We start from the raw sequence: 72,089 nt of genomic DNA on the forward strand, positions 1-72,089 counted from the left end.
TGATCTAACAATATAAGGAAGTTCCTGACTCCACTTCCTTGCCTTGGCAATCGGGTCGGCTTGTATGCTAGATTGTCTCTGCGCTTGTTCCTGCTTGTTCCTAGTCTCGTTCTAGGATCGTTCTGTTCCAGTTCCATTCCTGACTTGTTCCTGAGTCCTGCCTGTTCCTGTGTTCGTCTATCTGTCTACCCAGGTAGTACCCTCTGACTGACTTTCTGGTACTGACCTCAGCTAGTTCCTGACCTGCCTGCCGCCTGTCTACAAATTGGCGCTTCAGGAGTGGCGCCCCTGGTTGGAAGGGGCACAATACAAGTTTACCATCTTCAAGGACCACAAGAACCTCGAACATCTCAAAGAAGCTCAATTTCTGAATCCCCGTCAGGCCTGGTGGGCTTTGTTCTTCAAGAGGTTTCACTTTAACCTTTGCTTCCGTCCTGGTTCTAAGAACTATTTCCTGACGTAATAGATACGCGCGTAGCCGCGCGTATCTTTTAAAATCCGGGGTCAGCGCGTTTGTGCACCTTGCACGTGCTGAGCCCTGCGTGCGCTGCCCGTTCCCTCCAAGGCTGCTCTGAAATTGGAGTGGCCTCAAAGGGAACGTTCCTTCTGCCTCCCCCCACCTTCCCCTCCCTTCATCTACCTAGCCCACCCCCCAGCCCTATCTAACCCCCTACCTTTATTATAAAAGTTATGCCTGCCCGAGGCAGGCGTAACTCGCGCGCACTGGCTGGCTGCTGGCGCACCATTCCCTGGCCTGGGAGCAGTTTCAGAGGCCTCGGCCATGCCCCCGAAATGCCCCCTGGTCCGGCACCACTCCCCCGACACCCCCCCCGAATGCCGTGCCACCCCTGACACGCCCCCGACACCCTCCCCCCAAGAGAAGCCCCGGGACTTAAGTGCATCCCGGGGCTTGCGCATGCCGCCAAGCCTATTCAACATAGGCTCGGTGTGTGCAGGGGGATCTTGAAGGCAGGTTTTTGGGGGGTACGTGTGTATCTTATGCACGTACCCCTTTGAAAATCTGCCCCTAATTGTATAGCTTCCTAAATTGAGTCTAAGCAAATGACAGCTGGTTTACCAAATCAATTTTTGAAATCTCTGGCAATACAAGCATCTCTCCAACTCCAAACTGCAAAGCAGTGCTTCTGGCTTATTCCCCGACTCCCGATACCATAGAGGAAGGCCCAACAATTGCCTCAGATGTCTTCACTCCATCCTGCCCTCTTCAATTCTGACCACCATCGAACTCCAGAGTTCCAAGGGCTTGGGTAAGAGGCTTGCCTTTCGCTGGGTTACCTGGGGCCATGCGTTCCTCCAGGGATATGGTGGTATGTACCTCAAGGGAGGCGTCGGGTACAACTTCCTCCTGAACTCCGCCCAGTGAGACCATTCCTGGCTCCAATGTGCTCCGCTTGTACGTGAGCATCCATCGGGCCCAAAATTGAAACAGAGAGTTTCAGCTGGGCTTCTCTCTCTTTTGCCAGCCGCTTCCTTGCAGAATGAGGCATTGAGGAAAGAAAATATACACGGCTCAGATGGAGCTGCCTCACACACATCCAACAGCTTCAGCCATCTTGGATCCAAGATATCCCCTTGCTATTTACCTACGTAAAGCATACTTACATAGGTAAATCCTAGGGATATTTCAATGGAATAAGTTGCAGCAATCTTCAAAAGCTCACTTACACGGGTAAAGTGTATTAACACAGGTAAAATCCATATTTAACCTTGTAAATGCTTTTAAAATCAGGCCTTAAGCCACTAATGCATACCATATTATTTTTAGCAAATGCTAAATGGTCTTAGCATGTTTGGTAAGCTTTAGGGTATGGATCCCAAACAGTCAGCATGGAAATCGGTGTTAAAATAGGAAGCATTTCTACCTCCAAAATTAGTTTTATTTTATAATTCTTTTACCAATAAGCAAAGTCAGGGCTAATCCAAAGTATAAGAGGGACAGTAATTTTAAACCGGAGAGGGCGTGAATGTTGACCCCAGCACAGGCCAGGGCACGGAAGTATTTACGCGTTAATTTCAAGTCAAAAGCCAGGAATACCCATGCCCCAATCAGCCCATATCCACGCACCTCCCCTTTTTGGAAATTTTTCATTTGTGCACGAAACAGGAGATTCGCATGTACCTGGGCAGCTTTTAAAATCTGGATGACACACATGCTGTCCTGACATATTCGTGCATCTCCTAATTGACATGCGCATTGGGCTTTTAACATGCATCTTTAAGGTGATAACTTTTAAACCGGCGTGTGTGCTCATATGAACACGCGTTCGTCAGCCCGTGTTCAGGGAATTGGTTATTTTATAACATATCCGTGTATCTGTGCACTGTTATAAAATATCCTGACAGCACGCACATGTGTGTGTGCAAATGCCGCTTCTACTGCATAATAAGTGGGGAGATTTTAAAAGGCATGCATGCCGATGTCATTGCCCATTTTCCCAATTCATTCCCAGTTCACCCAGTAAGGCATAGTTCTTCCAAACCCCCCTAGTTTAATAGCCCCGATCCTTAAAACCCTACTGATGTGGTTAAGGTTTTTTTTTTGTTGTATTACTTACACACTATCCATAGCACAGGTAAAATTACATAGCAGAGGATCCCAGCGCACGCCAGTGCATGGAAGTATTTATGCACTAATTTCAAGTCAAAAGCCAAGAATGCCCATGCCCCATCCCATTTTGGAAACTTTTAATTTGTGAATGCAGCAGGAGATAACGCATGTATCTGGGCAACTTTTAAAATCTGCTTGATGCGCACCCTAGCCTGACATATTCGTGTATCCCCCTAATTGATGCGTGCATCAGGCTGTTAAAATTCACTTTTATGTTTTTTTAAAGAATAATAGCTCAGCTAGTTTAGCAATAATGAAACACATTGGAGGGAATTTTCAAAGAGTTATGTGGCAGTCTTGCACATAAAAATCCTATATATGCCTATAAGTAGCATGAGTGTGCATGAGTGTGCATGTGTGATATTTTATAAACCTTGCAAATGCATGTGTATTTGCATAATTCCACATAACTTTTAACAGGGAAACAAAAGGATGCACTTGGATTGTTCCAGGGTGGGGTTCATAAGTTGTTATTTTGTAAGAGGTATATGTTTATATAATACCAAACTTGTCTGAACACTTTTACATCTGCTAATTGCCCTTTACAACCAAAATTGGGCGTTATCTTGTGTCTCCAGTTTTTAGATGGGAGTCTGGGTGAACAGGTGGGGGGTTCCGGATGAAGTGCTAGAGCAACTGGTGAAGGTCTAGGTGAACTGGTGATTTCAAGTACCCATGCAACTGGTTTCAGAATGGTGTACACACATACTTTAAAATAAACCTGCCTTTCCATTTATTCAGGGTTATTACACTCACATTGTTAAAATTATTTTCACATATTGTACACACATATTATTTTCAAATGGGTAGAGCAAGTATATGCGTTCCTAGATTACAAATATAAGTGCGTACTACAACATACATGAACACTTTCAGGACAGAAATATGCGGTATTTTATAAACACTGCAACTCTCACCACACAGATTATAAAATAGTAGCACAAATCTCTGTGGGATATTTTGAAAGAAGGGCTCATATGACTAACATTATCACTCATTTAATATAGAAGAGAGTACACATATGTAAATGTCTTGATGAAATTCAGAAAACACTATCCCATAGTTCTGGTTCACACAACAATAATAAAATATTTCAAAGAGAAATGTCAACCAGGGACATCAGAAAAAAAAAAAGTAAGACTTTTCATTCCATTCAGATGCATTTTTTAAATTATATTAATGTTTTAATTGTTGCTAGGGTTTGTTTTCTAAAACATATACTTTCACAAGCTTTTGTCATAATTATTTATATTTTGATAATATTAATTTCTCAGATTTTTTTTAAATATTTTTTTTTATTTGTGCATATGAATGGCTTTCATTTCTGCTTGTTCCCTGCTGATAGGTTGTGTGTCAAGGCACTAATGAGTGTCAGTTATAACATATCCATCTTTAAATATATGTTATATACAATTACTGTAAATCAGAAATCAATGCTTAGCGTTATCAGATAGATTTAGGAAAGGTCACATTCAATACATAAGCTTCCACTGATGACCCACTTCCTCGTTCATAACAACCTTTACGACGCTATTGTAGAATATTTGACCATCATACTAGGCATCATTGTGTGGTTAAACAGCCAATGTCACTCAGCCTTATATATAATCATCGGTCAGTCCATATTAGAACATAATTTTTTGTTTATTTTTTTGTGCTGATTTCACCCGTGAGTTAAAACTATTATAGTTGTCTTAATGACATGTATCAATATCCACAAGTCTCTTCAACGTAATTCACGAAGATTTTATGATTATTTTCTTTTCCAAATATTTTATATTAGGCAATGTACTTATCTTATGTTGACACGCTTATTTCTCTGCTGTAAACCAAGCATGAAACTTCTGCCAAAATCTTTCAGCATTGTGGTCCTTCACACAAGCTCTTTAATGCCAAAGCATTAAAGAGCTTGTGTGAAGGACCTCAAAAAGGACCACAAAAAATAATGAAAAAATTATGTTCTAATATGGACTGACCGATGATTATATATAAGGCTGAGTGACATTGGCTGTTTAACCACACAATGATGCCTAGTATGATGGTCAAATATTCTACAATAGCGTCGTAAAGGTTGTTATAAACGGGGAAGTGGGTCATCAGTGGAAGCTTATATACAATTACTGATCAGCTTTTCATGGTTTGTTTTTTTTTTATCTCTATAAAACCTGAGTGGAGCTTCCAGTATCAAATTGTATGGATGACTCACATTTTGTACCATTGATCTTATGATTTTTCTTCAATCTGTTGGACATGTCTGAATAACAAGAATATGCAATAATACCTATGCTTTTCTTTCATTATAGTGTTTTGGTGTATACTTGTAATTGATCTTTGGAATAAAAAATTGAATGATCCTAGGTCTCAAATCTCACTTTGTTTAGAAGCCATCATGAAAATCAATACATATAGAAGAAACAGTGTGAGGAGTCATAGTCAAGGCAGACTGATGGTCAATTATTGTTACTGTGGATGCAGAGAACATGAGATGTCGCCTTGACATCATCAGATACGATCACCTCCAGAGCCCATTCTTGATTCATGAGGTTCTTCTATGCACAAATCAAGATTGGGATCTGGGAGTGAATGATTGCCTCAGGATGCCCAAAGAAGTGGAGAAAGTGATGACAAAAGCCAAAAAGATGCTTGGCTGAACAGGAATGGTCAGCAGAAAAAAAGGAGGTGATTGTGCCTCTGTATAAGTCACCGGTGAGACCTCACCTGGAAAGGAATACTGTGAACAATTCTGGAGACTACTCCTGCAATAAGATGTAACCAGGATAGAGTCAGGCCAGAGTGTGGCTACTAAACTGGTCAGTGGTCTTCAGTGTAAAACATATAGGGACAGAATTAAAGATGTAAAAATGAATGCCTAACAACAAAAGGCAGCTTAGGGGAGATAGGAGAGAGACATTTAAATACCTCTGAGGTATCAGTACATAGGAGGTGGACCTTTATCAAAGGAAAGGAGGCTTTGGAATGAGGGCTTATGGGATGAGGGTGAAAAGGTGTAATCTAAGGACATAATTCTTTAAAGAAAGGATGGTGGATGCAAGGAACAGCCTCCTAGTGAAGATGGTGGAGATAAGGATAGTCTATGAATGCATGAAAGTATGGGAGAAGCCCAGGGGATCTCTGAGGGAATGGTAGGGATTGTAGAAGCGAGTAATTGGTGTAAATGACATACTAGATAGCAGGAAAAAAAAATACAGCCTATCATATTTCTATGAGAGGAGGAGAAATATTTTTGTTTCTTACCATACTCTTGGTTTATTTTTTAAGTAGTTGTGTCCTGATATACAATCAGTGAACACATCAAAATAAACCAAAATAAATAACATTTGTCAGCTTTGAAAATCTTCATGCCTTCAGAATCATTTTCTTCCTCTGATTTTCATAAACGCGTTCTTCATATCCTTGTTTTTCAGACTGTAAATAAAGGGGTTTAATGTGGGAACCAGAGCATTGTACACGAATGCAGAAAGCTTGTTCTGATCCAATGAATACAGGGATGCTGGCCGCAAGTACACACAAAGCACAGCCCCGTACAAGATACCAGCAGAGGTGAGGTGGGATGTGAATGTCGAGAAGGCTTTGTACCTACCCTCTGCAGAACGAATCCTCAGGATGGCGGAGACGATGTACACGTAGGATGTCAGGGTTAAGAGAAAGCTGGCTATGACTAGAGACATGTTTTCAGCCATAACCAAGATTTGAACAAGAGACGTATCACTGCAGGAGAGCTGTATTAGAGCTGTGAGGTCACAGAAGAAATGGTTTATCACCCTGGATTGGCAGAATGAGAACTGGGAGATGATGATGGTCTGCGGGATGGAATGTAGAAATCCCGTTATCCAGGATGCAGCAGCTAGTGGGATGCACGTCCTCCCGCTCATGATGACTGCATAATGTAAGGGGTCACAGATTGCCACATAGCGGTCATAGGCCATGGCGGTGAGAACGAAGAATTCTGAGCTTCCACAGGACACAAACAGATAGAGTTGTATCAGACAGCCGGAAAGTGACATGGTTCTTTTCCCAGTCACGAAACTGTAGAGAATTCTTGGGAATGTGACCGAGACATAGCAAATATCTAAAACAGACAAATTAGTGAGGAAGAAATACATGGGCTTATGGAGTCTGGAATCAGCATACATTAATGTTAAGATGGCAATATTCCCGACCAGGTTTGTCAGGTAAATGCATAAAAACACAACAAAAAACAAAACCTGAACCTGTGGACGGTCTGAGAATTCCAATATAATAAATTCATTGATTCTGGTCTGATTATCTCTTTCCATGGGAATATTTTTCACAGCCTGCGGAGTCAAGAGAAAACAAAGATACACAGAAAAACAAATTATAAATCCACTGGAACCAAGAAAATATGTCTCATACTGCTACCCAGAGACCATTAATATAGCAGTCTTCAAAACCGTGGGTTTTGCACCAGCTCTGAATGAGAAAATGTAAGCATATGTTGCCTTTGAAAACTACAACCCCCTAAAAAAAAACCCACCCACAGAGATTTCAAGCAAAAATGTGCCTTGTTTTGTCAATATAAAACTACATTCCTTATAGCTTCCCCCAGATTAAACCTGTCCTGGGAATGCTTTCCTGAAAATGCAGGCAAATGTAGATATATAGAGGTCAGGAATTTTCCCAAAAAAAAATTAGTCCTTTTACTGGGTTAAAATTTATTTCACATGGGCCAATGGCTTTGGAAAATTGCCTTCTGATTTGCCTAGTTCTGACTCTGTGAAATGAGAAGAGTTTGCATTTCTCGGCAATCCTGAGACCGAGATCTGTTGGTGGTAATCAAGGAACAGTGCTCACCAACTCTGCTATATAACACCCTGCACTTGTGCCAGGAAGCATTTCCATTGGCATTTTTTCAATGGACCTGAATATAAGAAACTGCACTGCATTTCATCCCATTTAGATAAAGGGACCTGTGTAATACTGTCATTAAATTTCATGCACAAGCAGTATGTTTAGATGCTGTGCGAATGAGATTTATCCGAATCGCCAGAATCCCACTTCCTCTAGGTCTAGTTTTACACATTGTGTCCTCTGGAGGGAACCTCAAGTATGTTCATCTTTAATTTACTGCTATTGTCAGAAACCACTTGACAAGTTAGGGTCAGTAATACTGATGTCAATATTCAAAGGGGTTTGTTCTAGATGACTTTTGGAATTACCCAAACAAAAGCCGAGATTTGTATATTTCACCTCCATTCACTTGATAAATTACATCTGGTTGGCTCCTTACCTGTGCAATATTAAGTTGAATAAAAACAGACTGTGATGGAGACGTTATGTAACTAGTCCAGAAATGCTAACAGACGCGCTCAGCTTTTCACACTCGGAAACACTGAAATAGTTCTGGTAGTGTAGGGTGGTTATTGGAACACAAGATTTCAAGTTTTTATGTGCAAATAATTCTTAAAAAACACATTTTTGATGACTGATGATTATAATACAGATGTAGTCTGGAAAAGACTATGAACAAAGACCTACACATCCTTATATGATGGTCATATAGATCTCAAATATATCAGATGTTTTTCTATGTTTCAATAAGGAGGATTCTTGTTTTTTCTGTGTCATGGTTGGTTTATTCGCCTGTCCGTTTCTTTAAATTAATGCATACATTTTAGCCATTGAACGCTGATGTTCAGTGCTAACCGGATACAGTTAGCCGATTAAGTCTGGTCAGAAAAAATAACTCTCCTAATGTTATCCAGATAACTTTATCCATTATAGTTTCTCAGGTAACTTTCTCCCTCACTGGCAACTGAGTACTGATCTCATTGTTATATAAATTACAAACTATAAATTAATCATTCAAAGGTATTCTTACCTAAGCTGCGGTACAGGGAACGAGCTCTTCCTTCCTGATTGAGGCTGGCGGTGGCATGGGTATTTATAATACTACTGTTTCTAAACCCACGGGATTTACATGAGAGAGCAAGGGGAAAAAGCTGACAATGAAAAGAGATCATCAAATAATAAAAAAAAGGCTTGAGATTTGGTTTGTTCCATTAACTCAGGAATTACATATTAAGGTTTCATTTTTACCTCTTAATGCCTCAAATGATTCAATGGAATGTATAGCCATTACATTGGCAGGTGAGTTGGAAATGAGTCATTTAGAGACTGGTAATGAATTGAACTGGAGTGATGTATCCTCCTATGATTAGACACCTTCCAGGCTCTTCTGAGGCAGCATCCTTAGAAGTGGAAACGTGAAAACCCACCAGGGTTGCCTCCACCTGTCTTTTCATTTGATGCTTGCTCTGCTTGACTGCTCAGTCCCCCTCTCATTCCTCGGGGCTTCCCTTTTCTTCTGGGCCCCTGGTCTTTGATTCTCTGTTAATGTAATGACATTCCTTAACTTTACCAAGTTTCTACAACTTACTGTGCCCAGGATTCTCTTCCAAACACAGCTGGATTTAAAGAGAACATGGACCAGCGTTGAACCAGGTGCTTGCTTTTCTTCTCTATTAAGATCTTAAATTCTTCTTCTTTACTTGCACTTTATACCTTTATCTTGTGAGCTTTGCCCATCCTCAGTTGATTTATTATTGAGTGCTAAGTAATTCTCCAACTTAGCAAACCCTGAAGACGTTTTCTCCTGTTTATCTGCTGCTCACCATCCTCTTGCATCCTCAGATATACTTTACATCTATAATCTCTTGGCAGATCAGAGATTTTTCAGTTGTCAAAATTATCTGTCATTTTAAAACAACAAGCCTTCCCACGATTTGGAACTTTTAACCAATGGTGCTTTCATAATTACAGGTAAGACATGTATACCTGGAGTTGCCAGATTTCTCTTGTCAACCTATTTGTCTGGTTTTGCCCCATTGCATGCATGGATTTGTAGTTCTGATTTCTCAAAGAACAGTAGGAGCTACATCTACCATGCATTCAGTGGAAGACAAAACCAGGAGAGTTGGCAGCAATCCTAGGAAAAATCTGTCCATGACGAGAAAGAAGCAAATAGCATGAGAGGGGGAACAGTGGCTTTTCGAGCAAGAAGAAAGAGGGAAAAAGAAAAAACACAGACTTTAACCACTGGGATATATTTATATCACCAAGTTACTGAGATTTGTCTTCCTCTCTCGAAGAGGAAGAGTTGGGGGTTTCTTTTCATTTACCTTCACAGAATGGTCAAATCAAACACATTCTAAGCTGGAAGTAACAGATGAGTCCTATTTCTATGACTACTAATCATTTTTACAACACTACTAGATATAGGCAGCACTGTACAGATAAATATAAAAGAGGAGAAAGATTTATATTTTTTCTTGCCAGGGTAGAGAAAACACTGAGGAATGATGCCAAACTAACAGGGTCATTTATAAGATGCATTATGGCCTTATTGCGGGCATTAGGGCCCTAATGCATGTGATATTTATTGCAACTTCTGGCGCAAATGCAAAATTTTTGAAATTATTCAAAGCAGCGGGATTGGAGAGGTATATAAAAAAAGAAGAAAAGCAACCTCAAGGTTGGACAACAGGGGGCCTATTTCAGTACATAACAAAACAAGTTCCGGGAGAGAGGCATTTAGCCTCTCCCGGACAGAAAAGAAAAAGATGCAGCCATTGCATCCCCTGCATCCCACAGGAGCCCTAATTCTAATGCATTGATGAATTGGTGAATTTGCTGGTGATGAAAAGTGTGCACAAATGCAGTATTTTCACAAGAGAAGCATACATATGTTTTATACATTATGTTATTTAATTATTAAATGTATATACCATTTCATTGTACAATATCTGATTGGATTACAGTCAAACATACATGAAATATAAAATCACATAATAAAAACCAAAAAAAATCAATAAAATACATAAAACAATATACAAACTTTAAAGCTAATATATAATATTAATGAAATATGAAATACAAGTCAATAAATAGAAACCTATACCAAAATGATGTTACAAGTGCCAAATCCTTACTTGCTTATTAGCCTGACTCCAGAATAAATTACATGATTTTGCATATAAACAGTGGAAAATATGCATACCTGCTGCAATTATTTTGCACATTGTGGGGTAGATTTTCAAACCGCGCAAATTGGCGTACTTTTGCTGGCGCATCAGGCGCAAGCAAAAGTACGCGGGATTTTAGTAGATACGCGCGTAGCTGCGCGTATCCACTAAAATCCTGGATCGGCGTGCGCAAGGCTATCGATTCTGTATAGCCGGCGCGCGCCAAGCCGCGCAGCCTACCCCCGTTCCCTCCGAGGCTGCTCCGAAATCGGAGCGGCCTCGGAGGGAACTTTCTTTTGCCCTCCCCTCACCTTCCCCTCCCTTCCCCTACCTAACCCACCCGCCCGGCCCTGCCTAAACCCCCCCTTACCTTTGTCGGGGGATTTACGCCTCCCGGAGGGAGACGTAAATCCCCGCGCGCCAGCGGGCCGCTAGCGCGCCGGGACGCGACCTGGGGGCGGGTATGGAGGGCGCGGCCACGCCCCCGGACCGCCCCAGGCCGTAACCACGCCCCCGGACCCGCCCTCAAAACGCTGCCGACACGCCCCCAAAACGCCGTGCCGACCAGGCCCGCCCCCGACACCCCCCCCTCGCGAAACCCCGGGACTTACGTGAGTCCCGGGGTCTGCGCGCGCCAGTAGGCCTATTGAACATAGGCGCACCGGCGCGCAGGACCCTGCTCGCCTAAATCCGCCCGGATTTAGGCGGATTTAGGCGAGCAGGGCTCTGAAAATCCGCCCTTGTGGGTCTGATTTTAAAAAGCATTTACTCGAGCAAAACTGGTTTTTGCTCGAGTAAATACACTTTACTCAAGTAAGTGGGCTTTTCAAATTGCTACAATATATGCCATTGAATTGTCCATAGGATTTACTCAAGTAAGTGCACTTTACTCGAGTAAATAGCTTTTGAAAATTGCTACGATAGTATGTCACATTTACATGCATAACTCCTTTGAAAATTACCCCCTATGGGCCTGGTTTTAAAGACCATTTACATTTGGAAAATTGGGTTTTACACATGTAAATGCATTTATCCGTGTAAGTGGACTTTTGAAAATTGCTACAATATGTGCCATTGAATTGTCCATAGGATTTACCAGCATTAAGAGTACTTTCCACATGTAAATGGATTTCGAAAATTGGTACAAAAGTATGATACATTTACACTTGTAACTCTTGAAAATTCACCTGTAAATATGTGCATGCATTTCTATAAAATAGGTGTAGGAATTATGTGACTCCCTGCATTAAAACATGTGTGTGTACTGAAATATATGATGGTAAATTTTAAACGGGTGCATGGGCACAAAAGTGCTCATGTGCGTCGGCCCGCACCCAGAGATGCATCCATTTTATATTATGGGGCAGATTTTAAAACCTGCGCGCAACCCGATACGCACAAATGTACACCCGATTTTATAACATGCGCATGCACAAATGTACGCTCATTTTTATAACGTGCGCATGCACAAATGTACACCCGATTTTATAACATGCGCATGCACAAATGTACGCTCATTTTTATAACATGCGCATGCACAAATGTACGCTCATTTTTATAACATGCGCATGCACAAATGTACGCTCATTTTTATAACGTGTGCACCCCCTTGCGCGCCGAGCCCTCGGAGAGATCAGCTGGCTTTCCCCTTTCCCTCCACAGCCACTCCAAAATCAGAACGGCCTCGGAGGGAACTTTCCTTCCCCCCCCCCCCCACCTTCCCCTCCCTTCCCCTACCTGTTCCGCCCCCAGCCCGAAAAAAAAAAAAGCCCTTACTTTTGTCTCAGAAGTTACGCCTGCCGAGTTCCTGCGTGCGATTCCCCCAGCCCAGCGGCTTTTCAGTGGCCTCTGGCCATGCCCCCACACCACCCCACCCCCGAACTGCCCATTTTTTTCAAGCCCTGGGACTTACACGTGTCCCGGGGCTTTACGCTCACAGCCGGGACTTTTGAAAATAGGCCCAGCGCGCGTATCCCGATTTACGTGCGTAGGCTTTTAAAATCTGCACCTATGTGTGCATGTTATACAGTAGCCTGGGGGGCGGATTTTCAGAGCCCTGCGCGCCGGTGGCCTATGTTCAATAGGCCACCGGCGCGCGCAGACCCCGGGACTCGCGTAAGTCCCGGGGTTTCGCGAGGGGGGCGTGTCGGGGGGCGGGCCCGGTTGGTGCGGCGTTTTGGGGGCGTGTCGGCAGCGTTTTGGGGGTGGGCCCGGGGGCGTGGTTACGGCCCGGGGCGGTCCGGGGGCATGGCCGCGCCCTCCGTACCCGCCCCAGGTTGCGTCCCGGTGCGCTAGCGGCCCGCTGGCGCGCAGGGATTTACGCCTCCCTCCGGGAGGCGTAAATCCCCCGACAAAGGTAAGGGGGGGGTTTAGGCAGGGCCGGGCGGGTGGGTTAGGTAGGGGAAGGGAGGGGAAGGTGAGAGGAGGGCAAAAGAAAGTTCCCTCCGAGGCCGCTCCGATTTCGGAGCGGCCTCGGAGGGAACGGGGGTAGGCTGTGCGGCTCGGCGCACGCCGGCTATACAGAATCGATAGCCTTGCGCGCGCCGATCCAGGATTTTAGCGGATAAGCGCGGCTACGCGTGTATCTACTAAAATCCCACGTACTTTTGCTGGCGCCTGATGCGCCAGCAAAAGTACGCCAATTCGCGCGGTTTGAAAATCTACCCCTGGGTGTGCATACGTATGTGCTCAATTTTAAATGGACATGTGCCTGTGTGCCCAAATGCCACTTCTACCACATAATTGGGGGGATTTTGAAAGACATGCGCACCAACGCCTTTACCAGTTTTTCCAATCTGTTCCCAGTTCACCCAGGTAAGGAATAGGACTTCCAATCCCCCCTAGTTTAGTAGCCTCCCATCTCCCTTGTTAGCCCTGACCTTTAAAACTCTACTGATCTTTTTTCTTTTGTTTGTTTTACGACTTCCACGCCATCCATAGCAGAAGTAAAGTTACGCAGTAGGGGGCCCCCGTGCAAGCTTGTGCACGTAAGTATTTACACTCTGGCTTCAGTGTGAAATCCTGGAATGCCCATATCCTGCCCAGACCACGTCCACACCCCACCCCTTTTTGGAAAAAAAATGTTGTGCATGCAACAGGAGATACGCGCGTGATCGGGAAGGTTTTAAAATCCAATCAGTGCAAGCTGGCCCGACATATTCGCGTACCTCCAGGTTTTGGCGCAAGTCAGGCTTTAAAATTCTACTTTCTGTGTGTACATTTGAGACAGAAACATGCAGCATTTTATGAAATGTGTGGTTGCTGCAAAACAGTTTATAAAATACAGGCAGGACGTTTTGTGCACATACCATTGCGTGTGCGTGCTGATGTATGCACACTGTTGAAAATTACCTTTTCTGTGCTCCCTTTAGAGTTTCAATTGAATTGTTCTTTTATAAATGGTGGGTGGGTAGCTGGATGTTAAGGGGAATAACGCAGGTATCATTCGGTTATTATTTGGGGTGTCAGAGGGGGGAAGGAGTTGGAGGGGATGTTTTGTTTGGTGACTTCTATTTGTAACTGCTTAGAGGGGTTTCCCTGAATTAGCTGAAATCAAGTTGAAATAAATAAATTAAGAATATATAAACTATGAATGATAGTAGCTTTTTATGGAAAGATATACAGCATAATCAAAGAGAAGGTGAATCAATTGAGCCAATTGACCAAAGTTATCTAAAAGAGGGACAATTAATAATCTAAATACTATTCATATGCTGAAAATTGACTGTTCATCATGGGGTGAATTTTCAGCACAGAAAAATGGAAGTTAAGCGTGCAGGTAGCACTCACATGCATAAGATGTATTTTGCAAAAGCCTGATATATACATCTTTGCAGTACTGTACATAAATGCTAATTAAAGGGCTTTATGGGGCAGGGTTCAGAAGTTCACACGCAAGTTGCTACTTTGTAAGTGGCACATATACGTATGTTACTGAACTTGCATGTACGCTTTTACACTTGTTAATTGACTTGCACAACTCAAATCACACTTGTTTTTAATCTGTAGTTTTTGGGTGAATGAAATGATAGGAATTCAGGGTGAAGTGCTGAAGAGTCTAGTGAAGTGCTGACCTACTACTACTATTACTACTTCTGCTTAGCATTTCTATAAAGCTACGCGATATGCACTACAGATGTGAATCGTGTGCCCGATCGTCTTAACGATCGGGTTCGGCTAGAGGGGGGAAGAAATCTGATCGTGGGTGATGTGGGTGATGTGAATCGGAATTGGTTCCGATTCACATCGTTATTTTTTCTTTTAGTGAGGCCTGACCCTTTAAAATTAACCCCTTACCTTCCCCACCCTCCCAAACCCCCCCAAAGCTTTTTACGAGTACCTGGTGGTCCAGTGGGGGCGCGGGGATCGATCTCCCACTCTCGGTCCATTGGCGCCATTTTGGCTGCCACTCAAAAATGGTGCCGATGGCCCGATAAAAAAACCCCCCACCCGACCCTTTAAAAACGACCCCTTAGCTTCCCCCACCCTCCCAAGCCCCCCAAAACATTTTAAAATTACCTGGTGATCTAGTGGTGGTCCCGGGAGTGATCTCCCATTCTCGGGCTGTCGGCTGCCACTCATAAAGATGACAAACATCAAGTTGCCTTCATTAGCAGGAAGCTACTATCTCGAGAGAGATGCTACTCAACAATAGAGAAAGAGGCCTTAGCAGTGAAATGAGCCTTGGAGGCTTTTCGTTATTATCTACTGGGCTGCCAGTTCATGCCGATAACAGATCACTAACCCCTTGTCTGGATCGCTCGGAATAAGGAGACTAATGGACAAGTAATGAGGTGGTTTCTGGCACTCCAACCATTTGACTTTACAGTCCAACACAGAGCAGAGAAAGCGAACGTAAATGCAGACTTCCTTTCTAGGGAAGTCTTCCTTGTACAGGCAGGCGCTCAACTTAGGAAGACTGAGTTGAGGGGGAGGGAATGTGATAGAGTATATGACAGAAAAACCTCAGACTGCCTTAATGGACCGGCTCCAGCTATCTGGCCCGGTCCACAAGACAGATAGGAAAGGAATCCTCGGGTAGGGCATTTCCCTGACATAAGCAATACAAAGGTGAAGCCCCAGGGAGAAGAAGGAAGCTGTATTGCAGTGCTGTGCTCGTTCTGAAAACTGTCCTTGCATTGTCAGTCTGCTGAGGTAAGCAGTCATTTTGATTTTGTCTTGCTGAACTTTTATAATTAAACTGTTGAAAAGCAGAACAGATTCCAGCCTGGTCTGTTCTCCGACCTTCTCCTATCTTAGACCGTTCCAAAGGCATCACAGCAATATATAGTGAGAATCTGTCTGTATTCTGTGTGTGACCAAAGTGAGCTATTAAGCTAATGTGTAGTTTCTGTGCAAGGATCTATGGAGGCCTGACTTGTTCTGTTTTCCTAATAGGAGGTGAATTGGTGTTTTAGAACCTGGTTTAATAATTGCAGTGTTACCTTGTTATAGGTAGAGATTGTTTGCTATTTGAGTGCTGACAGTACTGTATTGGTATGGGAGACTTTGTAATTGTAATTCAGTTTACTCATGGCTTTCTGAAGGCTAAACCCGCATCCAACATGTATTGCCATAAGTCTAATACTATATGGGTTCCCAGTGTCTATTTTTCTGATTGACATCCACCAGTGCATATAAACATAACATACATGTTGTTATAAGTGATATTTTTAAATTAGAAGTACTTTACTGGAATGTCCTTTTTATGTAATATCTGTAATACAAATGCATAATTTTAAATTGTGTATGAGGAGGGCGTGGGGAGGGGCAAGGCTATAAGGTTTGCTTAGGATTCCTAACACCCTTGCACCAGCCCTCGCTGAATGAGGAGTCTTCTTTTCTTCATCTGCTACCTTCCCTGTGAGAGATAAGGCCCACTGGAACCATGGCTACTTTGCAAAACTCCAGCTCTTAGAATTCTCCTTTTCACTCTCCACTGCATCGCATAGGTGTGCAGGTTTTGCTACCTTCAGTGACCCCTCTCAATTGTGAGTGGTACATTTCCTTGATACTCCTACATTACACTGACATCACTAAAAGGACAGGGTCTGGTTGAGACCCCGACACACACTGAAGGCACTCAGACCTTCTGAGGCCACGGCTGCCATTTTTTTTTTTTGAAGGGCCAAACTGCTTACAGGGAGGTGGAATTTGTCACCCTGTTACATAGAGAATTTGTAGCAGTGTTACTGTTCTTCCGATGCATACTTCAAAACAGAAATCAATGGACCACATTCTCCTCAGTAATAATGATTATATATATATAAAACAAAACTACTCCCTTTGGAGCAAAATACAAGCACCATTAATATACTCAAACCAATCTGTTTTTATTTTCTTCAGAACAATGTCAAAAAGATTAAACAATGTTCAAAAATATACATTATATAATGAATATTTATATTAATGTCTCAATAATGTGCATCAATAATTCCATAATATTTATTTCTCAATAAAGTGCATCAATAATTTCATAGAGCTGAAATAGACCTTCAATCATTCTCAGTCATACCCATTCATATACATACTCACTACTTATCACCATACATAACCAAGTTAAAAAAAAATACTGAATCTAAAACAATATAGTTAAGACAACTCATTTCTATTGAATTTCACTGGTCCCCAAATTTCATCACTCCTGATCCTTTCTTGTTAGATTTCATTAATCCCAAATCGGTCAAATGAGTTGACTTAACTATATATATATATATATATATATATATATATATATATATATATATATATATATACCTGAGTAAATTTTGTCCATCCATATATTACCTGAGATCAGGTGTTCTACAATTTTCTTCCGTAAATGTAAAGTGGGGAAAACTAACAGATCAGGACCATCTCATGAAATGGGGTGTTCAAGGGAACCTGGATCCTGAGGGATTAGGTCATGCACCGCCCTGAGATAATGCCTTCAAATTGTCAAACATGTGCTGGTCTGGAGGCTCAGGGACTCAATTGTACATTGCCTTGTGCAGAACTTGAGTTTGCTCGGTCAGGACACAGCTCTCCGGGTTTGTCAGAGCTGGAGATGCTGCAGAGGGCACATAATCTGTTCCTGGCTATGGGAGAAGAAAGTCACAGTCATTGTACCATGGTGACATCTAATGACCAGGATTGTGGGGACAGAATTGAATGGTTGCAGAAGAAATCCTGGTTTAAGTCTCCTGGCTGAGGATTTCAGCTGTGATGATGGGCTAGTTGAATTGGGCAAACATTTAAATAAGGGGAAACAATGTTGTGTGTCCCACCTCAGTTTACAGAGGCACACAATGTCACCTGTTGATTTGTTTTACCAGGGAGAAGGGCACTATTGTTGTACAATAAACTTTGAAAATGTAACATAGAAAATGATGGCATCTCCCAGCAGCATCTACCTGGTTGATCAAATTCCCACATGGACCTGAATCCCCCATCCTGTTGTGTCCCGTTTATGGTTGTACCTGCCTCTCCATGCTGGTTTCCCCATGCCTTCAAGCACAGGGAAGCCATGTTACTGCTACCCTGGGCTGCAATGGTCGCTCAGTGAAGGTTGCCTGGTGCTTCATTACGATTTTCTTGACTCTAGGATCCCTCTGTATTCATCTTGTGCATTTTTTAAGTCTGTCACTGTTCTTGTCGTCATCACCAACTCCATGAGGGCATTTCAGGCATCCCTCACCCTCTCTGTGGAAAATATACCTCTCAACATTATCCCCTTGGACCTTAATATTGTTACCCCTAGTTCTACAGCTTCTTTTATGTTGACTGTACAGGGAAAGGGGAGTGTCCCATCGTGTGCTGTTTCTACTCCCTCTATTCCCCGTAACTCTTTTTACTATTTTGCTATGAACAACTGTTACCACCATGGGGATCCAAGCTCTGCCTTTCTCCTCTTTTCTCTCTTATTCCATCTCTTCTTGTCTCTCTCCTCCTTAGCCTTTCTTACATCTTTCATCTCCCTCTCCTCCACCTCCATTCCATTATTCTCTCTTGCTTTTCTTTCTCTCCATTTCCTTACATTTCATTCTGTTTCTCCATTGACACCTCATTCCTATAAGGCCTCCTTTCTCATCCCTCCACATTACATATGCATTGCCTCGACTAACCCTCCAGTTCTCTTGCTTTCTAATCCAACTGCCCTTTCCTTTTTTCTATTCCCTAGGATCTACCCTAATCTCATTTCTCCACATTTCACAGCATCTACCCCCCATCTTACCTTCTGTTCTCCAGTATGTTACCCTGCCCCATGCCTCTTCCTTCTGCATTTGCCTTACTTTTCTGTTTTCTACAAAATCTACTTTCTGACTCTTTCCCTATTTACCAGTATTCATCCCATTGCATACATTCTCCCATCAGGACATCACATTTCCCATCCTACTCTCTCTATACATGGAGGCAAGAGGCAAGAGGTACTGAGATCACATTTAAGAAACAAGTTCAAACCCTCCCTACCTTATCAAGGCAGGCCACAGCTGAATAGCCACAGGAACAGGCAGAGGAAGAAGTAGAAGAATGCTGGGAAGGAGAGAGTTGTAAGGTACAGAGAGCGAATCCCATCCATTAGGAAACATTTGCTAACTTGATTAGCTAGCAATCATGTAGGTCTTTTGTATCCTGGATGCATGACGTCATCACAGGGGGATGCCTCTGAGGTTCGCGCCACTGAAGGTACTTTAAGCAGGGCCGCACGGCGCGTGCACCCTAAGGCAGCTAAACAGCATGGTGGGAGGCAGCCCCAAAGCCGGTCCAGGGACACCGGAGAGGATGGCAGGCAGACTCCACGGCAGCCAAACGTCCATCAACCGCAGGAGGAGTCGCCAGAGAGGTAAGGAGGGTGGAGTGGAGATGTCAGGCACCCAAAGAGGAGACCGCCTTCAAAGGGCGGTCTCCTCTTTGGTACCAATCTTCGGGTTAGAAGGATGCACAAGGTGAAATTGACGGAGCATCTCTTTATCAAGGATGTTGGCCTGAGGCTCCCAAGAGTTTTCCTCAGGGCTGAAACCTTCCCATGATAAAAGGTATTCAAGTGCTTTGCCTGTTCTTCGGACATCAAGTATCTCTTCAACCTTGTATTCTAGGTCGTCTTCTGTGTTGATAACAGGTGGTTCATGAGTCTTGGAAGTAAATTCGCTGAGAATGAGCGGTTTTAAGAGTGAAACGTGGAAAGTGTTATGGATGTTGAGTCCAGGTGTTAGCTTCAGACTATAGGTGATGTTGCCAAGACGTCGGAGGATTTGAAATGGTCCAACATAGCGAGGAGTGAACTGAGTGGAGGGTAGCTTCAGTCTGAGGTGTTTGGTAGATAACCAGACTTTATCTCCAGGTTTGAAGACTGGCGCTTGAGAATGGTGAGCATCGTAGTACTTCTTAGCACGGTCACTTGCTTTATTCAGCAAGTCCTTTGTCTGAACCCACAAGTTATGGATTTCATCAGCAGTAGCTTGAGCTGCTGGGGACATCACTGAGAGCTTCAGTGGAAGTGGCGGTGTTGGAAAAGGTCCATATACCACTTCAAAAGGTGTTGATCCACTTGATGTTGCTGGATGAGAGTTGATGGCGAATTCAGCCCATGGTAGCAGTTCGGCCCAGTTATTCTGATGGGAACTACTTCAAAGTTCTATTCATCCATTCTGTTTAGCCATTTGATTGCAGATGGTAGGCTGAAGTGTAGTCTAGAGAGATGTCAAATAACTTGCACAAGGCCCTCCAGAATTGTGCTGTGAATTGTGAACCATGGTCAAAGACAATGTGACTAGGTAGGCCGTGAAGGCGAAATATATGCGATATGAAGAGCTTCGCAAGCTCCAAGGCTGAGGATAAGCCAGGAAGCGCTATGAAGTGGGCTATCTTGCTGAAGCGATCAACTGTTACCCAGATGGTATTCATTCCTCCGGAAGGGGGTAAATCGACTACAAAATCAGTAGCTATGTGTGACCAGGGCTGTTCCAGAACTGGCAGATGTTGCAGCAGACCTCACGGTTGACCAGAAGCGGGTTTGTTCTTGGCACAATTTGTACAGGATGCCACATAAGAATAGGTATCCTTCTTGATCATAGGCCACCAATACAACTTCTATATTTTGAGCAGGGTACGGCGTTGACCAGGATGGCCAGCCAGCTTGGAATCATGCGCCCAAAAGAGTACCTTCTTCCTGAGGTATTTTGGAACGATTGTCTTACCAGCGGGCACAGAATGGGTAGTCGCCAAGATGACTTTCTTCAGATCAATTATGTGCTGAGGTTCTTCAGGCACATCCTCTGAGAGAAAGGAGCATGACAACGCGTCTGCTCTGGTATTTCTGTCTCCAGGGCAATACTTTAGCACAAAGTCAAAACGATTAAAAAATAAGGACCATCTGGCTTGTTTGTGGTTAAGACGCTGTGCATGGTGGAGATACTCTAGATTTTTGTGGTCCATGAAAGCAGTTATTTGATGTTGAGTGCCCTCGAGCCAAGGCCACCATTCCTCGAATGCAAGCTTTATTGAAAAGAGTTCTTTATCGCCGATCCCATAGTTCTTCTTGGCCTGGGAGAATCATCATGAGAAGAAGGAACAGGGATGTAAGGCTTTCGAGTCTCCTGTCTGGCTCAATATGGCCCCCACGCTGACATCTGAAGCATCAACTTCAACAATAAAGACCTTGTTGGGGTCAGGATGCCGCAAGCATGGTTCCATGGAGAACACAATCTTCAGATTCTCAAATGCGGAAATGGCCTCCTCAGACCATTTTGAAGTGTTGGCACCCTTGCAGGTCATAGAGGTCAAGGGTACTGTTCATGAAGAGTAGTTCTTTATGAAGCTTCTATAATAGTTGGTGAACTCCAGGAATCTTCTCAGGGCCTTCAGGCTGGTAGGTTGGGACCAATGTTTGATACTCTCAAGTTTGTGCAGATCCATCTGGAAGCCTTCTTTAGACACAATATAGCTGAGGAAAGGCACTGCATCTTTATGGAATTTGTACTTAGAAAGTTTGGCGTAAAGCCGGTATTCACGGAGTCGGCGGAGTACTTGTTTGACATCTTCAATGTGAGTGGACAGGTTCTGGGAGAAATTAGGATATCATCCAGGTAGACCACAACACTTTTGTACAGCAGATCCTGCAAGGTCATTCATCATGTTCTGAAATATGGTGGGTACATTGCACAGGCAGAAGGGCATCACTAAGTACTCGAAGTGGCCATCTTGAGTGTTGAAGGCTGTTTTCCATTCGTCGCCACTACGAATGTGAACTAAGTTGTAGGCCCCCTTCAGGTCAAGTTTTGAAAACATTTTGGCCCCTTAAAGCTGGTCAAACAGCTCCGAGATTAAAGGCAAGGGGTAGCGGTCTTTAATCGTGATCTCGTTCTGACCTCGGTAATCGATACATGGACGTAGGGTACCGTCCTTCTTCCCCTTCTGAAGGTTCTCTTCAATGTATTCGGACATTGCCTTGTTCTCAATTGCTGAGAGAGGATAGACACGTCCTTTAGGAGGTTCAGTATTGGGTTTCAGTCTTATGGCATGGTCATAGGACCTATGCGGAGGAAGGATGCCAGCTGCTTCTTTGGAAGATGCGTATTGTGGCAGCATTCCTGGCATCGCCAGAGTCGTAGGCATGCAGATGACAGGCGCAATCTCCTTAAGGCACCTCCCATGACACTCTGGGCCCCAGCGGGAGAGTTCCAAGGATGCCCAATCAAATTGGGGTTGGTGCGCTTGCAACCAGGGTAACCACAGGACGATAGGATGCATGGCCTTTTCTAACACAAAAAAGGGAAGTGATTCCTTATGGAGAGCTCCGGTGCGGAGAGTCACTGTTAAGGTTTGGCAAGTCACATCGCTCGGTAAGGCTCTCCATGGATGGATGATAGATGTAGCGGAACTTTCAAACTGACAAGGGGAATCCTCAGGTGTTCCACTAAACGTCGGAGAATAAAGTTGCCTCCTACCCCTAAATCCAGCAGGGCAAAAGTTTGAACCGTGAATGGTCCGCAGGTCAAGGATTCTGGGAGAGAGTGGAGGAGAGGGCATAGTGAAGCCTAAGAACAGTCCTCTTGCAGGACTTAGGCCCATCCATTTCCTGGACAAATAGGGCATGTAGGGACATCGTGGCCGGACTGACCACAGTACTTGCAAAGGCTGCTCCTCTTCCGAAGTCTTCTCTCTTTGGAAGTCAAATGACCGTGACCAAGTTGCATCAGTTCATCTTCTCTGGCAGCAGGAATTACTGGAACCATCCAAGGTGCAGGTTTAGCACTAGCCTGTTTCAACCCAGGTATTCTATTAGGCCGGAGTTCCTTCTCCTTGTCACGAAGCTGGTGATTGATCCGAGTGGCCAAAGCCACTAGTTCGTCCAGCGAGTCAGGTGTTTCGCGAGCGGCCAGCTCGTCTTTTAAATGGGTATCCAGGCTAGAGATGTGCATCATTTTTTGTGTTCGTGTCGTTATTCATTTTTCGGCCGCCATGGAAAATGTTGTTTTTTTTTCAGTTCAGGTCTTTTTTTTCGAGAAAAATTGATTTTTAGTTAGTGCGCACTAACAAAAACTGTCAGACTGGCGTGCACCGAGTGGATTTGAAAAGCTGCCTGAATGTGCATGTGGGCGGGGCTTGGACTGTGCAGGGCATGGGCAGTACATTGGCATTTTGAGCAGTTTTTGCACACAGGTGCGTGTCCACTTAAAATTAGGCACACTTGTGCATGCAGCCAGGCTGTTTTATAACATGTAGGCATATTTGCGTGATTATTATAAAATAGCCCCGTCCCTGAGCACAGGCTGACAAATGTGCACCGTGTGCTGCTTTGAAAGTTACCATTTTGCTCTTTAAAATGAAAAAGCATGCATATAAGTTACAACTCTGCCCCAACTCCACCACCAGGGGGCAGGCTAAAGAGCCATGGGGGTCTTGATGACTGGGCAAATTGATGACAAACAGATTAAACTGGTCTTTTCCTTCATGCACGCATGATATAAAATCTATTCACTTGAGCATGTAAATGCTTAAATGTAGGAGCACGCATACACCTGCTAATCCTATTTTATAACTTGCATGCAGGATATAAGATTTTAGCGTATGTGGCCGTGCGTCCATACACACAAACACACACACACACACACATAAATATATATATGGGCGCCCGCTTACTTGTTTGAAAGTTACTGTCCCTGTGTACACAAAAGTACTCATGGAACTGGGCTTATTGCTCATTGAACATAAAGAGTTAATCTTCCTATTTGTAAAATGCTGAGAAAAAAATAAAGAATTTGAGATTAGAACAAATTTGTGTGTTTCCTCCCATATGTCCCAGAGGAGAGGTCAGGCTGTGATTATCAGCAGGACCCGTTATTATAACTCACGCACCTACTCATCACGTAATGAGTGCAGGAAGACACCTGCGTACCACATTGCATGCTTGTGTACCACTGCAGGGCCAATGAAACAACCTCCAGGCAGAGAACATATAAACTCATTGCCTCTAATCATGGATGAGTTGCAGTTATTCGCAGGTGAGAACATTATTAGCATCCTCTCCTCTCCATTTTTCATACCATGTTTACTGAACCTCTCTCTTCTTCATTCCTGGGTCTTTCTTCTCCAGATCCTGCTCTCGGTGCTGGATCTTTCTACAGCTATTTCATCGTCACTTCTCTCTTGCTTTACTTTATGTTTTTCATCTATTTTTGAACCTTTGCCTTGTATCTTCTCTTTATGGCTCACATTCTGGGTTTGATTTCACTCTCATTAGGTGTCACTTTGCTTAATTTCCTTCTTTCCCTTTATCTCTGTATCTTTTGTGCTTCTTGTAATGAAAGCAGCGTTTGCATATGAGGGCAAGGAAATGAGTCCTTTAGATTGGCTGAATCTTCTGCTGCTTGCCATTAACATGGGAAAAGCTACAGTGCCAGGATGCAAGCTGGAGCTCCAGAAGATGACCCCTTTCACCATGGATGGAGACTTCGTCCTTGGAGTGATTGCTTTGACTCATACTGGGTTGGTTTACCCAACCCGTGACTTCAGAGAGACCCCTAAGCCAGCACGCTGTGAGGGGTAAGACTTTAGTTTGATTTCTAAAAGAGACCTGGTATTTAATTGGTAGTAAACTGGGGCCCAGGTTACAGATCAAGCAGCATATTAGAATGAATATCTTATGAACATAAGAGTTTCCATATTTGATCAGACCAAAGGTCCATCAAGCCCAGTATTCTGTTTCCAACAGTTGCCAACTCAGATCACAAGTTCGAGGCAAGAGTCCTAAAGGTTGACAGATTCCTGTTGCTTAACCCAGGGATAAGCAATGGATTTTCTCATGTCTTTCTTAATCATGGTGTATGGACTTTTCTTCCTGGAACTTGTCCAAAATTTTTCAAAACCCAGCTAAACTAAAAGCTTTTACCACATCCTTCAGCTACAAATTCCAGAGTTTAATTATATGTTGAATAATAAAATATTTTCTCTTCTTTGTCTTAATTACCTAGTAACTTCATTTTGTGTCCTCTAGTCTTTGTACTTTTTGAAAGAGTAAACAACTGATTTGGGTTTAAATGTTCCACTCCACTCATATTTTATAGATTTTTATCATATCTCCTCTCAGCTGTCTCTTTCCAGCCTGAAGTGCCCTAATCTCTTTAGCCTTTCCTCATAGGGGAGCTGTTCCATCCCCTTTAACATTTTGGTTTCTCTTTTCTGTACCATTTCTAATTCACCAAACCTTTTTTGAGATGTGGTGATCAGAATTGCACACAATTCTTAAGGTGCAGTCTTCACCATAGCGAGATACAGAGGAATTATGATATTCTCTGTTTTATTCTGCATTTCTTTCCTAATAATTCCAAGCATTCTATTTGCTTTATTGGACGCTGCCACACACTGTGCAGAGGATTTCAACATATTATCCACGATGATACCTATATCCTTTTCCTGGGTGGTGACTCCCAATGTGGAACCTTACATTGTGTAGCTATAATTTTGGTTGTTTTTCTCTGTGTGCATCACTTTGCACTTGTCCACATTACATGTCAACCTGCCATTTGGATGCCCAATCTCTCAGTCTTGCAAAGTCCTCTTGCAATTTCTCACAATCCTCATGTGATTTAACAACTTTGAATAATTTTATATCACCAGAAAATGTGATTACCTCAGCCATTATTCCCATCTCTAGGTCAGTTATAAATATGTTATAAAGCATTGGCCCCCTTATAGATCCACAGGGCTCTCTAATATTCACCTTTGTGCTTTGAGAAAATTGACCATTTAGCCCTAAATGTTTTAACCAGTTCTCAGTTCACAATAGAACATTGCCTCCTATCACAAGACTTTTTAATTGCCTTAAGAGCCTCTCACGAGGTATTTTGTCAAATGCTTTATGAAAATCCAGAAACACTGTATCAACTGGCTCATCTTTATCCACATGTTTATTCACACCTTTCAAGATTTGTGAGGCAAGACTTCACTTGGCTAAATCCATATTGACTTTGTCCCATTAAACTATGACTATCTATATGTTCAGTAATATTATTCTTTATAATAGTTTCAACCAATTTTCCCAGCACTGTCATCAGCCTCACCAGCTTGTAATTTCCTGGATTCTGGAAATCCTTTTTAAAAATTGATGTTACATTGGCCACCTCAAATCTTCATGTTGCATAGCTGATTTTATTGATAGTTTATATATTACTAATAGTACATCTGCAGTTTAATTTTTCAGTTCTTCAGCACTCTGGGATGTATACCATCTGGTCCAGGTGATTTGCTTCTCTTTATTTTTTGAATTTGCCCTATTTCATCTCCCAGGTTCACAGAGATTTGTTTTGTTGCCTCTGAATCATTCCCTTTAACTATCACTTCTGGTTTCTACCTTATATCTTCCTCAGTAAACACAAAAGGAAAGAATTTATTTAATCTCTTCCCTATGGCCTTGTCCTCCCTTAGTGCCCCTTTTACCCCTCAATCATCTAATGATCTGACTCCTTCAAAGGCTTTTTGCTTTGAATGTACTTGAAAATGTTTTTATTATGAGTTTTTGCTTCCACAGCAAGCTTCTTTTCAAATTCAGTCTTTGACTTCCTTATGAATGCTTTGCATCTGACTTGCCAGTACTTTTGCTGTTTCTTGTTTTCTTCATTTGGGTCCCTTTTCTATTTTTTGAAAGATGTTCTTTAGGCTAGAATAGTCTCTCTCTCTCTCTCCCCACATTTTAATCATTTTATCAGTCATTTGGTCTTCCTTCCACCTTTTTTAATGTATGGAATAAATCTCTTGTGGGGTTCCAAGATGGTATTTTTAAATAATATCCATGTCTAATATAAACTCTTAACCTTTGCAGTTGTTTTTTTTTCAGTTTTTTTCCTAACCATAATTCTCATTTTATCATAGTATCCCTACCTAGCATAAAAAATGACAACTATATTGCCAGGTTTCTCTGGCAGAGTACACAGTAATGGTGGCTACTTAGTGTAGACTGTGATGACAGCATCAGACTAGCAGCTGTGCCTCTCTGGCTGGTTGCAAGCAGACATGCAAGTAGCTGGGTCTGTCTGTGAGGCTACTCAGGGGCCTAAGGGACTAAATGTTTGGGTAATAGCTACAATAGTGTTGCAGGCTACTTAGATTACTACAAAGTTTAGGAGTTAGGGAAATGCATTCCGGAGGTAAAGAAGTAGGGATTTTGAATGATTTTCTATGCAAAATGGTGAAATACAAAAAAACTGACCTGGATAAAGAGAAATCTGTGGCTGACAGCAGGGAAGTATTCTTAGTGTGGATCGAAAGACTGGGAAGACAGAATGGGCCAGATTTTTTTCTGCCATAGTCAACTATATTACTATGTAATGATGTAATCAGTCATGATAATAAGGAAGTAATGACGGCAGATAAAAACCAAATGATCCATCCAGTCTGCCCAGCAAGTTGTTCATGGTAGTAACTGCCGCTCCATGCAGGTTCCCCCATGCCTTCTGTTAAGGGAAGTAACTGCCGCTCCGTACAAGTCACCCCCATGCCTTTTGTTAAGGGAAGTAACTGTTGCTCCATGCAGGTCACCCTCATGCCTTTTGTTAAGGGAAGTAACTGTTGCTCTATGGAGGTCACCCTCATGCCTTTTGTTAAAGGAAGTAACTGCCACTCCATGAGGCTCACCCCCATGCCTTCTGTTAAGGGAAGTAACTGCCACTCCGTGCAGGTTCTCCTATACCTTTTGTTAAGGGAAGTAACTGCCGCTCCGTGCAGGATCCCCCATGCCTTATGTCAAGGGTAGTAACTGCTGCTTCGTGCAGGTTACCCCATGCCTTTTGTTAAGGGTAGTAACTGCCGCTCCATGCAGGTTACCCCCTGTTAAAGGTAGTACGTGTCGCTCTGTGCTATTAGTCACAAATTCATGGCCCCTGTTAGAGATAGGATGCTGGGTTTGGTCTGCCCCAGCCTGGCAATTCTTAGGTTCTTATCTATGCAAATGTGAAACCTCTATAATAAAACCACATGCCAATGAAATATCTGATCTATATTCGGTTCTATGTAATGGTTGTATGGTTATTAGAAAGGAGGGAGGATTCTATTGATACAAGCTATTCTATATTTCTTTGTTTTCTGCAGCTTTTAACACTGTTTTCCCTCTAAGAATTTTGTCTATGATTTCAACATATTGGGGTGGATTTTAAAAGGGTTACTCACATAACCCTTTTAAACCTGCTCCCGCGTGCTCCGAGCCCCAGGACGAGTGTATGTCCAGGGGCTCAAAAAAAGGGGCAGGGAATGGGTGGGGCCTCCAGGCACAGCGGCCATTTGCCGCTGTGCCCAGGATCGCAGCCCGGCCATTGGCTGGCCGTTGCCCGGAGGCAGGCGCAACTTATAAGATAAAGGTAAGGGGGGGGGAGTTAGGTTAGGTAGGGGAAGAGAGGGGAAGGTGGGAGGTGGAAGGAAAGTTCCCTCCAAAGCTGTTCCTATTTCGGAGTGGCCTCGGAGGGAATGGAGGAAGGCTGCATGGCTCGGCGAGGGCAAGTTGCACAATTGTGCACCCCCTTGCGCGCACCGACCCTGGATTTTATAACATGCACGCGGCTGTGCGCGCATGTTATAAACTCGGGCGTAGATTTGTATGCACTGGGTTGCGTGCACAAATCTACACCCGCGGGTAACTCTTAAAATCCGGCCTATTATGTTGGCTGTGTTTAGATTAACTTTTTTGGATAGTTATTGTTTAATATATTTTAGTTGACTATTTTAATTTTGTTAATTCAGTGGAAGATGTTTGCTTGCTTTTTTGTTTATTATTTTGACATTTATTGTAGTTTTCTGAAATGTATTTTGTTTGATGATTTGATTTATTTTTAATTGCGAGCCACTTTGGGTAAGGCAGGATAAAAGTTATATAAATAGCAGAATAATATCATGACAGCAGGTTGGTTTATTCCCAACAGATTTCAGATTCGGTATTATCGTCACATATTGGCCATCATGTTTGCCATTGAAGAAATTAATCAGAACAAGCATCTGCTGCCAAACAACACCCTGGGCTTCCATTTCATGGACACTTGTTCTTCAGAGGTACTCGCTCTCCAACACACTCTGCTGCTATTGTCGGGGGAAAACCAAACATTTCTGAATTATAAGTGTGAGGCTCAACCGACTCTGGCAGGCGTCATTGGGGAGCTCTATTCTTCAGTGTCTGAGGTCATAGCCAGGATACTTGGGGTTTACAGGATCCCACAGGTATGAAATTCTTCTATGTTTCTGTCAAAGAGTCATTGGGATACCATTTGATTCCATCTCATCTTCACTGTCAATTATTCCCTCATTGAATTCCAGTTCCTTCATGTCTTAGAAACTGGAATTACATGTCCATAGATCTAAGAAGGCAAAACACAGGATAGGCTCAGACTGCAGTTGAAATGGAAACATTAAAAAACTCTTACCATTTCTCTCCAAGTTACTAATATGTGTCATGCTTCCTGTGAAAATATATAAGACCATAAGAACATAAGAACATGCCATACTGAGTCAGACCAAGGGTCCATCAAGCCCAGCATCCTGTTTCCAACAGTGGCCAATCCAGGCCATAAGAACCTGGCAAGTACCCAAAAAACTAAGTCTATTCCATCTTACCATTGCTAGTAATAGCAGTGGCTATTTTCTAAGTCAACTTAATTAATAGCAGGTAATGGACTTCTCCTCCAAGAACTTATCCAATCCTTTTTTAAACACAGCTATACTAACTGCACTAACCACATCCTCTGGCAACAAATTCCAGAGTTTAATTGTGCGTTGAGTAAAAAAGAACTTTCTCTGATTAGTTTTAAATGTGCCACACGCTAACTTCATGGAGTGCCCCCTAGTCTTTCTATTATCCGAAAGAGTAAATAACTGATTCACATCTACCCGTTCTAGACCTCTCATGATTTTAAACACCTCTATCATATCCCTCCTCAGCCGTCTCTTCTCCAAGCTGAAAAGTCCTAACCTCTTTAGTCTTTCCTCATAGGGGAGCTGTTCCATTCCCCTTATCATTTTGGTAGCCCTTCTCTGTACCTTCTCCATCGCAATTATATCTTTTTTGAGATGCGGCAAACAGAATTGTACACAGTATTCAAGGTGCAGTCTCACCATGGAGCGATACAGAGGCATGATTACATTTTCCGTTTTATTCACCATTCCCTTTCTAATAATTCCCAACATTGTTTGCTTTTTTGACTGCCGCAGCACACTGAACCGACAATTTCAATGTGTTATCCACTATGACGCCTAGATCTCTTTCTTGAGTTATAGCACCTAATATGGAACCTAACATTGTGAAACTATAGCATGGGTTATTTTTCCCTATATGCATCACCTTGCACTTATCCACATTAAATTTCATCTGCCATTTTGATGCCCGATTTTCCAGTCTCACAAGGTCTTCCTGCAATTTATCACAATCTGCTTGTGATTTAACTACTCTGAACAATTTTGTATCATCTGCAAATTTGATTATCTCACTCTTCGTATTTCTTTCCAGATCATTTATAAATATATTGAAAAGTAAGGGTCCCAATAAAGATCCCTGAGGCACTCCCCACTCCCTTCCACTGAGAAAATTGTCCATTTAATCCTACTCTCTGTTTCCTGTCTTTTAGCCAGTTTGCAGTCCACGAAAGAACATCACTACCTATCCCATCACTTTTTACTTTTCCTAGAAGCCTCTCATGAGGAACTTTGTCAAATGCCTTCTGAAAATCCAAGTACACTACAACTACCAGTTCAACTTTATCCACATGTTTATTAACTCCTTCAAAAAAGTGAAGCAGATTTGTGAGGCAAGACTTGCCTTGGGTAAAGCCATACTGACTTTGTTCCATTAAACCATGTCTTTCTATATGTTCTGTGATTTTGATGTTTAGAACACATTCCACTATTTTTCTTTTCAGATCAGCTTCTCATCACAGCACCCAATGCTGAGTGATAAGCTCCAGTTCCCATCTTTCCTGCGCACCTTCCCTTCAGGCACCCTGCAGCCCAGAGCTATTTCCCAGCTGCTTCACCACTTCAACTGGACATGGGTAGGAATCTTGATTTCCAATGCAGATCTTTCCAGCCTGCAAAGTCAGACGTTACAGCAGGAGGTGGTGGAGAATGGTGGTTGTGTGGCTTTTCTGGAGAAAATTGATGATCACTACCCCAGAGAGAGGCTGCTGAAAGTGGCAGAAGTGATTCACCAGTCCTCAGCAAGTGTGATTGTCTGCCTCTGCTATGAAGTCCACTTCAAGCCTTTGCTGGAGCTCCTTTCCCTCAAGAACATTGCTGCCAAGGTCTGGGTCTTCTCAGCTGCATTTGAAATGAACACTAATATGTTCACCAGGGAGTCCTGGAGGCTTCTCAATGGCAGCTTGGTGTTGATGGGATCCACCAGTGACATCCCCCAATTCACTAATTTCCTCTACCACATTTGGCTTTCTGCACACCCATGGGCCACCTTTGCCAAACTCTTCTGGGAAAAGGAATTTGGGTGTCAATGGAAGGGGCAGAACCTGAATCACGTGGTGACAGGGGATAACATTATCCCATGCACAGGTGACCCAGCAATCTTTCAGTTCACTGATTTAAGCGGTACCTATCATGCTTACCTGGCTGTTTATGCTTATGCACATGCCCTACACAACATGATTTTGGAAGGACCCATGCAAGATACTTTTGAAATAGACTCCAACATTCATAATATCAAACCATGGCAGGTATTGGAAATAGTAATTGGGATTATTATAATTCTAAATGCAAACAAGACCCTGCTGATATATAATGTTAGAGGTTTTGAAACATATATGTGGATGTTCAACTAGATCTTTACTGGTTTCTACACAACCTTCCAAAGTCCAGGGGAGAAGGCATAAAATGACTGTTAATTATAAATTTTAAATTGGTATAACTGGTGAAAGGTCATGATCTTTCATGATCTTTCAGAGAGACACTAGCAGTCAAACATGGGGAGGTTAGAATTATGGCACCGGAGGCTGATAGACTCCCCCATTATCACACAGAAAGGCAATGAATAAACCAGGATTTGAACTGTAACAGAGGGAAATTAAATGACTCTCCCAAGGAACAGGGAGCTTAGGTGATCTGTTCAAATTCACACAGAGACTCAGTGGCTAAGCATGAAATAGTGACTTTTTCTAAGGTCCTTTTCAGCTCTTGGGCATGGGGCACACAGGAAGGGTCACAAACATCCTTTGGCCCCATGATCTCCCTGGTACCCTTACAGGGAGGAAAAGATGTACATGTCAAGGCCTTTAGAGTTGCTTCTACTCATGGGGTCTTTCTGCACAACAGTCCAGCAGAATCCTATAAAACGCCACAGGAATTTCAAAGTTGTTTTTCAAAAAAATAAACCTTTTACTTTTTCTGAAAATGTAACAGATTTCCAGTCAGCTCGATGGGACCCAAACCTCTCGCCCTATACCTTGTGGTAGAGCGGGCTTCTCTTCTCCTTCTTTTTCTGAGGTCACTTTCTCTAACACATTTCACAATCACCACAGGCAGCTCCTTTGTTTCTGTTAGTTAGGACTCCAGAACCATTTGTCCAAAGAGCAATTTCTTCTGACAGGCAAAACCTTTCCAGGGGAAAAAAAAAAAGGCTTTTCTATTTGTCTCTTCTAATAATCAGCAAACTCACTGGACCTCTATCTCTGAACTCTGAGACTTCTCCTCTCCTTCCACTGGCACCACTCCATGAGGCGATGGCTACCCCACAGGGATTCCAACTCCTTCAAATCTCTTTTCCACTCTCCGCCGCATCGCATGGATGCAGAGGTTTTAAATTCAGTGATACCTTCCAGTGGGGAGTGAGGCTCTTCCTTCACAGTCCTACAGTATTCTGACATTACTACAGGGGTCAGGATCTGGTTGAGACCCCTGACACACACTCTGGGCACTCAGACCTGCTGTGGCCACCACTGCCATTTTATTAGAAGAGCCAAACTGCTTACAGGGAGCAGAATTGGACAACTTTTTTTACACTGAGAATTTGTGGCAGTTTTACAGTTCTTCTGATAGATACATTGAAATATATATCACTGGATCACACTCTCCTCAGTTTTAATGGTATTAGATATTTTCTATCTATAAGAAGCTTGAATTAGACAATGCATGTGGATGACATCTGGCGGCACCAAATGGACTGGCGTCTCCTAACTAGTAGAAGTTTTAGCTCTATTGAACATATGTGAGAGTGCCCATGCAGACATTGCTTCACGAGCCTAATTCAGTGATGGCAAACTCCAGTCTTTGAGCATACACAAACAGGCCAGGTTTTCAGGATATCCACAATGAATATACATGAGAAAGATTTGCATACACTGCCTCCATTGTCCTATTAGGGCGCACTAACTCTGAAATTAGAAAACTAGGTAGCACACGGACATAATGCACACTAACATCTAGTTAGTGCACACCAAAGTCCAATTAGTGCACACTAAGCCTGTAAAATAACATGAAGTTAGTGCGCACTAACTCCGAAATGAGGGAAACAAAAACCTCCCGAACCATTATAAAAACAAAGTTTGACAGATAACAAACTGAAACGAAAACGACACGAAAAAAATCTATGCACATCCCTAGTTTTCTGTTGTTATTGAGTCTGCCTAAAAAGGCAAAAAAGGGAAAAATGTATTTGAATTCTCCTCCTGGAAAGGACCACATATCACTGGACAATGTTTTTCAAAGCTCCATGCTAACCACTGTTATCTATACTCACCAATTTTATATGGTGCAATATGTACATGCCTGCATCCAAAAACTGAAGCCTTTCTTTCAAACTATTACCCCTAGCCACTCTTGAATGTTGAAAAAAGCATATTCTTTGACTCTTTGAATAGTTCAACTTCATTTCACATACCTCCTGTGCCTTAATTGGAGCTCGGCACATAATCCTACATGTCTTAGAGAAATCAAAATGACACCACCAGGCATGCAATGTATCATAACTGGGACTGGATCCATCCATTCAGGTTGATCTGGGTGAGGTTGCAACTTTAGCTGGATAACTGGGGAGCTGGAGGCATAAGAAAGGGAAATTAGACTTCTGGTGGGGTAAAAGTAGAGGTGATTGTTCATAGGGGAATTCATAAAGGTTGCATACATTTATAGAAATGATCTACCTGTTCAGGATAATGATTTTTTTTCATCACTGAATAGATTCTCCATTATCTGAAGGTTGTGCATTTCACAACAGAATCCAAAAAGCAAGTCTACTTTGATGAGAATGGGGATGTGCCTGCTGTCTTTGACATCATGAATATCCAGATACACCCGGATGACACCTATGACGTAATAAAAGTGGGTAGATATGATGCCAGGGAATATCCGGGGGATGAAATCATTCTGAATATCACTGCCATCTTGTGGAACCAAATTAACCAGGTGAGGAGTGACATACTAATGCAGTTGATGATGGTAGATAAAGATCAATTGGTAAGGATGTGCAGCCAGAAAGTATTCGTTGCATTCGGATTACGTATTCGTCGAGGGGCATTTCAGTTGCTTTCGGATGTATGGCGCCCCGATACGTTAATACGTGAATTTGTTTTCCGGTTCCCATTAAAGTCAATGGGGGAAGGATTTCCAGCCTATTTTTGGCTGCAGAATTGGGGTTTTATTATCAATTTTGATGAAACTTCTGGGGAGCAATCATCAGAACAACAAAACAGCTCCAAGGTACTTAGACTGTGGCAAAGTGGCATGAATAGTCTAAGGCACTGTAAAGGTGCAAAGGGGTACCAGAAGTGGCAAGAGTGCTTTAACAGAGGCACAAAGCAGCAGCGAGAGTGTCAAAAACACACCACAGCTTCAAAAGAGAGCACCGATAACAGATGCATGAACCTTCGAAGGCAGCATGACAGGCAAAGTGGCAAGACAAGTGGCATTGACATCCTACAGCACAATGAAGGGGGAACATAGCAAGCAGATAGACTAGCACCAACACACTGAGGAACCATGATAGTGGCAAGAACACCACAAGGAGTTGAGTGAGTCATCTGGTGACTGGCAGCAAGGCAGAGTGGCAGAAAGTTGATAGGGGCAAGACAGGCTGGCAGAGCCGAGGTAGTCAGGTCGCTGTGGTTTGATAAGGCAAAGACAAGACCAGGCTCAGCATGTGGCGGGACTGTCAACTGGGCGTACTGTGCACCCGACCCGACTTGAAAAAGGGACCATGGAGTCTAACACGAGTGCTAGGACCTGAAACATGATGAACTATGCCTGGGTGGAGTGGAGCATCTGTGGGTGCTGATTTTGGTGGTAGTAGCAAATATTCAAACAAGAGCCCGGGGGAGAGTTCCCTTTCCTATGAGCAGGAAAGGGCTCCCTAGAATGGGTTTGCACCTAAACAGCGGTTCAACATGGGTCAGAGGGTAGAAACAGGCAAGCTACACACAGGACCCCGAGGAACGTTAGTGTGAGAATATCCTTGACAAAAGACAGGTAGGCCAGAAAGCAGTCAGAGTACTGCTTGGCATAGAAAGAGGCTGATTTCAAAATGGCATGGGTCAGAGGGTAGATAAAGGCAGGCTACACACAGGACCCCGAGTAACTTTAGTGTGAGAATATCCTTGACAAAAGACAGCTGGCCGGAAAGCAGTCAGAGTACTGCTTGGCATAGAAAGAGGCTGATTTCAAAATGGAAGAAATGACCGGAGGTAAAACACTAATAAAAAGGACTTCACCAAGTGAAGTAAAATCCCAAATGCCAGCTGTTGTGTTAGTAGAAACAGAGGCTTTGAAGAACTTTACTATTCCAAAGCTAAGAAGAAGTACTAATAAAGCATGCTTGGCACCTTGCAACACAGATAGAAGACAGTACATACAGATGAATTATACTTAAGAAGAATCAAGGTTTGATATTTTATTTATTTATTTTATTTATTTATTAAGGCTTTTATATACCGACTTTCTTGATACAAATCAAATCAATTCGGTTTACAATGAACTAAGCAGAATATACAATTAACCAATCAAAGAGATACAGAGCATACAGTTACATTATAACAAGGAAGCCTTAACTTGGAGTAGGAAAATAAAGAAGGGGTGAACGGAGTAATAAATATATAAATAAAATGAAATAAAATAGAATAAATACTATATACAGAAGAGGGGGCAAGGGGCCAACCTCTCTTTAATGGATATTAGGCATGAAAAATTTGGAGAGTTTTGTTTACAGAGATGTGTGGTGAACAATTCTAGATCAGGCAATGGAGTTTGTAGAGGGGAAGGCTTGGCTGAACAGCCATGTCTTTAGTTTCTTTTTAAAAGTTGTTAGACTTTTATGTGCTATCATCTGCACTCTTCCTGGCATTTTCGAGATATGAAACTTGAATATACAAATGAGAGTTTTCAAGGCTGAGGCGATGAAGGTGCATGTGAACATCGGTTCAACATGGGTCAACAGGTCCTAAGAGAGAGGCTGCAACATCTTGGAGAGTTCTTTTTCCTAAGAGCAGGAAAGGGCTTCCCTGCAATAGGTTGGCCCCTAGAGTAGAGCACGAGCCTTTAAAGCGTGGCGACATGGAGCAGGGTCTTACTGTGAGCATGTTCTCACTGTGTTTGCCACAGTCTAAGTGCCTTGGAGATCTCTTCTCGTTCTGAACATGGGTCAACAGGTACTAAGAAATAGGCTGCAACACCGGGGAGAGTTCCCTTTCTTTGAGCAGGAAAGGGCTCCCTGGAATGGATTGGCTAACAGAGTGTAAAATGATACAAATTGCTAGGATTTAATCATTTGCAAACAGATCATGACTTCATAAGCAAGATGGAGGAAGTTCTCATCTCTGACCTGAAACTAAAGAAAACTGTTTGTTTTATTTAAGGATCCATGCTGTGAAGGATTACTAGTTTAAATTGCCAGAGTCTGAAGTTTCTCTTTGCAACGAGGGTTCAGCCATTAGGACTGGACATAAGGCCTGGACAAACAAGCACAGCATTCCAGGACAGAGGTCAAACACTTGTAGGAACATAAGGCCTGGACGGATAGGTACAGCAGTCGAGGACAGAGACAATCCCACCTAGGGACATAAGGCCTGGACTGACAGGCACAGCAATAGAGGTCAAACACTTGTAGGAATTGCAGGAAGACCTTGTGAGACTGGAAAATTGGGCATCCGAATGGCAGTTGAAATTTAATGTGGATAAGTGCAAGGTGATGCATATAGGGAAAAATAACCCATGCTATAGTTTCACAATGTTAGGTTCCATATTAGGTGCTACAACCCAAGAAAGTGATCTAGGCGTCATAGTGGATAACACATTGAAATTGTCGGTTCAGTGTGCTGCGGCAGTCAAAAAAGCAAACAGAATGTTGGGAATTATTAGGAAGGGAATGGTGAATAAAATGGAAAATGTCATAATGCCTCTGTTTCACTCCATGGTGAGACCGCACCTTGAATACTGCGTACAATTCTGGTTGCCGAATCTCATAAAAGATATAATTGCGATGGAGAAGGTACAGAGAAGAGCTAACAAAATGATAAGGGGAATGGAACAGCTCCACTATGAGGAAAGACTAAAGAGGTTAGGACTTTTCAGCTTGGAGAAGAGACGGCTGAGGGGGGATATGATAGAGGTGTTTAAAATCATGAGAGGTCTGGAACAGGTAGGTGTGAATTGGTTATATACTCTTTCGGACATTAGAAAGACTAGGGGGCACTCCATGAAGTTAGCATGTGGCACATTTAAAACTAATCGGAGAAAGTTCTTTTTCACTCAACGCACAATTAAACTCTGGAATTTGTTGCCAGAGGATGTGCTTAGTGCAGTTAGTATAGCTATGTTTAAAAAAGGATTGGATAAGTTCTTGGAGGACAAGTCCATTACCTGCTATTAATTTAAGTTGACTTAGAAAATAGCCTCTGCTACTACTAGCATCGGTAATATGGAATAGATTTAGTTTTTGGGTACTTGCCAGGTTCTTATGGCCTGGTTTGCCCACTGTTGGAAACAGGATGCTGGGCTTGATGGAACCTTGGTCTGACCCAGTATGGCATGTTATGTTCTTATGTTCTTAGGGATAAAGTGCCTGGACGAACAGGCACAGCAGTCGAGGACAGAGTCAAGCCCACGTATGGACATAAGCCTGGGATGGACAGGCACAGCAGGTTTTTTTTTAATTTACTTATCTTTCTATTTTCAAACGTTTCCAGCACTTTATAGTCGATTGCATTCAGGTACTCTTGGCATTTCCCTATCCCCAGAGGGCTTACAATCTAAGTCAAACCTTGTAGGAACACAAGACCTGGACAGACAGGCACAGCAATCGAGGACAGAGGTCAATCCCACCTAGGGACATAAGACCTGGATGGACAGGCAAAGCAGGTTTTTCTTCTTTATTTATTTATCTTGCTATTTTCAAACGTTTCCAGCACTTCATAGTCGATTACATTCAGGTACTGTAGGTACTTCCCTGTCCCCAGAGGGCTTACAATCTAAGTCAAACCCTTGTAGGAACACAAGGCCTGACAGACAGGCAAAGCAATCGAGATCACACCCTTGTAGGGACACAAGCCCTGGATAGACAGGCACAGCAGGTTTTTTTTCTTTCTTTATTTATCTTGCTATTTTCAAACGTTTCCAGCACTTCATAGTCGATTACACTCAGGTACTGTCGGTATTTCCCTATCCCCAGAGGGCTTACAATCTAAGTCAAACCCTTGTAGGAGCACAAGGCCTGGACAGACAGGCATATCAGTTGAGGGCAGAGGTCAAGCCCACCTAGGGACATAAGGCATGGATGGACAGGCAAAGCAATGGAAGTCAAACCCTTGTAGGAACATAAGGCCTGGACAGTGGATGGTCAGGCACAGTGTTTGAGGTAGGGATGTACGGCCTGGACAGTGGATGGACAGGTACAGCATTTGAGGTCAGGCCCTTGTAGGGACATATGGCCTGGGCAGTGGATGGTCAGGCACAGCGTTTGAGGTCAGGTACATGTGCTGCATTGCTTATATTATCTGGAGAACAGGAGGCAATTGGAGCTGCTGCAAGGCTTTCAATTGCTTTTATTCATCTTGCCATTCACAGGGAAAATTTGGAAACCCAAGCAAAGGCAGGATTACTTTCAAAAACACTAGCATTTCCATCAACTCTTTTGCCAGCCTTGAGCGGTGAGGGCTCATGATATCCCCTGTCATTGAAAAGACACGTTCACTGGGCACACTGGTTGGTGGACATGACAGATATCGCTGAGCCAATTTGGGTAGGTGTGGCAAGACAGTGCACTTGGGTGCCCAATATGGCAGCGGATCTGCCTGCATGTTCTCTATCAGCTCTGAGAGATACCTTGTCACTGACAGCTGTGCTGGTGTCTCCTTTGCTTGAGCTGGCTGAGAGTCACTCATGCCAGCTGCTTTCTCTCTTGCCTGTTGCACAACAGCTGAATTTTTATGGGCAACATGCCTTGGGCATTCTGAAGTTGAGGAGGAGGTACTATCTGTTGCTGACACACTGCTGCTCCTGCTTGGGCTAGCAGCATAACTCTCTGAAGTGCCCGCTGTTTCACCTCTGCTTCAAGGCTAATCTGTCTCTACAAATGGCGATCCTGTTCATGGACTTTTGCTAACAGCAAAAGTCCATGAACCAATAAGAGACAATCGTACTGTAGGGCGAGTTTCTCTTTCACACGGGGATCGCAGACTGTGGCGAGCATGTATGTGCGGTTTTGTGTTAAAGGCATTAATTTCTCTTTCACCTGCTGCTGCAAAATGTCCAGACAATCCAGCACCTCAACTGTCATTCCCTCTTCCTGTTTAAAGGCCTCCAAATGTTCATCCAGGAGATGAACTATAGGGATGATGTCAGCCAAGGTGACACTTCTGGAACTCAGCTCCTCCGTGAGATCCTTGAAGGGCTGCAGGATTTTTACCAGCTGACTCATGACTAACCCATCATGAGGCCCTAGGGGATTCTGCACACCAATGTCCATTGTACCAGAAAGTTCAAGAAGGGGTGTCTGCAGCTCCACTAACCTCTCCATCATCATAAAGATGGAATTCCACTGGGTGGCAATGTCTTGAATGAGACGCTTGTGAGGCATCTCTAAATCAGTCTGCTTTTCTCAGAGAACCTGCCCTGCCTTGACACTTCTGTGGAAGTGTGCTGCTATATTCTTGCACTTCTGTATTAACCTATGTAGGTATTGATTCTCTTTGTCATTGGAATCCAACCCCAGAGCTAACTTCACTACCAGGTGCAGAGTGTGTGCAAAACATTGGATGTTCTTAAAGCGCCCATCATTTATTGCCTTAACCATGTTTGCACCATTGTCTGTGACAAAGATCCATGCCTGAGTTTTCCTGTCTCGCTGGTGTAGTTGCCAGCCCTCCAGCATCTGTCTGATGCATGCTAGAATATTGGCTGCGGTATGGGCCTGGTCCGTCAGGTGGGTGTGCAGTAAAGCCCACCTCCACCCTGATACTTGTTCAGTAATAGAGCTGCTGGCTGCCCCTGCCTCAGCCAGGTCCCACCAGTTTGGTGTCAGGGAGAGGTAAGAGTGTGCAGCATTCATGGCAGTCCAGATATCACAGGTGAAATGCACTCTTCCCTCTGCCTTAGCTAGCAGCACTTGCATGCGACTGTGACACTGCTTGTACAGGCTGGGGATGACCTTTCTACTAAATGTGGTTCTGGAGGAGACTTTGTAATTTGGAAGTACGACCTTCAGAAAACACTTGAAACCCACATTCTCCACTAATTGCAAGGGCTGGTCATTAAGGGCAATCATTTCCCAATGGTCCTGGTTACAACTTTTGAGGCTGCCTGCCTCCTACCCTGGGATAGCGTTACCGCACTCCACCTAGTTTCCTCCAAGGTGGGTTGTCGCTTCTGCTACATGTCAGGGGGTTGCTGGCCTGCCACCCGACTGCTAGAAGGGGATGAGGGCATGGGCTGACTCTGCTGCTTTTGAACCACTGCATACTGCTTGGAAGGGGTCCCCCAACTTGTACTGCCACCATCCACAGATGGCAGTAATCTTGTTGGGTGTTGCATCTTCATATGATGGTTCATGCCAAAATTAGCTAGATGTCCCATTTGCTTGCCTCTACTAACATCCCCGGCACAGTAAATACACCGAGCAAAATGCGGGTCTTCCGTCACTTTAATGTGGCTCCAGATCGCAGATGTCTTTCATGATCCTCCCCTCTCTAAAGCCTTGGGGGTGGAAGCTGCCACTGGAGCTGACATAGTGTGTACACCCTGAGAAGCAATGCCAGGGGACTCAGTCAATCTCTGTGCCTGTGCTGACTGCTCTTCCTCCTCCTGCTTCTCCTCATCACTTTCATATCTCCCCTGCTGCACTGAAGTGGAGGCTAAGACAGGTCTAACTGATCCTCCTGAATATTCTTCACCTATTACTTCTTCTGTTTCTGATGAGAATCCCACACAAGAAGATTCTTCATCTGAATCAGAAGCAATCAGTGACTGCGCTACCTTGTCAACACTAAGTGTTAGTCGAGACTTCTGTCCCCCTGCTTCTTTTGGGTGTCGACATTTTGTCTGGCATGACTCTGCCTCCCCTTCCCTCACCTCCAAAACTACAGGGCCAGAAACATGTGGTGGTGATGGTGATGCATCATGGTCAGATTTCATTTTTTTCGGGATGGAACTGCCAGCCCCTACAAAGAGTTTAGATTGCAACAGGTGCCTTTTTAACTTTAATGGGGGAGTTGCACTAGTGCCTCCTCTGCCAGTCCCAATCACTCGACTACATCTAGCTTTCCCTGACATTATGGATTTAATGTCACTGAGTAGTACCTACCCACTGTCCACTGTCACGGTGCCTTGCTATGCACTAATGTAAGGTGTGTGGTGTGCACACAGGCGCTGCTTGCTTGTAAGCACAAAAGAGGCAGACTGGGCACTTGACTGCACAGACCGAACCAATAATAAGGTTCAGTCTGTTAAACTACCCATTGCTCAGTGAAGCCCAGTGCACAGAGAGAATGAGTGCCTTGAATTAAAAAAACTCAGTTTAAAAAAGCTGGAATTTTTGTCACACCAGGAAAATGGATGAAAATATATCTCTCCCAGCCAGCCACAATACCCTAATGGTGATTGCTAGCAGTTTCTCTCCATGGCACAGTGTCTCAGTCAGATCACCTAAATAAACTGCTTGAAACAAACAAACAGGACTAGCTGGCACTGCAGCAAAATAAAGAATAACTTTTTCTTTCTCTTTACTAACTAGCCTATCTCTCAGTGCAGCCTTCTTACACCAACCCCACCTCTCCACAGCACCGCTGTAAAGAAAATGCGTGGCTCTCCTCTTGCTGATGTATATATAGTGCTGGCTCTTCATATGAGCACAGCACTATATATACATTCCAAAGAAATCACTGAATGACAGCACAATTGTCTGTATTCAGTGCATTTCACAAAATGTCAGCGCTGATACACTGCATTCCGGTATCCATGCCGACCTGTCTGACCCTTTCCTGTAGGGTATGGGCGCTGCCATTTTGTGAAATCATAGCTAGCTAATGGGGGCGAAGAAAAGCACGTGCCACGGGGCACACCGAATTAGACAGATAATAAGTTATATACGTGGGGAGTCGTGATGTGTTTTGCCTCCCCACGCATATAATGAATAGTGTAATATACGTTGTGGATCACCAATACGGCAAAAATGAATACACACCCCTATCAATTGGCTCATCCTATCTGCTCAGCTTTTCTGGTCTGTCCTTGTAAGGGTATATCCCAGATGTAAACTCTTGGTTTGACTGTTTGTCACTCCTTTTCTGTGTTAGCTTTTTGTTGATTTCCTTTTTGGTTCTCTGTGATCTTGGGTGGACTAGCATACAGGTTCTCATAATTATGCCAACACCCTCCTTCTCATATCGATCATGGCTTACTCCCAAATTTTGTAATAATTTGAATATCCTGCCTCCTAGGATCCCATGGACTTTCTGTAAAGTAACTGGCCATTCTAGCCTGCCAGTAACAACTCATTTGGTTTCCGAGGAATTGTAGTCTCCTGGTTCACACCCAGTTACCACACAGCTTTCTATGTCTCTAGCTCATGCTTTCTTTACCCATTCTACCACTCTCCTCTACATCTATCCCAAGCATGCTTGAATTCTATCATGGTTTTAGTCATTACAACTTCTTCCCGTAGGCTATTCCAGCCATGAGAGGAGAGGATTGTGGTAACAGTAACTTACCATCTTAATGTTCAGTTTTCTAGTTGTCTGGTTTGTTAGATAACAGGGTCTGAGGGCTTGTATCTAAAGTCTAGGAAACAAAACCAATAAGGTTTGATTGTTATTTATCATGGCCCCAGGGAAGGTTGCTTCTTACCACTTTGATTTAGCAGATTTTCCATCTGATTTGAAACTTGATCTTTATAATGTTTTTGTATTGGGGGATTTTAACGTTCATTAATATATGCATCAAACATATGATTTTATTGCAGCTATATGTTTGTATTAGGTCTTTCTTAGCAAATTGGTAGGTCCCACCTATTAACTGGAGACACCTTTGATTTTATTTTATTATGATGATGTTAATATGGATTATTCAGAATCTCTAGTCACAAGTCTAGCTGTTCTGCCGTTTAACTAGGAAATTGTGGGTGATAAATAGATAGGGAGATTAAGAAGACAAGGAAGTTTAAGAGCTGGGAGAGGGATTAGAAGCTGACTACCGTTTGATAGATTTAGATAATTAAAACGGAGGTCTGAACCATTTGTAATAGGAATTAATAGTACCCTGAGTCTATTCATTCTAATGAATATTAGTCTTAAGTTTAGACTGTGTACATTTGTTTTATTAGCTTAGTTTAGGTTTTATTGTTTTAGATTTATTTAAGGTATTGCACTTATTTATTGTACTCATTTTATTGTATTAGATTTATAGTTTTATGCTTGTTTTATTATAAGTGAATGGGAATTTATTGCTATATTGTTAACAGACTTAATATCTGTCAAGGAAGGTCGGTATATAAAAAGATGTAAATAAATAAAATAAATAAATGATATGGTGATATCCCCAGTACCTTGGACTGACAATTATTTTCTTAAATTTGTGGTGATGATTCACGCAGAGCTTTGAGAACTTGAAAGATAAGTCATGACCCAAACCAGATATAGAATAAACCTATAAAATTTGAGGAAGCAATGAAGATTCAAGAGATGGAAAAGATACAAGAACCAGAAGCTACCATGGTTAATACATGGAAGAATAACATGGATTAAGCTTGGATTAAATTGCTCACTTAAGAAATAGCTCAATGTGGAATCAGGAACCAGTTTCCTTATTCTCTGAAGAAATTTGCTTCTCAAATCCAGACATCTAGAACATTGAGGTAGACATAGGCAATACAAGCATCCACACATTTGGATTCCTCCTGCAGCTCTTTGATTTCCAAGGGAAAAAATCCCATCCCCAGTCCTCTATCTGTGGTTGCCAGACTTTAAATCTGACTTTAAGAATATTATTGGCATATATCTAAACTGGATATAGATAAACTTTCATAGTTAGACTATATGTTAAAAAAACAATTGATGAGGCCAAGATATAATATTTTTCCTCTGGAATTCTGGTAACATAGAACAATATTAAGGATATTCTAATGACCTTCTGCATTCCTCCTCACATGGATGGAGGTGTATTTAATCAGATTTTGATAGTGAGAACTACGTTCTTTGCAAACAAAATAAATTATATATGTCAAGAATCTGGAGGATACAATTCAACAATCTTCAGAGATCTTCGGAGCTGCCTACTTTCAAATTTCTGAATATAGGAAAAGTTGTCTTAATTTTGGGGAAGATTAACTCTACCACATGCCTAAATAATCCATGCCTGGGCTATTGTGGCCCTGGATGCCAATAAGGCATTCAACAGGACTCAGTGGCTTCTTCCAGGTGTTGGAGAAGTTTGGGTTTGCAGAGAAATTTGATAAATGGGTGTGAGCCCTCTATATGTCCCCTAAATCATATATTTGGATTAATTATCGACTCATATCTGCTTTCTCAGTGTCAAGTGGAACACGACAGGGGTGCTCTCTATCGCCTCTCATATTTGACATAGCCATTGAACCTCTCACCCAGACTATTCGTGATTATCAGGGGATACATGGATTCAACGTTGATGGGGTCCAGCATAAAATGTCACTGTATGTTAATAATGTTTTAGTATATCTGACACAACAGGATATTTCTGGCCCTTCTCTAATAGGATTGTTGAGAAAATATGGAACATTGTCTGGATATCAGATTAATTAGGCAGCCTGAGCTTCTTCTTTTTGAGGGTAGGTTTTATGTGCCCAAAAGCCTACGGCGGTTTAGGCGAGTCCTTAGTGGGTTTACATATTTGGATGTTCGAGTTGCCATCAATTTTAGAGAATTATTTATGTTGAACGATTCACTAGGGGTGGTACCCCCAAACAGATTCAGCTCATTTTTGTTTTCAGTCCAGGGGTGAGTCATTTTGGGTTCACCCCAGATCATTGTTTAAAAAAACCAAACCTAAACCTGCCCCAACCTTTCCCAATTATAAAAATAAGGAGCCCCCTCCCCCCCCCACACACACACACCAGCAGAGCCTCTATCAACCCCCTCAGGACTCATCAAAAATCCCTGGTAGTATAGCGGGGGGCCTGTGAGCAACCTCTCTCTCCTGGACTGGCACTTGCCATTAGTCAAAATGGTAATTGGCCTATGCCATTTTTCAAAATGGCGTTGGCCAGCCCTTTGCCCTCCCATGTGACAGGGGCAGCCTAATGGCACCAGCAACTCCTGTTACATGGTAGGGTCAAAGGGGTGCTGGCTCCATTTTGACTAAAGGCAGCTGCCGGCCTGGGAGCAGGAGGTTACTCCCAGGCCCCCCGCTAGACTACCAGGTCAGGGGGATCTGGAGGAGGCTCTGCTGGTAGGGGGCTCATTATTTCAGTAAATGGGAATGGGCAGGTTGGGGGGAGGGGGTTAAGTAGCATTTTTTAACCCCCCTAAAAATTGATAAGACTAACCACATGAAATTTGATGGTTTTTCCTATCATTTTCTTAAATTCCCGAAATGCATAGGAAATATCATCTTTATTTCCTATTTTGTTGCAAACAATTATTTCGCTAAATTACAGCCGGGTAAAAATGAGGCGTTCTAGAGCCGTTCTGGTGTGTGACGACCTTCTCCAGCTAGCTTAGTTGATTTAGAATTGGAAGTGGCTAAATTAGTCGGTTACTATTCTGATCCTGGAGATGCAGCAGCTCCTCTTCCCTGTGGGCCATATCGGGAAGGAGAGAGGCAGCTCTTTTGCGGCTGCATTGGCAGGGTGTACCTAGTGTATGCTGCCCTGTTCAACCATACAGGTAGACCAATCCAAAAGCTGGCCCTAGTAACAGATAATGACCATGCTAATGTTCTAATCCTTTTGTAATCCACAGACCCCTCGCTCTGTCTGCAGTGAGAGCTGCTCTTTTGGATACAGGAAATCTGCCAGACTTGGTCAGCCCAGCTGCTGTTTTGACTGTGTCCCTTGCTCTGCTGGAGAAATAGCCAATGAAACGGGTGAGCCACCTCTGGTCTATCTGTGAGATAATGAGGGATTCTAACATGAATTAGCAAGCCTATGATGTGATACATTGCAGACTTTTCACAAATGAGTTTGGCAGAAATATTTTGGTTCCATAATTGCTAAGTTTGCCCATGAGCCAGTCCTCGATTTACACCCATTGCATGCAGGACTTGCAGTTCCAATTTCTATAAGAAAGGAAAACAAACGGAAGGTCCTTCCTTACAATGGAGAAAGAACTGAGGTGTTTTAATCTCCAATGCCATGAAGCTTATTGCTGAGCCTAATTGCCTATCAAAACCCATGAGCCTCTCATGCTCCTGATCAGGCCCTATCCATGAGTCGCTCCCATTGTAGAACAGCCAACTACAGAAAGGTTGAAAGAGGCAACACTGGGCATTCAATTCACACTTTCCTCTTTTAGTAAGCTGATTAAAGTTCCTACAACTTGGCTTCTGTGGTCCAGAATTGTATAATAGGGAATCCCTGCAGATTGGGATACTTTAATTGGACCAACATAAGGATATTTGTGATCTTAATATTTCATGTACGAGAGTATCTCAGGATAATTTTTATGTTTTTATAATAAAGGGAATCTTCATAACTTTGATTTGAATAGGGAATGAAAACCTGAGTCTCTATATAATGTTTTCATTTATATTACATTGAAGTCATAACCTCAAGGATATTTATATGGCTTCCAGGCATGATATTTACAATTCATATGGGATATGGCGAAGATAATAGCCGGCACCTACATCCACAATAAAAGTTCATGAGTGCTCACAGAATCCAGTGTGCATTCTGTGCAATAGATACAAGTTATACCTGCTTTGTGTATGTGGATTTATATGCATTAGGGAAGTGCAGAGGGTACGGATTTGTCCGATTTGGTATTCGTATTTGTCGACAGGCAAATTTGTTGCATTCGTCCAATGGCGCCCCCGATACGTTGATACGTGCATTCATTTTCCGGTTCCCATTAAAGTCAATGGGGGAAGTATTTGCAGCCTATTTTTGGCTGCAGAATTGGGGTTTTATTATCAATTTTGATGAAATGTCTGGGGAGCAATCATCAGAATAACAAAACAGCTCCAAGATACTTAGACTGTGGCAAAGTGGCACCAAAGTGGCATGAATAGCCTAAGGCACTGTAAAGGGGCAAATGGGTACCAGAAGTGGAAAGAGTGCTTTAACAGAGGCACAAAGCACAGTAGCAAGAGTGTCAAAAAAACACCACAGCTTCAAAAGAGAGCACCAATAACAGATGCATGAAACCTCGAAGGCAGCATGACAGGCAAAGCGGCAAGACAAGTGGCATCAACATCTTACAGCACAATGAAGGGGGAACATAGCAAGCAGAAAGACTAGCACCAACACACTGAGCAACTATGATAGTGGCCAGAACACCACAAGGAGTTGAGTGAGTCATCTGGTGTATGGCAGCAAGGCACAGAGGCAGAGGGTAGATACAGGCTGGCTACCCTTTCCTTTGAGCAGGAAAGGGCTCCCTGGAATGGGTTGGACCATAGTGTATAATGGTACAAATTGTTAGGATTTAAGCATTTGCAAACAGATCATGACTTCATAAGCAAGGTGGAGGAAGTTCTCTTCTCTGCCTTGAAACTAAAGAAAACAGTTTCTTTGATTTAATGATCCATGCTGTAAAGGATTACTAGTTTGAATTGCCAGAGACTGAGTTTCCCTTTGCAATGTGGGTTCAGCCATTAGGACTGGACATAATCCTGGACGGACAGGCACAGCAGTTGAGGACAGAGGTCAAGCCCAGGTAGGGACATAAGGCCTGGAAGGACAGGCACAGCAGTCGAGGACAGAGGTCAAGCCCAGGTAGGAACATAAGGCCTGGAAGGACAGGCACAGACAGCAGTTGAGGACAGAGGTCATGTACACATAGGGACATAAGGCCTGGACGAACAGTCACAGCAGTTGAGGACACAGGTCAATCCCACCTAGGGATATAAGGCCTGGATGGACAGGCAAAGCAATCGAGGACAGAGGTCAAACCCTTGTAGGGACATAAGGCCTGGACGGACAGGCACAGCAGTTGAGGACAGAGGTCAATCCCACCTAGGGACATAAGGCCTGGAAGGATAGGAACAGTAATTTTTTTTTTTTTTATCTATGTATATTCTGCTTTTCATGCTTTTCCAGCACTGGAAAGAGGATTACATTCAGGTACTGTAGGTATTTCCCTATCCCCAGAGGGCTTACAATCTAAGTCAAACCCTTGTAGGGACATTAGGCTAGGACGGACAGGCACAGCATTCGAGGACACAGTTCAAACCCTTGTAGGGACATAAGGCCTGGACGAACAGGCACAGGAATCGAAGACAGAGGTCAAGCCTATGTAGGGACATAAGGCCTGGACATACAGGCAAAGCAATCGAGGTCAAACCCTTGAAGGGACATAAGTTCTGGAATGAGAGGCACAGAATTCGAGGACACAGGTCAAACCCTTGTAGGGACATAAGGCCTGGACGAACAGGCACAGCAATCAAGGACAGAGATCACATCCACGTAGGAACATAAGGCCTGGATGGACAGGCAAAGCAATCGAAGTCAAACCCTTGTTGGGACATAATGCCTGGGCGGACAGTCAAAGCGATCAAGTTCAAACCCTTATAGGGATATAAGGCCTGAACAAACAGGCACAGCAATACCGGACAGCCGTCAATCCAACCTAGGGACATAAGGCCTAGACAAACAGGCACAGCAATCAAGGATAGAGGTCAAACCCTAGTAGGGACATAAGGCCTGGACGAACAGGCACAGCAATACAGGACAGATGTCAATCCCACCTAGGGACATAAGGTCTGGACGAACAGGCACAGCAATACAGGAGAGAGGTCAATCCCACCTAAGGACATAAGGCCTAGACGAAGAGGGACAGAAATACAGGATAAAGGTCAATCCCACCTAGGGACAAAAGGCCTGGATGAACAGGCACATCATTCAAGGTCAAACACTTGTAGGAACATAAGGCCTGGACGGATAGGCACAGCAATCGAGGACAGAGCCCACATAGGGATGTAAGGCCTGGACATATAGGCAAAGCGATCGAGGTCAAACCCTTTTAGGGACATAAGGCCTGGAAGGATAGGCACAGCAATTTTTTTAAAATTTGTAATTTATTATATTCCACTTTTCAGGCTTTTCCAGCACTTGAAAGTGGATTACATTCAGGTACTCTAGGTATTTCCCTATCCCCAGAGGGCTTAAAAACTATGTCAAACCCTTGTAGAGACATTAGACCTGGATGGACAGGCACAGAATTTGAGGACACAGGTCAAACCCTTGTTGGGACATAAGGCCTGGATGAACATTCACAGCAATACAGGACAGAGGTCAATTCCACCTAGGGACATAAGGCCTGGATGAAGAGGCACAGCAATACAGGACAGAGGTCAATCCCACCTAGGGACATAAGCCTGGACAGACAGGCACAGCAATAGAGGATTTCCTTTGTGCAGGTATGTTGTGTTTTGACCTGTCACTTCTTCCTGAAATGGTTCACTGCCAGAAGAAAATGGCATCTTTTTCATTTCTGAAAGATAATTCAACAGAGGATGCTTTTAGAGCAATTGAGACTGTTATTTGTGAAGCAAGAACTGAGCTGGAGATTATTTTTGAATACCCAGAAGCTATTAACTGTACTTATGCACTTCAGATGATGACAAAGGAACATGAAGAGCTCTCAGAAATAAGAAAAACACTACTCAAGTCAAAATCTACAATATCAAACTATGTTGACTTTGTGGTTTGCACAATGCCTCTGTAAAAAGGGAACACAGAGGATAAACTAGAGTGCAACTACCACCAGTTTTCAATAGAAACATTACTGTTAGCAAGGTCATGAAAAATATTGAGCATATGAAATATGCAAGGTCCATACATCTTAAGTCAGCTTTTTATGTTCTTACATTCCAAATATGGATGGACAGGCACAACGTTACAGCTCAGGCCTTTGTAGGGACGTACAGCCTGGACAGTGGATAGTCAGGCACAGCATTTCAGGTCAGGTGCTGCAGTGCTTATATTATCTGGAGTGTAGGAGGCAGTTGGAGCTGCTGCAAGGCTTTCAATTGCTTTTAATCATCTTGCCATTCACAGGGGAAATTTGGAAACCCAAGCAAAGGCAGGTTTACTTTCAAAAACAGTAGCATTTCCATCAACTCTGGTGCCAGTTTTGAGCGGTGAGGGATCATGATATCCCCTGTCATTGAAAAGACACATTCACTGGGCACCCTGGTTGGTGGACACGACAGATATCGCTGAGCCACTTTGGCTAGGTGTGGCCAGTGGACTTGTGTGCCCAATATACCAGTGGATCTGTCTGCATGTTCACTGTGGGCTCTGAGAGATACCGTGTCACTGACAGCTGTGCTGGTGTCTCCTTTGCTTGGGTGGGCTGAGAATCACTCATACCAGCTGCTTTCTCTCTAGCCCGTAGCACAACAGATGAATCTTTATGGGCAACATGCCTTTGGCGTTCTGAAGTGGATGAGGAGGAGGAGGTACTAGCTGTCACTGATAAAGTGCTGCTCCAGCTTGGGCTACCACAATTCTCTGAAGTGCCCACTGTTTCCACCTCTGCTTCATGCCTAATCGGTCTCTGCCTATGGCGCTCCTGTTCACGGAGGTTTGCTAACAGAAGGTCCTTCACCAATAAGAGACAATCATACTGTAGGGCGAGTTTCCCTTTCACACGGGGTTCACAGACTGTGGCAAGCATCTATATGTTCTGTTAAAGGCCTTAATCTCTCTTCTACCTGCTGCTGCAAACGTCCAGACAATGCAGCACCTCAACTGTCATTCCCTCTTCCTGTTTAAAGGCCTCCAAATGTTCATCCAGTAAATTAACTATAGGGATGATGTCAGCCAAGGTGGCACTTCTGGAACTCAGCTCCTCTGTAACTTCCTTGACGGGCTGCAGGATTTTTTCCAGTTGACTCATGACTAACCAATCATGATGCCCTAGGGGATTCTGCACACCTATGTCCTTTGTACCTGAAAGTTCATGAAGGGGTGTGTGCAGCTCCACTAACTTCTCGAGCAACATAAAGGTGGCATTTCACTGGGAGGCATCGTCTTGAATGAGATACTTGTGAGTCATCTCCAAATCAGTCTGCTTTTGTCGGAGAATCTGCCCCACCTTCACACTTCTGTGGAAGTGTGCTGCTATGTTCCTGCACTTCTGTATTAACCTATGCAGGTATTCATTCTCTTTGTCATTGGAATCCAACCCCAGAGCTGACTTCACTACCAGGTGCAGAGTGTGTGCAAAACATCGGATGTTCTTAAAGCATCCATCGTTTATTGCCTTAACCATGTATGCACCATTGTCTGTGACAAAGAACCCTGGAGAGGATTCCTGTCTCACTGGTGTAGTTGCCAGCCCTCCAGCATCTGACTGATGCATGCTAGAATATTGGCTGCAGTATGGGCCTGGTCCGTCAGGTGGGTGTGCAGTAAAGCCCACCTCCACCCTGATACTTGTTCAGTAATAGAGCTGATGCCTGCCCCTGCCTCAGTCAGGTCCCACCAGTGTGCTGTCAGAGAGAGGTAAGAGTGTGCAGCATTCATGGCAGTCTAGATATCGCAGTTAAAATGCACTCTTCTGTCTGCCTTAGCTAGCAGCGCTTGCATGCGACTGCGACACTGCTTGTACAGGCTAGGGATTACCTTTCTGCTAAATGTGGTTCTGGAGGGGACTTTGTAATTTGGAACTACGATCTTCAGAAAACACTTGAAACCCACATTCTCCACTAACTGCAAGGGCTGGTCAACAAGAGCAATCATTTCCCCAATGCTCCTGGTTACAACTTTTGAGGCTGCCTGCCTCCTACCCCGGGATAGTCTTACCACACTCCACCCCATTTCCTCCATGGTGGGTTGTCGCTTCTGCCACATGTCAGGGGGTTGCTGGCCTGCCACCTGATTGCTAGAATGTGATGAGGGCGTGTGCTGTCTCTGCTGTTTTTGAACCACTTTACGCTGCTTGGAAGGGGTCCCCTGACTGGTACTGCCACCATCCCCAGATGGTAGTACTGTTGTTGGGTGTTGCCTCTTCATATGATGTGTCATCCAAAATTAGATAGATGTCCCATTTGCTTGCCTCTGCTAATAGCCCTGCCACAGTAATTACACTGAGCAAAACGTGAGTCATCCATCACTTTAAAGTGGGTCCATTTCGCAGATGGCTTTCATGATCCTCCCTTTTCTAAAGCCTTGGGGGTGGATGCTGGCAATGGAGCTGAAGTAGTGGGTGCACCCTGAGAAGCAATGCCAGGGGCCTCAGTCACCCTCTGTGCCTGCACTGACTACTCTTCCTCCTCCTCATCAGTTTCATCTCGCCCCTGTTGCACTGAAGTGGAGGCTAAGACAGGACTAACTGATCCTCCAAAAACTTTGTCAGCTATTACTTCTTATGTTTCTGATGAGAATCCTACACAAGATGATTGTTCATCTGAATCAGAAGCAAACAGTGCCTGTGCTACATTGCCAACACTTAGTCGAGACTTCTGCCCCCCTGCTGCTTTTGGGTGTCGACATTTTGTCTGGCATGACTCAGCCTCCCCTTCCCTCACCTCCAAAACTACAGGGTCAGAAACAGGTGGTGGTGATGCATCATGTTTAGATTTTATTTTTTTCAGGTTGGAACTGCCTGCCCCTCCAAAGAGTTTAGATTGCAACAGGTCCCTTTTTAACTTTAATGGGGGCATGGCACTATTGCCTTTTGAAGTGCCTCCTCTGCCAGTCCCAATCACTCGACCACATCTAGCTTTCTCTGACATTATGGATTTAATGTCACTTCCGAGTGCCTACTGGCTGCCCACTGTCACAGTGCCTTGCTATGCACTAATGTAACATGTGTGGTGTGCATACATACACACAGCTTGCATATAAACACAAATGAGGCAGACTGTCCCAATAATAAACTGTCTGTCCCAATAATAAAGTTCAATCTGTTAAACTACCCACTGCCCACTGTCAAAGTACCTTGCTATGCACTAATGTAACGTGTGTGGTGTGCACACACACACAGCTTGCTTGTAAGCACAAAAGAGGTAGACTGGGGATTTCACTGCACAGACTGTCCCAATAATAAAGTTCAGTCTGCTGAACTGCCAGCCCACTGAAGCCCAGTGCACAGAGAGACTGAGTGAGTTGAATTAACCAAACTCAATTTAAAAAAACTGGAATTGTTGGCACAGCAGGAAAATTGATTAAATATATTTTCCAATGGAAATTCTAGCAAACTAGCTAAAAATTGAATATCTCTCTCCCAGCCACAACATCCAAATGGTGCTTGCTTGCAGCCTAGCCCAGAGGGTGAATTAAACAAAATGGCACTGCTAGCAACTTCTCTCCCTGGCACAGAGAGACCATGCAGATCACCTAAATAAACTGCTTAAAAAACAAACTGGGCTAGCTGGCACAGGCACTGCAGCCAAATAAAGAATACATATCTTTTTTTCCCTACTAACTAGCCTAGCTAGCAATTCAGTCTAGATTTCTGAACTCAGACTAGCTCTGAGTGCTGCCTGCTTCCACAGAAACCACCTCCCCACACCACCCCTGCAAATAAAGTGTGTGGCATGCTGCGTGCTTAAGTATATATAGTGCTGGGTCTTCAGGAAAATCATCACCGAGCACTGAATGACAGCACGATTGGCTGCATTCAGTTCATTTCACAAAATTTTATCGCTGATACTTTGCATTCCGGTATCTGTGCCAACCTGTCTGAACCTTTCCGGTGAGTCACTGATGACTCACCGGAAAGGGATGGTTTTTGGCTCTGGATACACCGAAATGGCGTCCTCCGATTGCAAATGGCAGCGAAGAAAAACACGTGCGCACCGTGCACCGTGCAACGGATGAAACGGATGATATGTTATATTCGTGGTGAGCCGCAATATGTTTCGCTTCCTCATGACTATAATGAATAGGGATATAGACGTTGCGGATTGCCAATACGTCAAAAATGAATGCACACCCCTAATATGCATACTTTCAAAAATCAACTTCCCTCCTCCCAAAATACCTATATTTTATGCATGTAAAAATGTGAGGGAAATTGTGTTCCTGGCATACTTTTATCTGCATATCTCAGGGCTCTTTTCAAGGAGTCACATGTGAATAAAACTGGGTTTTATGTGCACAAGTGTCTTTGATAATTACTTCCTAAGAGCTTTGTAGATTTGTAACATAGATGGACAGATGATCCCCTTAGATTGGGCTTGTAACTGGGGTTATTTCTCTCTTTCAGATATAACTGAGTGTTGGAAGTGTCCAGAAGACCAGTGGCCCAATGAGAGTAGAGACAAGTGCCTTCCAAAAGACATTGAGTTCCTGTCCTACCAGGAACCCTTGGGAGCAGCCTTGGCAGCTGTTGCTGTCATCTTGTCTTTGGCCACCATCCTTATCCTTTTCATCTTCTATCTGTTCCAGGACACGCCGATTGTCAGAGCCAATAATCGGAGCCTAAGCTACCTTCTCCTTTGCAGCCTCACACTCTGCTTCCTCTGCTCCTTAATATTTGTTGGATTTCCCATGAAGCTCACTTGCATGATCCGCCAGCCCACATTTGGAATCATATTCACTGTCAGTGTCTCTTGCATATTGGCAAAAACAGTTACAGTGATCATTGCCTTTAAGGCTGTCAACCCTCGCAATCAGTTCAGAAAATGGGTTGGGCCAAAGATACCCAACCTTATCATTGTTTTCTGCTCCCTTATCCAACTGGTTATCTGCACATTTTGGATTGCTAGCCACCCTTCCTTTCCTGAGTACAATACCAGATCTGAAAGCGGGAAGATAATTGTTGAGTGCAATGATGGGTTGACCATTCTCTTCTACTGTATGCTGGGTTATATGGGCTTTCTGGCCATCATTAGCTTCATTGTGGCCTTCCTGGCTAGGACATTGCCTGACAGCTTTAATGAGGCCAAGTTTATCACCTTCAGCATGCTGGTATTTGTGAGCGTCTGGCTGTCTTTCATTCCCGCATACCTTAGCACACAAGGGAAGTACATGGTGGCAGTAGAGATCTTCACCATCCTGTCCTCTGGTGCAGCATTACTCTTCCTAATCTTTCTTCCAAAGTGTTATATTATTCTATTGCAGCCAGAGAAGAACACCAAGAAACACTTAGTAGGAAAAAATTCAACATGGAAATAAAATCTAAGTAAAATTACCAGAAAATGAATGGCCTATTGGATTGATGCAAAAGCTACATAATCGTTTAGCTTTAGGACTGGATAGTTCAGTAGATTATGCACATGAACATAGAACACATTATCTCTATTTACTTATTTATTTATTTGTTTTTATTTATATGCCACCGATCTAGAGTTCTCTGCAGCTTACAATAAAACATACATAGTGCGGACAAAGTCAACAAACATGCATGTCATCAAAACATAAATAAGTAATGACAGAGAACAGCAGCAAGTTTCCTTTTAAAATATCCAATCAAATACCTGATTGAAGAGATAGTACTTCAAGTAATTTCCATGGAGCTATGGTTCTGATCCAAGCAGCAGTGGCAAAATTGCATTGAGTTTCTAAGAACCATTTGGGGTAACCTGCACAGAGTAGTGGTTATGATCCTAATAGCAGTGGCTTAGCTGCCAATGGCTTTCAAAGACATTGGGATGACCTGCATGGCATGGACATGAATTTCAAAAAAATTGAATGATCATGGTGACACTGGATATTTTGGAAAATGCTTTCATTAGTTTGGGTAGATGTGTGTGATTTAGTGTTGGTTTTATAAGAACTATAAATGTAACAATTTGCTGACCTTCATTGTGTGGCCATAGGCCACCTTAGGTGCACGTGCATGTACAACTCAGCCTGATAAAGGCTCTGTAGCAGAAACCTGGCCCCAGCACCCTCGGATGACATCAACTCGACAGGGCTATTTAAAATCCCTTGCATTTCAGCCGATGCCTCAGCAACAAATCTCCTGCTATGCTTCCTGCCTTCTTTATGAGTTGCTAGTGTTCCTGCTCCTACCTCTGTCTCATTCCACTCCTGCTTGTCCTGCCCTCTGCCTTAGTCCTTATTATCCTGCGATTTGCCTTGTTTCAGCTTGCCCTGCCTTTGCTCCATCCCTATTCCTGCCTCCCCTTTAGATTTCTCTCTTGTACCTGATCATTGCCTGGACACTGATGCCACCTGATCCCTGCCAGCCCTGACCATTGCCTGGACCATGTCACTGTTGTTTGCTGCCTATCCTGATCTTGGCCTGATTACTGACTCACACTCTTCTCTGGACCCTCACATAAGTCCTGCCAGCCTCAAAACCCAAGGGCTCAACTTGCGGCACAAAGGGCTTGTAGAGGTGAAGCCTATGACCTTGTACTAGTCAGAATAAGTCAGCCTTTTGTCTTTAGGGCCCAGCTTGATTACCTGCTGGGAAGCACCAATCTCACCATAGCTCAAGGACTCACACTCCATCACAATAAACAGTGGTCTAGGTGAAGACCATAACTTTAACAGATTATCTTGAGGTTTGTGACTGTTATGGAGGGAAGTCCTGGGGGATAAGTTCAAAGTTCAAGGAAAAGAAATAGCGGATGGGGAGCTGGAATTGATATGTTTGTCTACCCAAAGAAGAAGAGGTGTAACTGAACAGACTAAATGGACCAAGTTGGTCTTTATTATCCCATTATTTACTCTGCTACTATGTCTGAATGCCGCAAGGCATAGATATAGTAATACTAGTTCTTTCAATTTTAGGCCTGGATATTTCAAGACTTGGGCACAGGGTTATACCTCTGTATAATTTCTTCCATTAGAGACATCCTGCATATAAGCCCCTCTAATAGAGGTACACTCAGGAGTGTTTCACCATGCTCCACATACAGACCCTCCCTGTGCATCTTCTACAAAGAGACTAGACTACAAATAGAATTAGGTCAATGTGTTTCTTTATTATACATGTATATACAACTCCTATTGTGATATATTTGAGTAGTGCACTGTAAGTCTTCCCAGTGTGTTAAGCCTGATATACATACACATTTCAATGTGATACTTTGTTGTATACATCAGGGGTGCTCAAACCGGTCCTCGGGTTTTCAGGATATCCCTAATGAATAAGCATGATATTTATTTGCATGCACTACCTCCTGTGTATGTAAATATTTCTCATGCCCATAGGACCGGTTTGAGTTCCCCTGGTGCACATTATGCCAACCTTTCTGTGCTCCATTTTACTGTGGACATGCACATAAGGTACATAGATGCATAGAAATGATGACAGAAAAAGACCAAATGGCCCATCTAGCCTGCCCAGCAAGCTCCCACATTTATTTTCCCATACTTACCTGTTTCACCGACTACCAAGTTCAGGGCCCTTGTTGGTAACTGTTTGATTTGAATTTCCTGCCACCCCCTGCCATTGATGCAGAGAGTAATGTCGGAGTTGCATCAAAAGTAATGTTGGAGTTGCATGCACTGCTTGGACAACCAGCTGCAGAAGCACAGCAAATGAAGTGGCCTTCATGTGAAGAGCATGGGTGATAAGAATCAGATGGAATGGTGGAAGGTTTCCAAACATTTGATCATTTCCACTGTCCTACTAGACATGCATAAATTGTGTCATCTGACCGGCTCAGCATATCCTTAGTTTTACTCTGCTATGGCACATAAAGTTGCATGGAAATGTTAGCGAATGAAGACACCCATTCCATTCTAGTGTGTACTAAATGTTTTAAGTGTAAGCTAAAACCCATTCAGTGCATATTTATCAATTGTTTTCAGTGTGCAGTTATTCGATTTAGTACACACTGACTTTATTTAATGTGCAGTTACAGTTACCGCTCTTTAATCAAACCGAAAATTAGCTCATGTTGTCTCTGATCCTTCCTCCCTCCAACATCATACTAGGACTTCTTGTCCTTGAATTTCTTTTTCTTTAGACAGTTACAACGTCTTGAACCTTATTGTACTCCGCTAAATATTTCAAGGTTTCTATCATGCACTCTTTTTCCCTTTTAAAGCATTCTTGTGCAAAGAACATCTCTTGGGAAGTTCATGTCCATCCGTCTGTCTGTGAGGCTAAACAAAGGGAGATAGTATGTTATGAGTTGAGAGTGTAGTGTGGTGTTCACGGGGGTCCGAGAGTGCCAGGTCTACATGAACATCATTCCTGCACCTGGTAGGAGGATGCCTTTTGTTCTAGTTTACTCCAACAAGTCCATTTGGAGTTCCTTAAGCCTCTCTGTGTGGAGTTTTGGAGAGAAGTTAACATTTGGGTATCCCTACTTCCCCCAATCCACGACAATCTCAGGGTGACTGGAAATCAGAAGATCACAGATATGGGGAGCAGGAGATTTATTAAAATCCGTATTAGTTTTAATTATTGGGTGTAGTTTGATAATTCTGCTCTTTTGAAATATTAAAGGCACAATTTTAAAAGGTCCTGCGTGTAAAAACGGGGGGGGGGGAGGGGGTTATGCGCTTGGCCGGGCCTTGTGCATGCTGTGTGTGCATTTTGGGAAGGGCCCGGCCATGCATGTAACCCCGTTACATGGTGAAGTGCCAGGCTTCTCAAAAGGGTGTGGACTGGGGGGGCATGGTCTAGGCAGGGAGGGGCGGGGCAGGGGCAGGCCAGAACAGCGCCATTGGCTGCTGTCCCGGTGAAGTGCATGCTGGCAGCCAGCCATTAAAACATTAAAGACCATTAAAACAAAAAAACCCCTAATAGCTAGGGGTTGGGGATGAGAGGGGAAAGGTAGGAAGGTTAGGTAGGGTGTAGGGGACTGGGAGGGAATTGAGGAAGGTCAACTTGCATCGCCTTGTATTGGTTTAGAAAATTCCCCCCACCCCTGAGCAAGTGAGTGCCAACCCATCCACATGTGCGTGCGGATTTAAAAATCTGGCGTGCATATGCATGCAGGAACCATATTTTATAACATGTGTGCGGCAAGGCATGCATGTTAGAAAATGATTGTGTCCATGTCCGCACGCCAGCGGCCATTGCTGCTCTGTTGGAGGATCGCATGCCGGTGCATGCAACTTGTGCCTGCCTGGAGGCAGGCGCAAAAGGTAAGACAAAGGACAGCGGGGGTTAGAGTAGGGCTAGGGGGGTAAAGGTTAGGGGAAGGGGTGGGAAAGTCAGGCTAGGAGGAAGGGAACGGGGGAAGGCAGCGTGGCTCGGCATGCGCAAGGTGCACAATTGTGCACCCCCTTATGTGCGCCTACCCTTAATTTTATAACTTGCGCGTGCCTGTGCGTGCAAGTTATAAAATCAGGTGTACTTGTGCGCGCACCGGGTAGCGTGCGCACATGTACGCCCGCTCACTCCTTTTTAAAATCCAGCCCTTGATGTTTTATGAAGAATGGTAATGTTTCTGTTTTTCCATTATTGCTCTGCTTGCTGTGGATTCCAGTTCAGTTCTTCTCAGCACGTTTCTGTTTATACTTTCTGGTATCTTTATTCTGTATTTAGTGAGGGTCTGTCTTTGTGTTCTGCATGTGTGACCAAGGTGATGTATTTTGCTGGCCTGTAATTTCTGTGTAGGGATCTATAGGAGCCTGGTTTCCTAATAAGAGTTTTATTGGTGTTCTAGGGCCTGGTGTAATATGTGCAGTGTTGTCTTTTCATAGATAAGGTTGTTAGGGTAGTTTTGGTATGGGAGGTTTACTAGATTATAATGGTAATTTTGTTTGTTCATGGCGTTTTGAGGGCCAAGCTCACACCCAATATACATTACAAAAAACCTAATGCCATAGGAGCAGAGTTTTCTGGTTGGCACCACAGGAGTGCATGTTGTGTTATTTTCGCCTCAGCAGGCTGTACTTTCGAATGTTCTTTCTCATGTAAAACTTATTATAAATGCACAATTTAATTTGTGTGTCTGTAAAGGGTGTGTGTGTGGGGGGGGGGGGGGGGGGGGGTGGCGTGTGTGCAAGGCTGGAAGGTTTGCCTAGGGTGACTAATGGGTTCTGGGGTGGAGGGGGCAAGTCAGTTTTTAAAAATATAGCATTGCAGGACCAAGCTGGGCTTTATCTGATGGGCCCGGGACAGACACTGAATGAATAGAGGAAGGGGAGGGGCAGCACAGTAGTTTTTAGCAGAGGGCAGCAAAAAAGCTAGCACCGGCCCTGCCCAGAGGCCTTCCAGGGCCTGCCTCAATCGCTCTGCAGGCTCTCGGCTATTAGCTGCCCCAAGGTTTTGAGTGATTCACGCTATATCATGAAAGCTATAAAGGGGGCAGGGACAGAGCAGGAAAGGGACCTCTAGACAGGTGACCTCTGCACCTTTAGAGGATGATTTTGTAACATGGCAGGGTATTGGGTAACTTGCGCAGCTGCTGGGCACATACATTGCACTCATTTTCAAAGTTTGCTTAGAAAATGATGCGCTGCACTTATTCACCTGCACGGTTACAGCTGCTCTTTGTGGGGTGTAACTTGTGCCTAGGAATTTCTGTACAGACTTTTTTATTATTATTATTATTATTATTATTATGGATTTTATGATCTTCTTATAAACGATGGCGTTATGCATCTTCATTAAGTTAAATGAGGTAAAAAATATTTTTAATAAAATCAGGTTTGCATGGAAATCCAAACTCTGCCCACAGAACCCCTTATTGTCGGGTTACGGGCATAGTTTTCAATACACTGTCCTCGGGCGATTCTATGTGAATTATCCGGAGAGATAGCCTGTAAATATTAAAGGCAGGCAGACCATCTGTTTCCCTGCAGCGAGGAAGCTCGTGGCGCCTGGAGAATTCCCTGCAAAGCACAGCATCGAGCCGCTGCCCTCACCTGCTACAGTGAACACAGAACAGGATCAATTAGCGGTGCGGTATAATTACAGCAATCCCCGGTGGGCTCTTCTGCAATCACTAACAAGAGTTTGCCCTGTCAGCTTTCCAAAAGCAAATACTTTAAACTGGAAAAACTAGTTTGAACTTGGCCGCACACCTGCTCCTCCTCCCTTCACTAAATTCCCCTCCCTAATATCCCTGGCCGTCCTAGTGGATTGCAGACAGTGGGGAGACGTTTGCTTTTTACTTTATGGAGCTGGCAGTAGAGAGGATCTGAGCTGCTAGCATAACTTTTTTTTTAAATTCATTTTCAGCTGCTGGCATTTGTTTTAATACCTGCACATCCTCTGACTGTAGCATCCAGCATCCTCTCCCTAATGTCTATACCCCCTAGAGCTGTCTTGACAAAACACCCAGATCTAGGTAATAAGAAAAAAAAAAGGCATCAGTGTGTTAACACCAAGATAGAAAACAAACAAACAAAGAGCAGAGATATTGAGAAGCCCAATGTCTGTTTTTTTATTTAACCTTCTTCATCTAAATATCTGGTAGCTTAGGAGTTGAATGTGATGGTGAATGAAATCCACCAATCTTTTTATCAACAGGGGCACTTACAACCAGAGCCGAATATAATTAAAAAACTGAATTACTAATCTAAGATGTATCTGCCTCCCGCTTTAAGAAAGATGAGTGGCAGGCTGGGTGGCTGTGTACGCTTCTCACAGGAGGAATGTATCTTCTGCTGTAACTTACAGGTGGTAATTGCTATTGTGCTTCCCTGCCACTGCGGGCTTTGTTACCTTCTCAGTCTGCAGGCTAAGGCTTGGATAATTACATCTCTGACACAGCGACTGCACTGGGGCCTATTAAAAGTTTTATAATTGCAAAACTTGTACCCGCTATCATAAATTAACCCTTTCTGTTCAACCATGTTTCCTTTATGATAGGGGTAGGGTGAAATGCCTTGCTAAAAACATTGCTATATACACAGTAACATAGCACAGACTGCCCTGCAAGCTGCTCATGGTTGCAATTGCTGTTCTGTGCAGTTTACCCCCAAGCCTTCTGTTAAGGGTAATAACTGCTGCTCCATACAGGTTTACCCCAGTGCTTTCTGAGAAGGGTAGTAACTGCCGCTCTGTGCAGATTACCCCCATGCTTTCTGTTAAGGGTAGTAACTGCCACTCCATACAGGTTACCCACAAGCTTTCTGTTAAGGGTAATAACAGCCACAGGGGTAGATTTTCAAATGGGTATGCACATAAGATATGCATGTACCCCCCGAATACCTGCCCCAAGCTCCCCCTGCACGCACCGAGCCTATGTTGAATAGAGATGTGCATTCGTTTTTGTCGAATTGGAAAATTGCAAAGAAATTGTCCAATTCGGCATGTTTCAGGGAGCCCGAAAAAAATCAGGATTTTCCCATTTTTTCGCAAAAATTTGTTTTTCCAATTAGTGCGCACTAACGGGAGTTAGTGCGCACTAACTCCCCGTTAGTGCGCGCTAACTCCCGTTAGCGCGCACTAACAAAAACCGTTAGATTTTGTTACTTTTTGTTAGTTTTTGTTAGTGCGCGCTAACGGGAGTTAGCGCGCACTAACGGACAGTTAGCGCGCACTAATGGGGAGTTAGCGCTCACTAACTAAAAATTGATTTTTCGCGAAAAAAAAGACCCGAACCGAGAAAAAACGACATTTTCCATGGTGGCCGAAAAACGAAGAATGACACGAACACAAAAAACAATGCACATCTCTAATGTTGAATAGGCTCGGTGGCATGCAAAAGCCCCGGGACGTGCCTAAGTCCCGGGGCTTTGCTAGGGGGGCATGTCGGGGGGCGTGTTGGGGGGGTGGCGTGACGTTCGGGGGCATGGTGCCGGCCCGGGGGTATTCCGGGGGTGTGGTCGTGGCCTCCGGACCAGCCCCCGGATTGGAACATAGCACGCCGGCAGCCGGCCTGGCGCGCGCAAGTTACACCTGCCTCGGGCAGGCGTAACTTTTCCAACAAAGGTAGGGGGGGTTATATAGGGCTGGGGGATGGGTTAGGTAGGGGAAGGGAGGGGAAGGTGCGGGGGGATGGAGGGAATAGAAGCAGGCTGCGCGGCTCGGCGCATGCAGGCTGCCGATTTTGCGCAGCCTTGCGCACGCCGAACCCGGATTTTAAAAGATATGCGCGGCTATACGCGTATCTATTAAAATCCGGCGTACTTTTGTTTGCACCGGCCGCGTGAGCAAAAGTATGCGTGGGCATACTTTTTAAAAATCTGCTCCACTCTGTGCAGTTTACCCCCAAGCCTTCTGTTAAGGGTAGTAACTGCTCTTCTATGCATGTGATCCCCATGTTTTCTGTTAATGGTAGTAACTGCCTCTCCATACAAGTTACCCCCAAGCTTTCTGTTAAGGGTAGTAACTGCCGCTCTGTGCAGGTTACCCCCATGCCTTCTGTTAAGGGTAGTAACTGCTGCTCTATGCATGTGATCCCCATGCTTTTTGGTAAGGGTAGTAACTGACGCTCCATACAGGTTACCTCCATGCCTTCTGTTAAGGGTAGTAACTGCCGCTCTATGCATGTGATCCCCATGCTTTCTGTTAAGGATAGTAACTGTCAATCTGTTCAGGTTAGCCACAAACCTTCTGTGAAAGGTATTAACTGCCACTTTATGCATGTGATCCCCATGCTTTTTGTTAAGAGTAATAGCTGCTGCTCTGTGCTGGTTACCCCCATGCCTTCTGTTAAGGGTAGTAATTGCTGCTCTATGCATGTGATCCCCATGCTTTCTGGTAAGGGTATTAACTGATGATCCATACAGGTTACCCCCATGCCTTCTGTTAAGGATAGTAACTGACACTCTGTTCAGGTTCACTGAGAATGAGCGGTTTTAAGATTGAAAAGTGAAAAGCGTTGTGGATATTGAGTCCAGGTGGTAGCTTCAGACTATAGGTGATATTGCCAAGACATCGGAGGATTGGAAATGGTCCAAGGTAGTGAGGAGCAAACCGAGTGGAGGGTAACTTCAGTCTGAGGAATTTGGTAGATAGCCAGATTTTATCTCCAGGTTTGAAGACTAGCGCGTCATAGTACTTCTTAGCGCGGTCACTCGCTTTGTTCAGCATGTCTTTTGTCTGAGTCCACAGGTTATGGATTTCATCAGCAGTAGCTTGAGCTGCTGGGGATATCACTGAGAGCTTCAGTGAAAGTGGCGGTGTTGGAGAACGTCCATATACCACTTCAAAGGATGTTGATCCAGTTGATGTTGCTGGATGAGAGTTGTTGGCGAATTCAGCCCATGGTAATAGTTCAGTCCAGTTATTCTGATGGGAACTGACATAGGCACAAATAAACTGCTTTAAGGTTCTATTCATCCGTTCTGTTTGGCCATTTGATTGCGGATGATAGGCTGAGGTGTAGTCTAGAGAAATGTTGAATAACTTGCACAAGGCCTTCCAGAATCTTGCCATGAATTGAGATCCTCAGTCAGAGCAATGTGACTAGGTAGACCGTGAAAGCAAAATATGTGCGAAATGAAGAGCTTCGCAAGCTCCAAGGCTGAAGGTAAACCAGGCAGGGCGACAAAGTGGGTCATCTTGCTGAAGCGATCAACTGTTACCCAGATGGTATTCATTCCTCCGGAAAGGGGTAAATCGACTACAAAATCAGTAGCATTGTGTGACCAGGATTGTTCCTAAACTGGCAGTGGTTGCATCAAACCCCACGGACGGCCAGAAGCAGGTTTGTTCTTGGCACAGTTGGTACAGGATGCCACATAGGAATAGGTATCCTGCTTGATCGTAGGCCACCAATAGAACTTCTGGATCTTGAGCAGAGTTTGGCATTGACCAGGATGGCCAGCCAGCTTGGAATCGTGTGTTCAAAAGAGCACTTTCTTCCTGAGGTGTTTTGGTACGATGATTTTACCAGTGGGCACAGAATGAGTAGTCATCAAGATGACTTTCTTCTGATCTATTATGTGCTGAGGTTCTTCAGGAACATCCTCCGAGAGAAAGGAGTGTAACAAGGCATCAGCTCTTGTATTTCTGTCTCTGGGGCAATACTTGAATACAAAGTTGAAACAATTAAAAAACAAGGACCATCTGGCTTGTCTGTGGTTAAGCTGTTGTGCGTGGCGGAGGTACTCTAGATTTTTGTGATCTGTGAAAATGGTTATTTGATGTTGAGCACCTTCGAGCCAAGGCCACCATTCCTCGAATGCAAGCTTTATTGCCAAGAGCTCTTTGTCGCCAATCCCATAGTTCTTCTCGGCCGGGGAGAATCGTTGTGAGAAGAAGGAACAGGGACGTAAGTCTTTAGAGTCTCCTGTCTGGCTCAATACGACCCCCATGCTGACATCTAAAGCATCAACTTCAACGATAAAGGCCTTGTTGAGGTCAGGATGCCGCAAGCATGGTTCCATGGAAAAGGCAGACTTCAGTTTCTCGAACGCAGAAATGGCCTCCGCAGACCATTTTGAAGCGTTGACACTCTTGCGGGTCATTGTGGTCAAGTGTACTGTTAAAGAAGAGTAGTTCTTTATAAAGCTTGTATAATAGTTGGGGAACCCCAGAAACCATCTCAGGGCCTTCAGGCTGGTAGGTTGAGACCAATTTTTGATACTCTCAAGTTTGAGAGGGTCCATTTGGAAGCCATCTTTAGGCACTATATAGCCAAGAAAAGGCACTGAGTCTTTGTGAAATTCGCACTTGGAGAGTTTGGCGTAGAGCCGATGTTCACGGAGTCGGCGGAGTACTTGTTGGACGTCTTCTATGTGAGTGGACATATCCTGGGAAATGATCAGGATATCACCTAGGTATACCACGACACTCTTGTACAAAATATCCTGCAAGATGTCATTCATCATATTCTGGAATATGGCGGGTGCATTGCACAGGCTGAAGGACATCACTAAGTTCTCAAAGTGGCCTTCTCGCGTGTTGAAGTCTGTTTTCCATTCGTCGCCACTGCGAATGCGAACTAAGTTGTAGGCCCCCGTCAGGTTGAGTTTTGAAAATATTTTGGCCCCTTGAAGCCAGTCAAATAGCTCTGAGATTAAAATCAAGGGATAACGGTCTTTAATCATGATCTCGTTAAGACCTCTGTAATCGATACAAGGACCTAGGATACCATCCTTCTTCCCCACAAAGAAGAAGCCTGCGCCAGCATGAGACTTTGATGGTCTAATAAACCCCTTCTGTAAATTATCCTCAATGTATTCGGACATCGCCTTGTTCTCAATTGCTGCCGATAGCCTTTGTCCATACTATGTCACAGGGGCTACTGGTGCCATTGGTCAGCTCCTGTCACATGGTAGGAGCACAAGATGGCGCTGATGGCCATGTGACAGGGGCTGACCAATGGCACCTGTAGCCCCTGTGACATAGTAGGTCAAAGGCTATCGGTGCCATTTTGATATGAGGCAGGCCACACAGCCCGATGGCACAGAGAGACAAATCGCTCACGGGACCCCGCTGGACCACCAGGGGATGTTAGTATTTTATTTTATTTATTTAGCATTTGTTTATATACCGAGGTACAGCTGACAATGCCTTCACTCCGGTTTACATTACAACGAACCAGTTACATTTGAATTCATAACATTAAAACAGATAGAAACAGAGTATTAACTTAGTAAAAGTTAACAAGTACATTGAACAATAGATAAGAATGTATGCAGTTCTTGAAGTTGACGGTTGAAGCTGTTAATGAGAAAGAAGGTTTCTGCAAGTCGGGCGAGAGTCAGAAGGATTGTTGGAATAAAAAGGGGGCGAGAGGTGGATATGAAAAAGGTTTTATGCTCTGTTATCATTGGGTGAACAGTCATTGTAAGACTGTGAGAGTAGCCATTCTTTAAGTTCCTTTTTAAAGGATTTAAGATTTTCTTGTGAATTGAGGTGTAGAGGTAAAGAGTTCCATAATTTTGGGCCGACTATAGAAATGGCTCTATTTCTGGTGGAGGAAAGTTTGGCTTGTGGTAATGAAGGGACATCCAGCTGAATTTTATATGTAGATCTTTTTTTTTTTTTTTGTTGAAATAATTTTTATTAACTTTTTAAAGATAGTCACTTACAGGAAGAGAAGCATATATAAACTTGTATAACACATCGGTACTTAAGCAATATTATGCAGTATATTGGCAAACATCAAACATACATAGCAAGGGCCTCAATCCGGCAAGTGACAATTAGTTAAGAAAGCTTAGTACAGAAAAAGAAGGAAAGGAGAAAAAAGAAGAGAAGAGAAAAAGAAAAGAGAAAAAGAAGAAGAGGGTGACACTTCAAGCGGATTAACGTAATGCCCAACGGTGATCAGTATGAGTGCTGGAAAGCGTACAAGGTCCACATCATGTAACAGGCACTGCTAAATAATCGTCAATCGGCTTCCACACCTGAGACCAAGAGGATAATCTATGGAATTTAATTGCCATGGCCTTTTCGTATTTTAAATAGAGGCAGACCGAATTCCACCATAATTGTTTAGATAGCATATCACTACTCTTCCAGTTTACCATGATATTGTGAAGAGCCACTAGAAGTAAAAAATCCAATAATTTTTGAGCGTGATTAGGGAGATCATTGAAAGCTGGATCAGAACCCCGTAGTATTATTATAGAAAATGTAAGGGGAATCGAAAAATGTAGTATGCTGGAAATCATCTCCCATATTGCAGACCAAAAACTGGCCACATGAGTACAGTAAAAAAGGGCGTGAGAAAGGGTACCTTTAGGTGCGTTACATGACCAACAGTTATGGGTCTGGAGCAGTCCAGCACGGTGCATGATCCATGGAGTCCAAACCGCTCTATGAAGAATAAAAAAAGCGGTCTGAGTAAGGCTAGAAGATAGTGATATGCGTATCGAGGTTTTCCATACTCTGGTCCAATTTAGGGGCCGTGTCTCAGAGTCAAATTCCCATGCCCACAGGGCTTGGAGACTGAGAATGGACTTATGAGGGTAAGATGTTTTAAAAGTTTTATACAACCTGGAGGCTAAATGTCCTAAAGTGCCATATGTCTGAAAGAATGAGGGAGCAAAAGGGGAAGTGGTGGAGAATAACTCTTGAAGATTAAGGGCTGATATAGATGATCGAAGTTGTAACCATGCATAAAACTGAGTTGTTGGAAGGCCAAATTGAACTCGCAGGTGTTCAAAGGGGAGGAGTGAGTTCTGATGCAGCACAGAGGTTAGCAACCAAATCCCCGATTTCTTCCAAAGCGACCAGTTAAGGGGATGTCCCGCTATTTGAATCCCGGGATTATTCCAAAGTGGGGCCATAGAAGACTTCATCCAAGCTGGCATATGTTGGGGACGAAAAGTGTCAAGCAGTTTCAGTGCTTTGTGCATGGTGACAATAATAGGATTAGATGTCGGTATCGCTGTAAGAGGAACCCCTGGAAAGTACCTCAAGGGGATAGGGGAGATTATATCTCGTTCAATTGGCAGCCAACGGGGACCTTCCAAGGGGCTTTGATCAGGGTCGAAGTAATACCGTCCATGCTGCAGCAGAAAAGCCAAATGGTATAGGTAGAAGTCAGGGAAGTTCACCCCCCCTTGTGAATTAGTACATTTTAACTTTTGTAGGGCGATGCGCGGAGCTTTATGTCTCCAGAGAAATCTAGTTAACAGAGTCTCAATAAGCTTGTAAAAGTCCGAGGAGAAAAAAACTGGGGTCATAGCTAGAAGGTATGTTATTCGGGGCGTAAGTACCATTTTGATAGTGTCTAATCTTCCCCACCAAGAAAGGTGCAATGGGGACCACTTATAAGTGGTTTCCCGTATCATCTGTAGTATTGAGGATTCACTGTAACCCAGGGTGGTGGGGATGTCCAAGTAAAACCGAAGCCCCAAGTATTTGAGGCCTTGAGTAACTTTCTGTATAGAGTATTGGGTGAAATTCAACACGGAGCTCATAATGTTAAGGGGGAGCAACTCAGTTTTATGCCAGTTTATTTTATAGCCAGATGCGAGGGAATAGGTGGATATTAGGTGAAATAAGGCCTGAAGGGAGCAATCTGGGTCAGTAAGAAAGAGGAGAACGTCGTCCGCATAAGTGGATAGTTTGTACGTCTCTTTTCCCATTGGGAAACCTGCAATAGTATCAGATTGCCGGATTGCTATTAACAGAGGTTCTAAAGCTATATTAAATAAGAGAGGGGATAGGGGGCATCCCTGTCGAGTGCCTCTATTTAAATGAAAGGGGGCAGATGACCTGTTGTTAATAAATAGGAAAGCAGCAGGGGATGTGTACATTTTGTTAATCCAGGAAAGAAAGGTTGGGCCCACCCCGAACCAGCGGAGGGAAGCTAATAGAAAAGGCCATTCGACCCTGTCGAATGCCTTTTCTGCATCCAGTGAAACAGCTATGGCTGGCAGTGGAAGGGAGGAGGCATGGTGCAGGACATGAAAAAACATCCGAGTATTATTTGCGATTAACCGGCCTTTAATGAAACCAGACTGATCCGGATGTATGATAGAGCATAGGACCCGTGACAGCCTGTTGGCGAGTACCTTAGTGAAAATTTTATAGTCGGTGTTGAGTAAGGAAATTGGCCTATAATTAGATATGAGTGTAGAGTCCCTGCCTGGTTTAGGCAGGACCACAATGCAAGCTTCAGTGAAGGTAGTGAGAGATTCAGAGTGGGAGGTGAAGGAGGAAAAATAAGCATTCAGCCTTGGTACAAGATCAGATTTGAAAGCAAGATAAAAGTCCGAATTAAATCCATCAGGGCCTGGTGCTTTCCCAGCGGGTAGAGATGAGATGGCCGACGTTATTTCCGTCTCCGTGATAGGCTGTTCGAGAAAAGCAACTTGGTCAGCTGTAAGAGAAGGATGCTGTAGAGGCTCCAAAAAGCGCCGTATACAATCTGCGGATTTAGGTGCATCTGCTTCCGAATGGTATAGTTGTTCGTAGAAGTCTCGGAATGCTGTTAAGATATCTGAGTCTGAAGTTAAAGGTTGTGCTTTAGGAGACAATATCTTAGTTATCCGTTGTTTCTCTTGGCGTTTTTTAAGATATGTAGCCAAAAGATGGCCACATTTATTGTGTTCCGCATAATACAGAGCTCGGGAGTGGTGAAGACCCAAAACAACTTTGGCGCTCAGAACTTGATTGTAATGGTATCTCGCCGAGCAGGGACGTTAACGAGACCTGGGTGGGGGACATCATATGCTGTTGTTCCAGTGTTGAAATTTGAGTTTCAAGTTGCAGAAGAGTAGCTGTCTGAGCTCTCCGGGAAGCTATAGTATGACTAATGATGTCACCTCTAATAGTGGCCTTGAAAGCGTTCCAAACAGTGGAGGGAGAGATGTTCATTGAAGAGTTAAATTGAAAATATTCTTGGATTTTGAGTTGGAGTGAGCTGATGAAATCTGGTTCAGATAGAAGAGATGAGTTGAATCTCCAGCGTCTGTCATTCTGGAGAGGAGAGGGTAGACGCAGAGTCAACGTAACCGCCGCATGATCGGAGACTAAAATAGGTGCGATATTGGCAGATTGGGTGTGAGGAACCAAGGAGCGTGATGTTAGAAAGTAGTCTATGCGAGAATAGGAAGAATGAGGAGAGGAGAAGAAGGTAAAATCCTTTGTTGTAGGGTGCAGAAGCCGCCACGGATCGATTAGGCCGAAGGTGTCCATAAGATGCTTGATGGCGATGCAGGCTTTGGGTTTCTGGGGTCGTAATGCAGAGGATTTATCCAGAAAAGGGTCCAAGGGCTGGTTGAAGTCTCCTCCCACTATGATGGGGCTGTCACCCATGGTTAGCAAGTTAGCAAATACCGAATGGAAAAATCCTGGATCGTCCGAATTAGGGGCATATAGATTGAGAAGAGAATAAATATGGCCTGCAATCTTGATGTTTGCCATTATCCATCTGCCGTCTGTGTCTGCTGTTTGAGAGATGATTTCCGCGTCCAGTTTTTTGTGTAGGAGGATGGCGACCCCTCTCTTTTTGTGAACAGCGGGGCTGAATAAAACCGAACCAACCCATTGTTGCCGAAGCTTTAATGATTCATTAGGGGTAAGATGGGTTTCTTGTAGTAGAGCTATGTCTGTATGTAAAGTTTGTAAATAGCTGAGGATCTTCTTTCTTTTGATTTGGTTAGAGAAGCCGTTGACGTTCAGGGATATTACATTAATGTTAGAGGTGGTAGTAGCCATTAAACAGGATTGGAGGCTCATTACTTATGATGTGGACTTTAATCATTGCTTGAGCTGCTGTTAGATGATAAACATAGAAGAAAGGCTTCTTTGCGCGGTGTGGGGTGTCACAGTTCAGGTAGAAAAGTAGACAAGAAAAGGAGAAACAGTAGGAATAGTAAGTCCAATACGTGGGAAATTGGAGAGCCATGAGGCAATAATCAACAAATTGGGCCTCCGAATGTGCCAGAGGTTGCGGCTGGCCTTACAAGTCGGCCAGGTCGCTGAGAAAAAATAGACTACCAGCGTAGAGTATCATGGGATCAAAAGAAAGAGTCTTGATACACCGTTATCTAATATCCGGTAAAAAAGAAATAAAAAATAAACATAAAAAAAAAGGTGCAGCATTGTGTGTCTCACCGCTCCAGGTAGGCGTCATGTTCCACTCCCGGGGGAGCCATTTCTGGGGAAACAGAGCTCTGTTGGAGCTGCGAGGGAGCTCAGGTTATCATTCCTGCAGAACCTTGA

At 43.7% G+C, this 72,089-nt stretch overlaps 2 protein-coding genes across 2 annotated transcripts; one reads left to right on the top strand and one right to left on the bottom strand.

Annotated features, from left to right (window-relative positions):
• Positions 1 to 6,000: 6,000 nt before the first annotated feature.
• LOC115077547 (olfactory receptor 1019-like) lies at positions 6,001 to 21,384 on the bottom strand. Its single transcript, XM_029579840.1, has 2 exons — positions 21,232 to 21,384; positions 6,001 to 6,945 (listed from the first exon to the last, which is right to left on the bottom strand). The coding sequence occupies exons 1-2, from the start codon at positions 21,382 to 21,384 to the stop codon at positions 6,001 to 6,003; spliced, it is 1,098 nt and encodes a 365-aa protein (XP_029435700.1).
• A 2,704-nt stretch (positions 21,385 to 24,088) lies between these two features.
• LOC115077548 (vomeronasal type-2 receptor 26-like) lies at positions 24,089 to 55,825 on the top strand. The gene is made up of 7 exons (XM_029579841.1): positions 24,089 to 24,113; positions 24,420 to 24,654; positions 29,019 to 29,310; positions 31,002 to 31,805; positions 34,264 to 34,488; positions 46,497 to 46,620; positions 54,915 to 55,825. Exons 1-7 carry the CDS (start codon positions 24,089 to 24,091, stop codon positions 55,823 to 55,825), a joined length of 2,616 nt encoding a protein of 871 aa, XP_029435701.1.
• Positions 55,826 to 72,089: the final 16,264 nt, after the last annotated feature.

This window comes from Rhinatrema bivittatum, chromosome 16 (assembly GCF_901001135.1).
Source record: "Rhinatrema bivittatum chromosome 16, aRhiBiv1.1, whole genome shotgun sequence".
NCBI classification, from domain to species: domain Eukaryota; kingdom Metazoa; phylum Chordata; class Amphibia; order Gymnophiona; family Rhinatrematidae; genus Rhinatrema; species Rhinatrema bivittatum.

Bases quoted from the DNA above. Each gene is read 5' to 3' on its own strand.
- LOC115077547 (XM_029579840.1), bottom strand. From the start codon at position 21,384: ATGACCTGCAAGGGTGCCAACACTTCAAAATGGTCTGAGGAGGCCATT. The intron at 6,946-21,231 runs GTGGGGGCCATA...TTGACTCCGCAG, and splicing joins TTGATGCTTCAGATGTCAGC to GCTGTGAAAAATATTCCCAT.
- LOC115077548 (XM_029579841.1), top strand. From the start codon at position 24,089: ATGGATGAGTTGCAGTTATTCGCAG. The intron at 24,114-24,419 runs GTGAGAACATTA...TTGTAATGAAAG, and splicing joins TGAGTTGCAGTTATTCGCAG to CAGCGTTTGCATATGAGGGC. The intron at 31,806-34,263 runs GTATTGGAAATA...ATCACTGAATAG, and splicing joins ATAATATCAAACCATGGCAG to ATTCTCCATTATCTGAAGGT.